At 39.1% G+C, this 71,080-nt stretch overlaps 3 protein-coding genes across 5 annotated transcripts; 2 read left to right on the top strand and 1 right to left on the bottom strand.

Moving 5' to 3' along the window:
• Window positions 1–30,797: 30,797 nt before the first annotated feature.
• Window positions 30,798–40,011, top strand: TTC14 (tetratricopeptide repeat domain 14). 2 transcript variants are annotated; one of them, XR_014885500.1, is made up of 13 exons: window positions 30,798–31,017; window positions 31,110–31,234; window positions 31,857–32,056; window positions 32,648–32,732; window positions 32,807–32,936; window positions 33,467–33,619; window positions 34,214–34,285; window positions 34,735–34,854; window positions 34,938–35,060; window positions 35,795–35,912; window positions 37,763–37,872; window positions 38,592–39,674; window positions 39,760–40,011. XR_014885500.1 is itself a non-coding variant. In XM_010716867.3 (12 exons), exons 1-12 carry the CDS (start codon window positions 30,854–30,856, stop codon window positions 39,553–39,555), a joined length of 2,364 nt encoding a protein of 787 aa, XP_010715169.1. In that variant the 5' UTR covers window positions 30,798–30,853; the 3' UTR covers window positions 39,556–40,011. The 2 variants fall into 2 exon arrangements, 1 of the variants encoding a protein (XP_010715169.1); XM_010716867.3 differs by having other exon boundaries at window positions 38,592–40,011.
• CCDC39 (coiled-coil domain 39 molecular ruler complex subunit) lies at window positions 35,594–57,149 on the bottom strand. Of its 2 annotated transcripts, XM_010716917.3 has the most exons (20): window positions 56,951–57,149; window positions 56,518–56,637; window positions 55,344–55,490; window positions 54,174–54,332; window positions 53,131–53,223; window positions 52,919–53,047; window positions 52,160–52,351; window positions 51,239–51,342; window positions 50,758–50,890; window positions 48,980–49,174; window positions 48,107–48,271; window positions 47,514–47,651; window positions 47,071–47,279; window positions 45,539–45,662; window positions 44,654–44,813; window positions 43,436–43,542; window positions 42,031–42,171; window positions 41,709–41,888; window positions 41,362–41,450; window positions 35,594–40,790 (listed from the first exon to the last, which is right to left on the bottom strand). In XM_010716917.3, the coding sequence occupies exons 1-20, from the start codon at window positions 57,059–57,061 to the stop codon at window positions 40,649–40,651; spliced, it is 2,838 nt and encodes a 945-aa protein (XP_010715219.2). In that variant the 5' UTR covers window positions 57,062–57,149; the 3' UTR covers window positions 35,594–40,648. The 2 variants fall into 2 exon arrangements, with proteins under 2 accessions (XP_010715219.2, XP_085089154.1); XM_085233028.1 differs by lacking the exon at window positions 41,362–41,450.
• On the top strand, window positions 57,060–64,688 carry LOC104912687 (uncharacterized). The gene is made up of 4 exons (XM_085233202.1): window positions 57,060–57,304; window positions 60,817–60,859; window positions 62,689–62,758; window positions 63,469–64,688. Exons 1-4 carry the CDS (start codon window positions 57,060–57,062, stop codon window positions 63,648–63,650), a joined length of 540 nt encoding a protein of 179 aa, XP_085089328.1. The 3' UTR covers window positions 63,651–64,688.
• Window positions 64,689–71,080: the final 6,392 nt, after the last annotated feature.

The raw sequence follows: 71,080 nt of genomic DNA, 5'->3' as shown, positions 1-71,080 counted from the left end.
CAGGGGCTGATGCTTCTGGGAAGGGGAGGGTTTCTGTCTTCTGTGCTGCTGGAACTAGATGATCTTTAAGGTCTGCTCCAACCTAAGCCATTCTATGGTTCTATAATAACTGTAGTTCCGAGTCACCTCACCCCCACACATTGTATCTGACTCGGTTTAGTTTAGTGATGGGATTGCTGTTCAGTGACTTGCTGCCTTTTTGTGCAGTGTTGCTTTCTTTCCAGCACACCATCATTCCTTTTCTCACATTCACTCCCTTGAGCTCACAGACAAAGGGATTTTCAGAGTCGGGGGACCATCAATTCAAACTTCCAGATTAAAGCGCAAACTTTAATAATGGCCTGGAGACATTAATGAGCACTAATTCATTAAATGTTGGAAGATAGCAGGAGCAGAAAAATGCTTGATTCAGAGATAAAGTGACTTAACGTTAATTAGATCTGTTGAGCAATCCAAAACCTTGTCACCAATTGGAAAGGACCTTTCCCAATTAGTGAAGAGTTCATTAAATAAAGACTAAAACCGATAGGTGATAGGAAACAGCCTGACGTGTGTTTATAGCACTGAAAAGAGAACAGTGCTCATATCTTAAGGACATTTTGATTTTAAAGTCTTCTGCATCTGATTCTGAAAAACTGAGGGATTTCAGTCAGCATTCAACAATGCTGCAGAGTATTAAAGCACTTTGCCAGGTACTTAATTCACCCCTTCTCAGTAAAGTATTCAAAATATGTGCTTAGATTCCATTGATTTTAAAAGTTATTTATTGCTGGTTCTATCATTAGTTGCAAGAACTAATTGGATCAGATTGTTTCAGTAAGAATTATGAATTTGTCCATTAATTTTACCCATATTCCTACTTAGGGATACATTTCTCCCCTGGAGAAGGCTGTCTTCCTTTGCATAGTACTGAGGAATACCTAAAAAGATTGTTTAAGGCTTCAGGCAACTATGACTTAATAAAACGTGAATGGGCATACCATGTTGTTTCTGGTAGAATTATCCTTTTTGCTAAATATGGTCCTAATCTTGAATAGAAAGAATGTGTGCAGGGCATTTAAACATTTATTACAGAAACAAGATTTATCAATACAAGATGTATGTTAGATATACAAGAAATGGTACTTAGGGACATGGTTAGCGGGCAGTACTGATGGTAGGTGGACTGTTGGACTAGATATCTTAGAGGTCTTTCCAACCTTAACTGTTCTAAGATTCTGAGTATCTTTTTAATCCTCTTGAGAGAAGCCTCTGGAAACTTTGTTTTGTCCAGCTGCTGAGAAAGCTCATATAAGGATGTCTCAAAGATCTGCAATCTAGCACTGAGTTCGTGAATCTTTATACCCAAATACTGGCTGTAGAATAGCATCATTTCTCTGCTCTCTTGCAGAGTTTATCAGTCTTACCTAATGTAAAAATATTAGCTGATATGTTTGTGGTTTTGAAGGTGGGATATGTAGCTCTGAGACTTCTACTTTCTTCTTTTGTGCCAGAGCTGCTAGTCTGAAGGTGTTTGTAGCACGCAGCCTGCTCCTGCTGCTGGTATTGTAAAAGAGTTACAATCTCAGGTGTAGACAGTCATCCTCAAAATACATAATTTTTAAAAATTGTACTTGCATAGAAATCAGATGTCAAAATAATAAATTCTGGTCAAGCAATATTTTGCTTTCAAACACTACTGTTACCAAATGAAATTAATTCAATTTTAGACAATTCATGTCTAGAGTAAGGAGGGCTCTTGAGTTACGATTCTTAAAAATCATCCAGAAAGGATAAAGGTTGAGCAATTATTTTTACGATTGGCTGCCCATTCAATTTCTGTTTCTCTAATGGGATTGTTCAGTGAGTATTCTACGAGAAGCGCGGAAATGGCTTAAGTTAATTCCACTCTGCAAAGATGGAAACCCATAACAAGGTATTTAACTGCTGGCTTTTCTCTGGTTTTGCCTAAGCTCTTGTACAGCATTCTAATCTGCATAACTTACTTCGGAGAGCAGTGACAAAGGAAGATCAGAGCCGACTTTCCATTGAGCCATGCTTCGGCAAAACACCTGCACGTGTTCGTCAGTCCCACTGCCCTGGTGAATAAGCACACAGCTAAAGATAAGCTTAAATCTCTCCTTGCTCATCTTACAGCTGCAGGCCTATGGCACCGAGGGTGGCATTTAATAACTTGTTGCATATTTTTATTGTATCATTGGGATGTACTGAGTGAAAATGATTTACATCATGGATCTGGATAAATATTCTTAATATGAGAAAGCTCTGTGTTTTTAGCCAAAAGCAAAGCCAGTGGTATGTACCTTCACCAGCACCTGTCTCTCTGTGTTTGGCTACATGGAGAAAGGCAACAGAGAAATGAATCTTTTCCTCCCCCCACACACATTCCCTGTGGATTTTTGTACTGCTGCAAAAATACCTCTGTTGGCATGGACAGGTGCTAGCTGGTGTTAGAGAGAGGGTAAACTATGCTCAAGCAGCCCTATGCAACTCTGTTCATCATTAAGGTGAAATGATAGCTTCAGATGTTGGAAGTACTTCAGACACTAAAGCCATTAGCAGAGGTTAGTGTACCCTCCTAGCTTGGAAACAGAGACACCAGTCATGGTCTAGGGTCAGGAAGACCCATAAGTAGACAACAGAAAACATAAAGTCTAATTCATTTCAGATGTATTCAAGTTTAAGTAATGTACTGTCTAAGTGTGGAAGAAGTTGCTCTGATTTTAGTGCGATTTGAGTTAAAAAAAGACCATCAAATATTTATAACTTTGAACTTACATTCTACGTGGCTGAATATGAGCTACATAATGTCTGATCTCTTACAGTGCCTCTGCTTGTGCAAAGTTGCTTTGGGAATGAAGTTCATTGTGCTGGGGAATTTCTTTGGTTGCATATTTTTAAGTAAATAACCAAAGAATTAATGACCTGGAAAAGTCTGAGAGCTTAAAAGGAGTTTATTAGGCATAAAAAGCTCTTTCACTTAATCTTTCAAAAGATCAGGGAAGGTGGAAATGGCTGGGACATATCTTAGGAGCACCAGAGAGAAGAGTTGCCTATATTCCCCGTTTCCAACTTGGGTTAGCATAATAATAGTTCTTTTCTAAGCAGGAAATACACTGTAGAGCAGATTTATAAAGATACAGAAGTGCTTAATTCCTGTTGATAACAAAAAACCCTTTGAAATTCTGCTGTGGAGTTCCAACCATCTCATTTTTCTTGGCTAATGAAAGGAGTTTCTTGCTACTTAAAATAACGAGTTAAGTCATGAGAAGGAAAATTATTTTGTTACTGAATTCCGACTTTATAATGAGCTCTCACTGGCTTTTGAATGTAGGATCAGTGCAGAGTTCACTGCTTTTTAACACCTATCATCCTAACAAAAAAGGGACAGAGCATGAACTATAACAAATAAGGCTAAATCTGGAAATCTGAGTCTTAACTCAGGCTTTACCACATCACACCTACTCCACAGACGTACATTCTGTTGTGGTGCAGGTAGATTGACAAGCCATTGGGAAGAAGGTGAGTGATAAAGTATGCTTGTCACCCATGGAGAAGGAGAAAACACAGCCTACAAATTACATGGAGTGTCAGACTGCAAAAATCATGAGAATCCTGGGAAAACACAGAGTTATCTCCATGAAATGTTGCATCATGTGTGGATTCTGATGTCCCCCATTCTGCCATCAGGTTTCTCTGTAGCTGTAGTGACAATGTTTTTCAAACCATACTAGTCACCATTCCACAACATTAACAGGGTTTAGCCTTAGGACACATCAATTTTCTTCTCATATCTCTGAAAGTTGCCACGGGATGCAGTGAATGATTTTAGTTGTCTTACAATTATAGAGTCACCAAGGTTGGAAAAGACCTCCGAAATCATCCAGTCCAACCATCCACATACCACCAATATTTCCCCACTAAATCATGTACCTTACTACAGCATCTTAATATTTCCTGAACACCACCAGGGATGGCGACTCCACCACCTCCCTGGGCAGCCCATCTTCAACAGATGAGTCCTGAATTTGGGTCCCCTCCAACTGAAGTACCCCTTTAGGATCGTAAAGGTCTGCAGTGCTTGGGCTGTAAGAAATTGTGTAATTCCCTACAAGAAAATATAAGAAAGAGCAAATGCTAGATCTGCTATTTACTTATTTACTTAATTACCACCTATAGTGAGTTGATCTAAGTCCTCTAAAAACTGCATTTGTTTTGTTTAAATGGTCACAATTGCTTTTCTTAATCTAGACCAAATATGAGCAAAGCTCATTTAAAAGCTGACCAATCTTGTTAATTATTCATTGTTTTCAGCTGCTTTGAAATGTGGGAGGAAGAACACTGGAAGTGTTTTCTTAAGTGGCTAAAATCATATTTGTCTTTAGGTTGGTTTTCCAATTGCTTCTCAGGGAAGTAGTGAGCCCGTTTAAATTATGTCAGCATTTGGCTATGAATGAATTGTAGAAAATTATTTTAATTGATTTTTATGTCTTGAATAATATGTTAACAGGCAACCACTAAATTTTGCTTGTGCATATAAGGAAACAAACAAAACTCATGGGAACACATAATGTTAAATCAGATGTTTTACATTTAGCCTCAAATCTAACTAATAACTTCTAAATCCACTTTTGTATGCACATGCAAATTTCCATCAAAAGCAGTGCAGGCACCATGGGATTGGCCTACTGGAATATTTTAGGACACTTTTCTCTCAGTTTGAGTTCTTAGTCCCAATTTTCATTTGAAAGAAGAAATGATTTCATAGAAATCAGTGGGATTACAGTTAGAAAATTAGTATCGCCTCTTGACATCTTTTGCAAACAAAGGGCAAAAAGCCTGAACTCCAGGCATCCTTAACATTCCCTTGCTCTGGAAAGCTTGGGGAATCTGCTTGGTCTCTGTATGTATTGATCTGATCTGGAGGTGCAACCATATTACTTCTTGACCCCAGGATCCTTGTGGGCTGGGTAGAGGAGCATGCACACTGTGGAGTATGGCCATGGCTCATGTCACCATGAGCAGCCTCTTCCAGTTCTCTGCACACTGCAGGCAAAAGAAGAGATCCATGTGCTGATACGTCAACAAATCAATCTCGCCTTCTTTATGGTCCTTTGTGTTGCTGGAGCAATATTAAAAGACAGCAGTGTAAGGAGAGTGCAGTACTTTGAATTACAGGCTTTGCTTGTTATCTCTGTAATCATATGCAACATAAATACCACAGAAAAATTCATGAGAAGATGAGGTCTTTGCAGGGAAGTCCCATTTTCAACCTATTAATTGAAAGAATGGTCAGGGAAAAAGGAAAAGGTCAGTGCCACTGGAAATGAAAGATACAAAAGATAGACCATTTCCATCACTGTAGTTTGGCAACAAACAGGAGCTGAAAGCAGATGCCCTGTGATTTATTATTTTCCTGAGTAGTTCATAATCTTTATAATATACAGCAGCTCTGCAAAACGTATTTGTGCCTTCCCTTCTCTTTCTGTTTTACCGTTGATATAAATAACTTCTCTGTGGATTTAATGATTGAGATATTATTAAAAAAAACACACACACAAAACTTCTATGTTTTAGAGATAGGTATTATGAAATACTCCTGGATCTTGGGAGCCCCTCTTAAATATGGAATGCCTGTCATATCACATAAGAAAGTGGTACATTTATTATCAAAGCATAATGTTGCTGCTCAGAAGCATTGGCTGTTCTTCATATTTGTGTTTTTTTTTTAATTGCATCATTGGTTTTATCTACTTAAACTGTAATTTCTTGGGGGTAACAACCATTATTCTGTCTTTCTGTGTATTTTGTTTTGTTCTCAGCTTGGGGTGTGGGCACTGCTGTAGTTCAGTGGTAGATAACTGTAGCAATAAGTCAAGACTCATAAAGATAGTTCTACTGACACTTGTTATTTGCTTTAATTTCAATAAATGGAAGGGTTTAAAGAAAACAGTCTGAATCATGCTACTGCCAATAATGAAATCTCAGCCTCCTCACATTAAGATTGCATGCACAGCTCATGTTTGGATTGAGAAGTCCAAGGAAAAGCAGTTGTACAAAAGCCTGCACTAAGACACACCGACTTCATATCTGTAATCGTCAGCTCTTGGTAGCAATGGTACAATCAATGGCAAAGACAGAGTTAGTGAGTTTTACAACCTTGGCATTCGACGTGCCTGAAATATTTTATCTGTGGCATATGCAAAAATTTCTTTAAGTACCTCAGTCACACAGCTGACTGCAATATGAAACAGGCAGGACAGCAGGAGGCAAAAACCCTCACTTTCCAACTGCAATACAGCTTTTACAGACCTGTACCTCTGTGGCCATAGTGAATGGCAGCTTTGAAATTTACTAATAAGGGCACATTCTGAGTCAATGCAGGAAGAATTTTTCAGACTAGATCTGAACAGTTTATGACCACCAAAGAAATCAAAGAACTCTCTGTAAGGTTACAGCTATAGGAACTGTCAAGTTAGCATGCCTGGTATACATCAAAGCACAGTTACATTTAAAGTCAACAAGGATTCCATGAAGTTTCAAAGCCAATCTCTTGTGCAATACGATGGTTTCATAAATTCTCTTGGCAGTCACACTTGTTCTCTATCTGGTGTGCAGCACTGCTGAGTGCTGCTGGATGCTCTCTCCCACAGCTGTGTGCACGGGTGAGTGCAGTAACCGTGGTCATTTATTTCAGTAGCCTCTCTGGGCCCTGCCTGAGCTCTGGGTCCTGTACAGTGGCATTCGGTACAAACCTGTAATGAACAGGCATCATCCTGGAGATGTCACAACAGCAGCATCACCAAAGCAAACCCTGTGAATTGAGAGTCTGGAACCAAGGCAACCCAGGTAAAAGCTGAAATGTTCCTGGTCCCTGGCAAAAACAACTCAATCGATTCAAACTTTCAAATTAAAAATGTGATGGTCTTATACCATTTTCCACTTGAGTGTGAAATCTTTTCTACAGGCTGCATTTATACTTCTGTTGTAACACAGTGGCTAAATAGAATCGCAGCAGGTTGAGGTGGTAAGAAATCACCGAGGCATCCAATTCAAGCCCTCTGCTAGGTTAAATTTAAGAAGTGAAAGAAACAGGCATTTTATTTAAGGATCCACACATTTTCTGAACTGCTGGTGTAGAATTTCGATTTTTTTTAATAGTTTCATCAGATAGGAAGCAATAGCACTTTTGCTGATGATGGGAAATGAGGTTGGACATGTGGTCCAACGTAATTTTGATGGGGTGCAGAAAGTTCTTTAGTCTTTAATTCTGCCAAGACTTATGATCTCTACAACCAGAATTTTCAAAACTTAATGAATGTAGCAGTTGAATAAGCGTGAAGTTATTTCATAATGACTTAGTGAAAATGTTTATTTTAATCCCTACAAGAGAGCCTGCTTTTCAAAATGAAGACTTCTTATGGAGAAACTGTCTCTGAAATTGGATTGGTTAAAAGATAAGACATTACTTATTAGATCCCTAATGAACTTATGAAGCTTAAGAAATACAGTCTTAATCTTCTCTTACTTTGTAGAAGGAATAACATTTGAACTTCATCTCAATGTGTTACTTCTTCCCATTACTCCTGCCAAATAAATGCAACTACACTGCAGTATTTAGGTGTTGCCAGTGAACCTGACTCAGTTTTCCTCATTGGAACTGTACGTAATGGCCAGACAGCACCTCTTTTTATACTTTTGGGACTTCACTGTCACCAATTTGAAGCAATTGGCTTAAATTTGGGAAACAAATCTGATGAGAAAGCAAATTTGGATCAGAAATCAGCTGCAAGTAAAAGCTTGGTTTGGTCAGCAGCAGAAACAAGCTGTGATCTGGAAAACCTGCAGCAGCAAATCATTGGTGTGCAAAGTTACCGTTTTTAAATATCTAATTTTAGAGTAGAATTATATGAATTTATTTTGGTAGCATTTGAATGTGAAGATAATCAGTGATACAACAAGCAAGCAGTGATGAACCTGTGAAAAGGCCCAGGGGCTGCATATAATTATGTCTTCGGGAATGTGCACAAGGCAGTATAAAATAGAGTTATGCAAAGACATGATTTTCTGAAATTGTTTCCACCTGCAAAGCTTTCAGAGGAGCTGCTCACCTAAACTGTTGTCTCCAAATAGCCTCATTCTCTATGCCATGTAAACGAAATACAGCAACCAAAACATGTGCAGCCCTCTTGGCTGCTTTAGGTAATGTGTTTTCACAAGAATCCAAGACTGAGAGAGATAATAAACCATGGGAAGTATTGATCATGTTTGCCTTTTCCATCTGGGATTTAAAAAGTGAGAAAGACGTGATCCATTTCTATGGCCTGACTACCACTCATTACAACAGAGTCCTGCCTCATTTGCACGAAGGTCCAGAATGAGGCAAGTCTGTGCATTGTGAAGCAAGAAGTAATTGTGTGCTATTTCCATATGGACTCTGAATAAATATTCCATTTCAAGTCAAATTCATGTACCGGCACAGCAGCATCCCAAGTGTGCCAGTCACAACAGGAGCAAACAAGAAGTTACCATGTCGTTATGTAAAATTTCACTCCTAAGAGCAGACAATCAGAGCAAGCCCCATAACTTCTCTTGTGATGCACCTTCTGCAGCTCAGATACATTTCTCTTTTCCTCAAGGGAAGAATCAACTGTACTTTTGAATGATATTAGTGGGTAGTGGGTTTTGAGCTAATCCTGGCCATTATCCGCTTATTGTTATCTCTGCAGGTTCCTACACTCAAAGCAGAGCTGTGTTTTCCTACACTGTTGCACAGCTCCATGCCAGTTTTCAGTCTTGCTTTCAAGCTTGGTTGGGTCTTTGTGGAAATTCTGATGGATGCACTAAATAATTTTGCTGGAGGAAGTGAGCCTGCTTTGGCTATTAGCTGCAAGTAGTGTTCACCCTTGCTGTTTTAAATGGGCACACTGATCTGGGCTTCTTTAAAAAAAAAAACATTTTGCTCACTCTAGGTCTTGCTTTTCTTTCTTGTAAATAGGTACCTGGAGAATTCTTCAATGATACTCTCTATCATAGCTCAAGACTGGGAGTTCATGATAAATTTGTGCAATATTTATATAAACAATGTCTTGCAGTTATGTAAATGATTGCCTTTTGTACTGAGATTATTTAGGTGAACTTAAAATTTGTTAGTGTTTTGTTGTGATGCTTTTATGAAGTATGACGGTAAATGGTTTCCAACCACGATACCTTGGCTTTGCGCAGTGCTAGGGAGAAGCTCACAAAACTCTGGGAAACAAAGCCACCAGAGGTAGATAATGACCATTTAGAAAGGGTCCATTCTGCCACTTTGAATTTCTTCATAGTGAGAATTTGAGATGGGAGAATGCCAAAGCAGCAGCACATTTTTAGCCTTTTTCTGGATTCTGTCCTTGAAAAATGATCAGGGAAATGCCTGTCCGCCATAGTGTATTCTTTGCTACAAGAATATCCCTTTGGAGCTGTGCCAGCTCATGATGTACCAGAGCAACTTCTATCAGATGGCCCGTTGCCATGAAACCCCGCCAATCTCTAGCTAGAGACAGAAGGCAGAGTGCACAGTGATAGTTTATGGCCTTTTTACTTTAACCTGAGCTGTACATGCTTGAGTGCAGCTTGGAGTGCTGAGTTGCTATAGGAACCTGTGGAAAGACCCAAGATTTCCTTTCATTCAAGTGTCATTTTCAAGTCTGTAACAAATACACATATTTACATGGAAAAATGGTAAGTGGGCTAAAAGTCTGTTGCAGTCCATCCCTGTTGGGAGAATCCACTGAAATGGATTCAGAAAAGAATTAGCCAAAAGGAAGAGGGAGAAAATTTTGAGGTAGAAGAGGATATAAGAACATGGGTATTCTCTTCTAAGGTGCTTGAAGACAAGATAAGCTTAATTAAACTAAAAAAAAAAATTGTAAAGTGAAAAAATATAACTTGGAGCAGAAAAGAAAGGCTGTGTAGGACATGCAGTGAGCAGCAGGAAGCCAAAGTGCCTCATGACAGGTCAGGCAAATGTAAGCCCTTGTTTTGTACTGAAACAGATACGCAGTGCTCAGTCGATCCATTTTGCTCCTTTGCTGTAGCAAAGTCCAACAGAGGGCAAAGCACAGAGCTGGGAGCAGTAACCTTTTAAGCTGCTTCAGAGACACAAACAAAAATACGTCTGGCCATCATCAGGTGCATGCCCTTCACACTGCCCATTGCCACCTCTGCTCATTTCTGACCAATGCACTAACATCTGCACCCAGCATTTAGGGATGCGCTGTTTTGGTCAGCATCAAACAGGCCTGCTTTGGATTAAAAGTTTCCCTGACTGCTTGCAGATAAAGGCTGTTGACTCTTTGGTGTTTGCACTGTAAGTCATGCACGCACCCAGCTGTCCTCTAGGTGCTCTCAGAGCATAACGGTAGGAAGTCCTCACATATTTTGGTAGGCTGCACATTAAGTGGTTGAAACATACTTAGATTGAAATTGTTATTGCATGGAAAAAACTATGCACTTGGCAGGTTATACAGGATAGAAATGCCGTATAAAATATCTGGCTTGGAAGTTTTTCACTTATTTTTCTTTCGAAGCTGAAAGCGCACCAGGATCAACAGGCGAAACAAATTTTTTTGCGAATGTCCACAATGCCGCAGACTCAAACTCTGCATTCTGTTCACATAGTGGCTCTCTGCCAGGGGTTGTGGTCTACTCATCTCACGGCAAGCACTGTAGTAGGAGTAGCAGAACTGCTCAGATCAGCTCGTTAGCACTTGAAGCTCTATTTAAAAGCATGTCCTCAATCCTCACGTATATATCCAGCTATGTCCAGTCTGTGTCCTGAGCCAGAATTTTGCCCTGAAACAGCTATTGTGACTAAGCTGAGGGTGGTATTAGAAGGTATTAAATATTTATTTGGGGATTCTGATGATGCTAACCTTTTTTTCCCATGGAAGCTCCTATCCCAGTGACCGTGAATGAAGAAGAGGACTTGGGTGAAGCAGATGGCTCAGCAGATGGTGGCTTGCTCCTTTTTTTAACCAGGCTTTTGTGTAAATGGAGTGTGGCATGGATCGCTGCATGCTTTTTGACTTTGAGAGTGTGTATGTGTGCTTTTAGGTTTTAATAAGTGTTTAATTATGAAACCATGTGTCACGATGATAACACGGATTTTACCGAATGTTTAAAGATTTGGGAAGCTCTTGAAAATGTCATTTGTTTGCTGACTTCTGGAACAAATGCTATGTTTGTAAAAGGCTTTCTTTGGTGCTGATTTTTAATTAAATGGGAGCAGCAGCAATCAGTGAATGTAGAACTGGACAAAGCAAGGTTTCATGATAGTTCTTAATTTTTTTGGCTTCTCTTCTATTAGACTTAACTTTCCTTTCTGCCCAGAAGCATTAAGATTTCAGTGAAACTAACTGACAAAAAGCCAAGAGGTAACTGAGGAAGAGTGAGATGTGGGGTTCACTCTGCAAACAGCTCTGCTGAGCTGCGCGCATCTCCCAGCACCTACTTCCCATTCCTGGGCTGAAGGTACAGCCTTCTCACACCTGCCAGCAGGATGGCTGGTGCATGTGCTCCCTAACCCAGTTATTCAAAATTAGATGTATTAGTGGAAGAGAACATACTGTGCAAATATTTCAGCTTATGTGCCTCATTTAGGCTTATGCAGGTTAAGAAAAAGTCATGTGAGCAGCTTTGGCAGCATATCCGAAGCAGCATAATTTCTACCACAGGAAACGATGATTTGCAGTGTGGATTAGATGGAGGGTAGCAGAATATTGCATGAGCACAGCTGGAACCAGAACAGAATGTTCTTTGGCTATCTAAGAATGGTTAACCTGATGCAATGTCTTCTGCCTCATCTTCTTGTAGCTCACCTGCTTCTACTTTTGTGTTATTTCATGAGACCACTGAGTGGTCTTCTAGGGTCCAGCCCTGTAAGCTGGAATGTAATCAAAGAGAGTCTTCTTCATTCTCACTTCATCTAAATTCTCCTATCGCCAGGAGCTGGATTCAATGATTGTTATAGGTGCCTTCCAACTTGGGACAGTCTCTCATTCTATAATGATTCTATGATTCTATTATCCTATTATCCAAGTGCCTTCCCTGGGAGCTGCAACCTGATAACTTCGGAGATCTGTTCATTCCCTCACTGTTTTCACAGGTAGGAGATGATGTAGGCAGAGCAGTGGGTTTGCTGGCAGAGTTCACAGGTTTAACAGATTGCTGTAAATTACACAAAAATATGTTTTGGTTTCTAAGTGAAAAGACAACCTATCTGCAGAATTGTCCAGCTTAACTTCACCTCCTGCTTGAAGGGTTTCTAAGCTGAAAGTAATGCAGATCTATTCTAGGATTCCTAAGGGATTTCTTCTCAGTATCTGGAACCAATCCACAGGCTTCCACATTTTAATCAATGCAGACTCTAATATTGATTTCCTTCACAAGCCAGTGATTTGTTTCCCTTCCCTGGGGACTTTGGGTTGTTACCTTTGGCTGCAGTCCTTGAATTAATATGGAAATTGAGAATATCACTTAAGCCCAGTCTCACACTCCAGCAAGATATACATTTGCATGGAGCCTGGTATCCCAGGCAGGGTCAGACACTTGAGAAGGCTCTGTCTCCTCTGGCAACTGAACAACCCATGCAGTTTTGTACCCATCTCTTTAAACTTCTGTTTGTCTGAGGAGCAGAATAGCAAGTCACTTATTACTGATCAAAACATTGCCCATGTGAGGTTTCCTGTCATTATTTGGCAGTGTCAGATTGGAGTGGCTCTCACTTGCCTTATATCACATAAAATTGGAAATGAAACAGTGGGGAATGAGATGTCAGCATGAGGGTGTTCCACGTCAGAATGACTCAAGTCAGTACACAGGGCATGGGTCTCATGCTCTCTCCTTCCTGATCGCTGCATGCATGCGCTGTGCTGTACACATGCAGGTCTGACTGACCACAAAGAAATGCATCAAAAGAGCAAGATCAGCAAAATTATTCTTTTAAATGACATATGTGATTTTGTGAATTTGTCACAGTGCTAAGAGAGCTGAAACAGTTTCTCCTAGAAACAAAGACATGAGCTCAGGCAGTGATGGAATCAGGGTCACATCCAGCCTGATTTGAAGGGTAAGGTTCTTGTTGGTGTTAAATGACAATCTGTCCTGAATTTGTTGTGCCCATATGTCATCAGTAACAACTCACAAAACACACCTCTCATTTTAGATCCAAGTTTGCATCTGTTCCAAGCAAAACACGTGCCGTCTCCCTGTATATTCCTAGCAAGGCTATATTAAACAACACAGAAAAAGCTAAAAGTGAGACAAGAGAAAGAACTTTCTTTATTATGGGGGAGTTAATAGCAAATCACTCTTACTTTTGCTTGAGAAAACCTCAGTGGAGAGAATAGCTCAAAACACTTGACTGCATTTCGATGACACATTAGTTATTGTAGCCCATGTACTATCCCTTTAGAGAAGTACCTTCATAGGATTTCCAGAACATGATGTAAACAATATATATTTGTTCTGGGGCAAATCAATTAAAAAGCTACAGAAACTGAACTACCAGAGACTTTTTATGACGCTTTGTCCTGTGTTTCACTCGTCCATCATATAGATAAAGGACATCTTTAAATTAGGATCCAGGCTGAGAGCAATCCATCTCAGGATACTGAGATGCCAGATAGCATCAAAGGACTTGATTTATAAATGTTTTCTATTTTTAAATATGCAGCTGGACATCTAGTGGGATTTACAGAAGCATCTGACTGGCTTCAATACTTGATTTTCATTGACTAACAAGCAACGTTCAGGTGCTTCTGTAAATCTCCCTAGACGTTTCTCTTGATCTTTAGACACATAAATGCTCTGCAGAGCTCAAGCAGGGCCAAATTCTCAGCTATCCTGTGACAGCAGTGGCCGGATTTCAATGCTCTTTTCTAAGCATCCTGAATACTTACAGTTTATGAAAATTCACCGTCATCATACGATGTGTACTTTTTCAGGAATTTTGAATTTCTAATATTAAAAAAAAAAAAAGTAAAGTGATATTATGGAAAAATCTGCAGATCTTGGATATCAGTATTTTAACACTGTCATGTCCTACAGGAATTCCGACCCTGTTATAAATGTGGAGATATCCCAAGTGTTGCCTTTGTAATTAATATTTTTCTTTTTCCTTGTGTTTACAATTCAGTGGTACAGGGTCCCACCATACACTAGCATGATGTTTTGAATTGTTTGTTGGTGTGAATATTCACATCTTGCATGGCCTCTTTTCTCATTTTACTCTTCCCATCATCTCTGCTTCCTGTTAGTATGTCAGCGTGAATCAAAATTGGGCCAAAAGGATTCAAGGTGGTAAAACCGTGAGGTTAATTACAATTAAAATAATGGGAATGAGCTTTATGTTCTTTGAAACATTCTGGTAACTGATTGCAATCAGGTGAAATGGGCTGTGCCAAGTGATCTGCTTTCTAAACTGTAAGTCGTATGAGAGGGATGTTCTGGGTTTCTAGTTGTTTCACAAGGCTATAGTTAGGGCTGCAAACTCCTATTTTTGGATACGTTGGTGACTACTGTAAGAGTCTGTGTGATAACTAAGACCAGGAAGGCAAATTCACATCTTCCCAAATTAGCAACCTCAATGCACCCATTTTTCTGCTCTTTGTCCCATTTTGTGCAAGACCAGCTGCCCTTGCAAGGCTATAAAGGAAGGTGCTATCTGTACATATGCAGTGTTATGGATTGTAGAATCTCTAAGCATCCAGATGGAATCCTTCAGCGCATCTAATAGGATTAGAGTTACATTTAAGCCTTTTTTTGCTTTTACTAGTTTACTGTTTTTCTGTTGTTTCTTTAAAACCAGCATAAATACTCCAAAACCAAACTATATTTCTAGAAAGTTTTGGGGGAGAACTTTCTATATCAAGAGACAGTAAGAACATGGCTAAAAATCAATATTCTAACACCAAGTTTAGATTTTTAAACCACCATAATTCAATTTCATTTTAATGACATTCAGGAACATTTCAAAAATTAGTAAGAACTTAGTTGGCTTCTTATTGATACACCACAAATACAAATCTGACCTGATCCAGTACAAGATTTCTTAGTTTAGAATAAGCCAAAAGCAAGCTAAACTCAATCAAATATATGAAAATGACTCAAAAAATGTACAGTTTAAAAATTTTCATTAAATTATTTATGAAATGGAGTCATTCCAGCACTTTGTTGTCATAATACAACATGTCAAGGATACTACATTAAAAAAAATTGTGGGTGAATATGGAAAAAGCAAAATATAATTGAGATAGCTCTTGGACTCTCATTTTTTCTGTCTGAGTCAAATTTAACCCAAATAAATGAAAAATAATTGAAAAAATCTCTCAGCAAATTGAACCTCTTCCTAAGCCTTGTGTACTTGCTGAAGTTTTTTTCCTGCAGTTGGGTTTACTCCTAACAGCTGTGTTTGCTTGCTGTGGTTCTCCTTGGTGCATGTGAGAGGAGAAGAGGTTTGGGGCTGGAATAAAACTTCCCAGACGAGAACGAGCCATAGCCTAATTAAATGTAACTGTCCTCAAGTGCTTCCTTGAGAATAGTTGCTCAAGATTATGTAATCCACTTTCTTAACAGTTCCCCCACCCACTAAGGCTTTGTTTTCATCTCGTTTATTGGGATTTTACGTTTCTAATCCCCAGTTGTGGTAATGCCACTTTTTTTTTTGTGTGTCAGAATTTGGCTACTGGTCATTAAGATGAAAGCAGTTTTCAGCATAGAGCTCTTCAGCCTGAGTTCTGGGCTCAGCCCTGGCCCACTGAATTCACCCAAGCTCTCCATCTACCAGTGAATGAGTTGCAATCTCTGCTGTTTATTAAAACTTTTTGAGAGACACTGTAGTTAGGCACTGAAAACAAAAGTTCTCAAGGACTGGAACAGCAGAATCATGACCCCAAAATGAAGAAACACTCCTATTAATGAGAAAATATAAGCTGCTATTTATATAAGTCCTTTTTGTTCTTGGGAACCTCATCGGTTCGAGTATGACCTTATCTTTCTTCCCATTTGTTCACCAGTTATATATTTTTTATACAGTTTCACACAATTACAAGGAATGTAAAAGCAGAATGAGGCCCTTTATAAATGAGCAGCTATCTATCTGTAAATGAATAATAATCTACCTCTTGTCAAAAGCAGTGGAGAGGGCAATAGAGCTCTGCAGTGTTGTGTAATAACTGTCACAGCAGAGCTCAGGACAGGAAGAGGAGATCCAAATGGAAAAGGGAGAATTTAAGTGCCTAGACAAAATGAAATTAGAAGAATGCTGCTTGGCCGTGCAGGCATTGCAATCTGGGCTCTTAATAGGAGTTCTACAGAATTTTACAAAAATGTCAGGGATTTTTACCATGCATGTGCTTTCTTTAGGAACAGATAGGGGTTTTATGAAGTCTCACAGATTCACAACCTTTTCTCTTGACCACGTGTTTCATGTCATTGTTATTCCTTTCAATTTGCTGTATCTTTAATGAGCATACTTACATACATCCATACCTTCACATCAGAACTGCACTGGTGTAATTTGAAGTCTGAGTTTAATCTAAAATGTCTGTGCTAGTGCAGAAAAAAATAGGTTTCTTTTATTTCAACTTGATTGATTTCTTTTTTCCATTTTACATTACATTTTTAGAAACAAATTACTCTGTTTTTAGAAACTTCTTACTCTAGTTAGCAACAAATTACACATTAAACTAATAGGATATGGAAAATCTTTTGTGTCAGTCTAATTACACTGATCCGGAATCTGACTTCAATTAAATGAATGCTACTTTCTCATACAAAGTTCCTATGTGTACCAAATAATTTAAAGGTATATAAAGATTTCCTTGCTTCTCTAGGTATACAAAGGCTGTTTTTTCCTATCTCATATATACACAACACTGGCCTTCTGGACCCTTTCCTAAGCAAGACAAGAATATCTGTAGCATTGCATTCTGCCTTCAAAGCTGTGCATAGGGGCAATACTTCTGCTCACAAAAGCAAAGCCTGGGGCTATCTAAATTAACAATCGCTCTCCAATATTTGCTGAGGACCTTTGATGCAACTCATTACTGTGCTGTTCCAGCTCTGCCTTGTTGGGGGCAGAGTTTGGCAATCGAGAACATAACGGAGAAGATTAAGTTCAGGCAGTTGTGACCCTAGACTCTCGCCTTGAGCACCACTGAATCCATTCAGTTCACACATACATAATAAATGCTATGTGGGAAAAAATGAAGATGAGAAACAGAAAGGATAAACACAGATTTCTGTATCCAATAAACTAGAAGAGGTTACTTTTTCCATTTGTCAGCTGAATATAGATGCATCCCACTGAATTCAATCTCTTCTTAATGTGATTCTCTTCTCACTTTGATCAAACCCCCATGAATGTATTAAAGTGAATACAACTCCTTCCCTGCACCCCCTCTCAGGTTGATCAGCTTTGATCTCTGAGGCAGCTGTTCCTTGAAAACTTGAAGAAAGAGATATGTAATTAACAGCAAGGGAGCCAAAATTGTGAAACTCTTAACATGTAGCAAAGAGTGTTTGATAACCGAAGGATTATAATTTTAGCTCTTCAAGGCAGATACTAACTCTTACTGATTTTGTTTGACATACCTAGCACAGTAGGTTCCTCTACCTAGTTAAGGAGGATAACGTGCAGTGAGAACAGCAGGTGCTTGTTTTGAGTACTTCAACAACTTTTAACTTTTAGGCTATGAGCTGACCTGAATAGAAGGTCTTTCCTCTGGAATTCTTTACACATAAATCTATTGCAAAAGTTTTGAGATCTGCTTTCAACACAGAAACTTCAGACGCACGAGAGGATTCCAGGCAAGTGACCTCACCTCTATATGCCTCAATTTCCCCATCCAGAAATTGCAGATAATCACACTGTTCTTTTTTATAAATTACTTTGAGATCTACAGATAGCAAGTGCGAGAGAACAATATGACTTTTATCAGAATTTGCTTTGTGCACTGCATCCATCTTAACAATGAGGAAAATTTGGTTTTAATTGAAAGTGATAAGCAGAATTTTAGACAAAACATAGGGCAGTTGGTGGATATACAAGTTTCATTCTTTGCTGTATTTAATTATTTTACCAATAGAACAATATGTAATGGCTTTTAGTTGTGCCAGCGGAGGTTCAGGTTGGATATTAGGGAAAATTTCTTATCAGAAACAGTGGTAATGCAGTGGCACAGCTGCCCAGGGAGTGGTGGTCACTGTCCCTGGAGATGTTTGAGAACTGTGGAGATGCGGCACTGAGGGTCGTGGTCAGTGGCCGTGGTGGGGATGGGTTGGAGTTGGACTTCATTATCTTTGAGGTCTTTTCCAACCTTAATGATTCTGTGATTGTATGATTTCCCATATGAATGTATACATTTCTTTTGGGATTTATTGTTTACAAAATCTTCTTGTAAAGTTTTCACTGTCCTTGATTGTAAATTATTGCTATCTGCAATAGGTCAGACTGTCCTGAGAAACTTCCAGTGGTCTTCTTAGTAGCCTGTTTTAATCATTTCAGAGCATTAATGATGTTTTTAATATTTTAAAAGCTACAGACTAACAACAACAAAAAAAAAAATCCACAAAATGAAAATAGAGATTAAAGTATCTTAAGAAAAATATTATTGTGTGTCTCCAGAAGGCAGTAATTTCAGTCCAGCTGTAGCTCTGAGTCAGGTAAGATTTACTCCATCCCTCTTCACAGTCAGCAGAGAGGGAACTTTTGGCTATAATTAGATCTGAGGAGCTGAGTTCCTGTTAAGGGTTTGTTCATGAGCAAGAGAGGTGAGCTCTTGTTGCATCCTTGCTTGCATTTCCCAGCTGGGGAGCCAGCACTAACAAGGCAGTGCTGGATATATATAGTGCCCTGGTGGCACTGGGGGGAGAAAACAGCACCCCATCACTGCCAGGAACACTTCTGAGCTCAGGGCTGTGCTGATCAACCAGCAGAGCACAGTGGGCTGGCAGCCAGGAGAGGGTCTGGCCCTTCACGTGATGATTCCCTACTCCTCCTCAGCTCTGCATGCTTCAGCTTCGGCCTCATTAGGTGTGTGAGTCAAAGCATTACAGCCCAGGCAGCCAGGCATGTGCAATTAGCAGTACCTTTACAGCAGTCGCTGGTCAGCTTCTTCATTGTTGTGGCACACAGAAGGTTGTATTGAACTCCATTCCATTTGTGCCTCCATTGAGGCACAAAATCAGTGAGTAAAATTGTACAAAAAATACATCTGTAGGGTTTGAGGTCCATATGCTTCCCTTTGGAGTAACGTGCATTAGTTCCCCAGGGAACTGAGGGAAATTACAACTGCTAGGCCGATTTTCTTCATAGAAGGCATTTAAAAGCAAGCATAGAAAAAACGGCATGTTGCATTTGATGCTTAATCATATCGAAAATGTTAATCAGTGGCAAAATAACTCTACATGAACATTTGGAAGGCTTTTATACAGATTATTTCCACTCAAACTTTTTCCACATGTAGGTTTGTCAATCACTTGAAAGACATTTTCCTAAAACCTTTCCAAAAAGTACGATGAAACTCCTCTCCTCTCCTCTCCTCTCCTCTCCTCTCCTCTCCTCTCCTCTCCTCTCCTCTCCTCTCCTCTCCTCTCCTCTCCTCTCCTCTCCTCTCCTCTCCTCTCCTCTCCTCTCCTCTCCTCTCCTCTCCTCTCCTCCCCTCCATCCCCTCCCTTCCCTGCTCCTCCCCTCCCCTTTTTTTCCCTTCTCTTTTCATGACAGTTGTTTCCATTGTGACATTTGAAAGTTCAGATGTGCCATTAATGGTTTGCAAAGATGAACTGACCAGTGACTCACAAATGGCCCATGATTCTGCCGTTCTGGGAAGCAGCAGGTGAAGGCGAGCTGCAGAGGCTGTCAGGAGTTTGGCTCTTTGCTCTGCTGCCTGGCAAAATCTCCAGTCACTGTGCCTTGCTCTAACCTGTGACTTGTTATTTGTAGCCAGAGCTATGTTTCAGTCAGTCAGCAATTATATTTTGTGTTTTCTCTTTGCTACTGATCTAGTTAAAGCAACGCTGGTATGGGATCTATTGCTAAGTATTTGTTTTTCTTGGAAAAATGATTTCCCTAACTGAAATGGGGGTAAAGTGGAGGCCACGGTGTGATAGATTTCAGTCTGCTTTGTCATTTAACACCGTGCTTCTGAGACGGCCGTTTTGCAAATGTTTCTTTTCCTCTAAGCTCCAGGTCTCAAATCCAGAGATGAGCTGAAAGAGTTGCTAACAAAAAATGCTACAGCTGATGCAGATATCCACTGGAAGTGGATTTTAGAGAGAACATTTAGGTTCTACAGAAAGAAACACTGAATAATCTTTCTTGGGTGTGAAAACAGTTTCCTGAAAAAGTTTCGGAAAATATAATTGTGGACTACTGCATTTGGACTAAATTGATGATTCTGTCAGTGTTGTGATATCATGGAATTCTGACCTTCTGGTATCAATATTACCAGAAAGGTAGGGAGGGACAGAGGTTCAAAATTTGGGGGGGCTTTCATCATGTTTTCAGAAGCCCTGGAACATGACAGAATATACATTCAGAGGATGGTCACAAGAGAATGCAGAGGCCATTTGTTAACAGTATAGCTCTGTTAAGATATCACTTAAATATATGTCTGACCCGGAGGCTTGTGATTATACCGTCATGTATTCCAATCTCTCCTTTTGTTGCATACCTCACGCAGTCAGTCACTTCTGTTTCAGCCAACAGAGGCTCGATAGCAGCAGAGGGCGCCAGGCAGCAGAGCCCTTCCACGCCCGGTGTTATGAAGGGCACATCTCCCCCACACAATGAAATTGAGAGCAGTGTAACTTCTTTAATGCAATGTTCCTGAACTAATGCGTCTCCCCCCGTGAAGCTGTGTAATGACCTCAGCCTTGGCACCACATCAGAGCAGCCACGCTGCTGTCAGGGCCGCAGCACTGCACAGAATGTGAATGTGCTGCTGCTGGTCAGCACTGCTGAAGGATTCTCCCCATGCTGCCATGCCAAGCTGCCCGCAGGATTTACATGTAAAAGGCATTTCAGCAATGAGAGACACATCACAGATCAGGCTGTGAGTTTTGAATTATGTCAGAGCCCAGAGAACTCGTCAAACATCAGCTAAATCAAGCCCTAAGTCAAGGCAGGTGTTCCCAAGGGGACAGAACAGCAGGAACCCACCACGGGTGTCAGCCAGTGTGCTCACGTCCTGGGAGCAGCTGCACAGTCCTCCAGCATCACCGCAGCTGCCTCCAGCACTGTTGAAGCCATCTGGGCGTGCTGTGCTATGGGCTGGGATTTCTGTGCTGCATCCCTGAGGCAGAGCACCGGAGTTCATCACTTGTTATTCCCCCCCGCGGTTTGGCACAAATAAATGATAGCTGGAACTAAAATGGTTAGCATTAGGCTTATAAACTTTGAGAGAAAATAGTCATAAGAAGGCAAATTGAAATTAACTGGGCTGAACAACGGGCAAACCAATAGGATTATACAGGGATCACAAAAACGGACGACTTCATTCTGTTCCATGACCTTTTATGAGGACGAGCTTGGGGAAACACATGAGGCAGAAAAGAAAAGGATCTGAGCTCTAGTTAAATAGAGATAACCAGATGTTGTTAGCAGGTGCTGTAAGCCCAAACAGTGAGATTTTGCTACGTGATGTCTCATTTGTCGGAATCAAAACAGCGACTCGAGAGATGCAGGTGGCTGTGCTTCCAAACACTCAGTGCCTTCTCATATGCTCTGGCTGGGATGCAGAAGGAAAGAATTTCTTATCAGCAGACAACTGATCTAAAAATAACTCCCTCAAACGGGCTTTCAAGCTTCTTTTGTAGATAGATATTAAGCAGAAGAAATTCTGTGACTACTAAGACAAATTCTGTTATTAGACATTTGCGGAAGGTTCTTGCTTCACTGTCCAGGGTAGTTTATATTATGGCTGTGAATTACAACAATAATCAAGGCTGCAAACTTGCATGAGCTATGGCTGCTGGCAGCAGCAGCTGCAGTACCTGCTGTATAAGTAAAAACAGAATGAAATGATTTTGAGTATGAAATATAAAATTGTAATCTTTGCAGTGAACGATAGTGATTTTCATCTGTATCTGTGCATATACACCAAAATTGCAGATGTCTCCATTTCTGGAATACTCCCAACTGATATGGCAACTTTTAAATAAGCCAGGCAGTTGTTTGTTTCCTAAAGCTAGTGATGAATCAAGAGTGAAATCTAGATCCAGGTTGGTAAATGGGCAAATGTTGACTTGGAATAATGTAACTGAGATCACTGATAGGTCCTCTCATAATATGTTCCCTGATAATCTAGGGAAAGAAGTAACTCACATGTTAATGAAACCTTCTGATTGTGCTTTGGCTGTACTCTGGATGAGCTGTGACCAAAAAAGGAAAGCAAGCAACTGGGAATCAATCTATTTTTTGGAGTTCTTAAAAAATTGATGAAATACAAGAAAAATTGAATTCAACTGGGGAAAATGACAGCCAGTCTATTTAAAAGAAAATAACATTCAAGATTTACATATTTGCTTTTGAGGGACAAATCTGTAGAGCAGTAAGGTGAAGGACAGAGAAATGGTTGGATTGCCTGTGCTCACGCAGCATCAGACAGGAGGTAATTGTTAATCTCTATACGACTGATAGGAGAACGTGTGCTAGTCCAGGTAGCACATTACAGCAAACAGGTTGAAGGTCATTCAGTGCAGAGCAGAAAGAATAGTGAGAGATTTTTGAATAGACATAGAGGGGAAGATTGAAGTGAAAGGAGGTAGATTGGTGAAAGGAGGATCAAGTGGCTGAGAACTTCAGAACTTGCCAACGGTCTATCGGTGCGATGAGCAATAAGAAGGAAGAGGAATTATTTGGGATGTTCTGGGGCAGATGAGTGCTGAAAAGAAGAGATGAAAATATTCTGAACTCAAAGATTAAAACTGATACAGAAATGAACTAGACGGTGTAAAATTCTCCCAGGGAACTATTTAAGCCTCTTTGAAGACTTGGACAGGGTCTTGATTAACTGTATTTCAGCAAGTAATTTATTTCTATTAGCATCAGGACATGACCTTCACACAAACTCCCATTAATTTTGTATTTACCTTATGAAGCAACAGCAGGGACTGAGCTGCCTGTCACTGCCTGGCTTGAGGCACAGCAAACTCCAAACAACTGCCATTCAGACCCATGACAGGACCTCATAACAGCCAACCCTTCACATGAGTTGTGAGTATCCCCAGAGTTCTTTAAACTCATAGATCAGCTTGAATTAGAATATAAACTAACTCAATTCACTTTATCAGTAACCAACTCTAAGTGAGCACAAATTTTAAAGATAATCTGTCATCCTTGGCTGTTTGTGCATTTGTGGAGTGTGATTTTCTTTCCAGATTTAATTTTTTCCAACTCAATTACTTTCTGCTCTGGTAGGAATCTCCTTCGTGGGAGCACCCTAATCCTATGTAATTATAGCCCAAATCATTTGGGGTGAGTACCAGAAGGTAGCACAAAGCTACACCACCTTTCTGTTGGTTTTGTGTCCTAGGGTAGGTGAGGAGATGATTTACAATGGCAGGATCCTTTTAGATTTCCAGTGTGTTTCACCCTATAGAAATATCCTGTTTGTTGTTTCTCTCTAGTGGATTCTTTTTTAATGTCATATGGGAGTACAGTGTGCCTGAGAGTGAATAATGACTCTAAGATGATTAACATGTTATTATTGAACTATGGGATAATCACCATCCTGTCAAGTGTCAGCGCGTGCCTTTCATCAGCCCCCATCTGACTGCAGCACCCGTGCTGAAGTCCCAGGAGCTGTCTCTCATCTGTGGAGAATATCCTTCATGGTCAGCTGCCAAATGTGACTGCTGTGAGCTACAAGCAGTGTGAGGAAAACAAAGGTGTATAAACACTGCTAACTCACCAAAACATGTTACTGTTTTGTACATTTGGAACAAACCTAAGGTGACTTTTCAGATGGCGAAGTTCTGCCCCTCCTGTTTCTTTGGTGCTACTTTGAGCCAGGGCTTTTCATGGAGACACGTGAGACTGAAGGTAGATAGAGGCAGACTATGAAGTTCAGATTGCAGTTCACCTGCTGATAGCGTTTAATTTCTACCATCCTGCCACTGTGCCTTTACAGCTGTGAGAGCTGAGCTGCAGGATTAGAGAACAGTGGCTTTCTCCACTGAAAAATTTGTTTGTTTTGTTTTTTGGGTTTTGCCGTGGAGCTGGCATTTAATCACTAAGATGTGTCATGCTGCTAAGCTGCATGAGGGCTTGATGTACCGAAGGATGCTCCCCTCTGAAAATGTAAAATATTTATGCTGTATATTTTTCTATTTTAAGATTTTCTCCAGTGATGGCTTTCCTTTTCTTGAGCTAAATAACAAATAAGTGTCTGCATTGCAGTTCCATTATCAGTGAAGCTCAGTAACTTTTGTACTCTTATCTTGCTTTATAATATTTTTTCCTCTCTGATCGTTATTTTAAAGTACGCAGATGTTGTCGATGTTAAAAGAAATAGATCTGTAAATGGCACTACCCAAGCTGCCACTATTCCCCATTTTCTGTGGCTTCTAACATAGCCCCTAAAGAAACCAAATGTCCATTTCATCTCTCAGCTGTGTGAGACACAGTTTCTGAAGCAGAATAGAGAGGGTTATGGCCCGTTTTAGCTACTAACAGGAACATGCTACTGCTCCGAGTCTGTAATTACAGACTATCTTAGACTTCTCATTATAGCCCTCTTGTTTTATTTTATTAAATTGTTTTTATTTTAATACCTCGTGATTTTGTAATACTTCCATTTGGCCCTACTGTAGACACTATGTATTTTAACCTCTTTTTCCTTGTCCTATATCCTACCCTTGGTTGTTTTTTTTTTTGTTTTTTTTTTGGCTTGGTTTATCTTATTGTTGTTGTCTTAGAACAGCAGTTTATTACAAGGGATTTCTCAGACTGTAGGTGGTTTCTGACCACGTGATGCTGTAACTGTTTCTCTGCAGCCCATCGCTCACAAGCAGGCACTGTTAGCTGCAGCTCGGGAAGACTTTCCCCTTTTTATTGGAGCCCACTTTCTAAAGGAGAAATGTACTGGGAGAAATCCTTCTCACATTTTGAAATGTCCAAACCTGTTTGGGGCTGCAGGGACCCAAAAGGCTGTTTGGATGCAGTACTGCATTTAAATTTGTTGCTTTTGTAGAAAAAATGTTCCTCGTGTCTTTGAGAGCTGACATGGCAATTCAACTACATGGGCTTGAGATGTTTTCGGGGCCAACCTGCTCCTGGATTACTGACCTTTTGTTTAAACTGTAGTTGTGGTTGTGCTGTCCAGCATAAACCAAGTCCTATTGCATTTTTTGAAAGCATCATTTCCTTCTAAATTTTCAATTAAATGAAGTGTTGTGTTGAAGTTCTCATTAACTCTCGTTGTCAGTGAAGATGCAAATTAGAACTTGACCAGACTGAATTCTGCTTATCAAGATTTTGGTGATGGCTTTTTATAGAGAGTGTGTTGACATTTTGTGCAGATGGGAAATTTAGATTCCTTTCTCCCACTTACTGTTCTCCTACACATGTACCCACAGTCCTTCATGTACAGAGTTGTCAGTTTCAGGAGGATCACATCACCACAAATACAAGAGGGGAGTTTTAAACCCCAGTGTTTTACATTTGTATGTTTATTCTGCACTCACAATCAACCAAGAGTTATATCTGTAATTAGTTGTGACAGCAAACAATGCTATTTACATATGTAGGAACTTTGTCTGTGGCTCAAATTATCATTCTTTCTTAGGGCACAATTTTCAAAGGTATTTACAAGCTTAACCTACTTATTTGTTTTTGGAAACAGTGCTTGGTACCATCCTGTGCCTTTAGCTGCCAAATATCTTAAAAACAATTTTTTTTTCAGTTTCATAGAAAATATAACAAATAGGAGGAAAAAAGAAGATGAACAGAACACATAATTTTCATTTCAATCTTGTCTCTGCCTTAGATTTGGAATATATATTAAGAAAAAAAAGAGAAATTCTGCCTCTTGCTGTACTTCAACACAGGTCTCTTACTTCAATGATTTTACCTGCTTGTGCGTACAGCTTTCTTTCACATTTGTTGTTTATATTGTTGTTTTTTTGTTGTTGTTCGCTTGTTTCTCCATTAGATTTCATTTGTTGAAGACCTTCTGTTTTCTGTGAATATGTATTTGAGTTGAACTGCCTTAATAAAACACATAGCTGGAGAAAATCAGCAGATGTATATTATTTACATTTCAGCAGCTCCAGGCAAAGTGCCTGCACACTGACACTCAATTGCACGGATGTGTTGTGATTAATGCTTTCCTAATTGCAGACAGCAATGCAAGCACAGAAATTTTAATGATAGATTTGTGACTTCCGTGGCTGACCCGAAACCTGCTGAAGTCAAAGCCAGCCCTCAGAATCTTCATCCAAAATCCATCAGAAGCACAAAACTTCCCATTAAAATTAGTGGCAGTTGTGGCTGTCACAGCCTTTCTAAATTCTCCCATGAGCAAAAAGACAACAGGCTTCATTTGCTGCCTGCTATTAAAACTGTATGTTGATACAAATTGGAAACCTCTACTTAAGTTACAAACCAAATGATATTTCTAAATTTCGGAGCAGATACGCTTTTTTTTTTTTAATGGAATGTGAATTTACTTGCAAATCAATTCAGCTTTCTGAATTTAATGCTGTGAGGGATTTGCCAAGTGTTTAAACAAACATAATATGCATACATCAATTTGGTATTTTGATCTTCTGTGTTGTGGGTTTGGTCTCAGCTTTTCCCAGGTGATGGGAACATCAAACCTTCTGTCAGAAGACCAATGGTTGTCTTTGCTGCACATGAGAGTCACTGTTCATGGCTGTTAATTTTGGAATTACATCATCATCCAGAATACATGGGAATTAACTTCTCTTTCTGTTTGCAAAGCTATTTGTTAGTCATTCTATCTTCAAACAATTCTTATAGGAAATGAAAATTAATTGGACATCATATCAAACCAACCCAGCTTATCAATTTCAATCAAAGTTTCCCCTATGTATGACAAAATTCAATTTTAGATACAATTTGTTCTCATGCATTAAATGTGAGCAAACATGGAGATAATTAATCTGTAGTGAGAAGCTGCTGACTGCTTAACTTTTCATGAGTTAAAAAAGGCTTTATTTCTTAAATTTGGTGTATTTTAAATAGTGAGAAACACAAGTGACAACGTAAAGAGGCTGCTGATTAGTTTGCAGCAATGGTACATCTCCCGTTCATTGTGAGCAATTAAGAACATAACTTCCAACATTTGTCAATTGCTTTTTAGCCAGTATTAGTTAGAGATGCTGCACAAATGGAAGCTTAGGGCAAAATGAAATGGATAGTTTCAAGAGGAACAGGAAAATTCTATGGGATCTACATTTTCAGAATACTTTATGGACTTTCTTGAACTTCTTTGAAAAATTCAGATATGGCATACAACAATTTTGAAAGATGAGAACTGCTGGTGGAATAACTTTACAATAAAAATATGAACACTGCTCTACTGTGGATGAGAGGTGGATAAGAAGAGAGTTGTATGCTTGAAGTTAAAAGTCTTGTAGTGTTTGCAGACTGGAAGTCAAGTATTGTCACTGTATTTTGCTATGTGCTGGAACTAAAGTTTTAGGTTGTAAGGAATGATTTACTCTGCTGAGTGGAAAACTGCAGAGCTGTAATGATTTACTCTAAAACTCTGAAGCTAAAATGACTCCCTTGCTTCAAAGCAGCAGATACCGCCAGTCTGCAGACAGTGAGAGGCTGGAGAGTTCATAGGAAGCACAGTGATCAGCCTGCTCAGCTTGCCTTCCACTGAATCTCTCATGTACTCACGTTCCTCATGTACCATGGGAATTTGCTCCGTAGGCAGTATTTCCAGATACATTGCACACTGCACAGGTGGATGTGCACATATTGTCTGTGTCATGGTTATCACTAAATTGCTTAATTGGTGTTCCTGTTAAATAAGTAAATCTTCACTCACGACAGCCTGCTTTTCCACATGCAAGTGAAAAAATATCAGTGCCAGTGTTTCCTTCAGTAACATTTTCAGTTTAACCTGAAGCCTTCCGACGCTTGTCACTAACCTGCAGACACAGTGCTGCACCAACAGCACGAGCAGTAATCCCTGCAGCCTCACAAAGGCTCAGCAGTGCTTCTGCCTGCAGAGTTTGACAGAAATTGCTGAAAGTCGCAGGGGGTGCTCAGTTGACATTTCTTAACTATTATTTCTTCTGTACTCCAGCAGCGCCTAATTGCTCATTCAGAGCCTGGGCAGTTTCCACAGTCCATCTCTGCATAATTGCTACATGCGACCAAGTATTCTTTGTCTGCACAATTCCACATCTGAGATGTGCAAAGACCAGGACACCACAGCCAGGTGCCCAGGATACCTCCATGAGTCTTCACTGAAACCTTACTCTCTCTCACAGATCGTGCCAAAGTTGGACTTAGGATGAACATATTAAAAAGGGAAATGCTTGAATGTGCACAGCCTGGGTTCCACAGCCACTCAGTGTGGTGTTGTTTTCACACCGCCTCCATCATAATTTGATGGTTCTGTCTGCAGACATCATGTTTTTCACAAAGGAGAGCTGCTAGCTGGCTAGCAATTATTTTGCACTGAACATCCCTCCCCCATTCTTGAACTAAAATAGTATCTCGGCTACCACATCAGCTTTGAGCAAACCCTTTGCTGCCTCATAAATGATCAGAAAGTTTGGGCAGCAGGACTACTTCAGGCAGAGCCTCCCAAAAACAACTCCAAGAAAACATCTGGGAGCATAGCTCTTTATGTTAGTTCTCATCAATACCAATAATTTCATCTTCCTTAGTCGAAAGAAAAAATTTAGTTGAACATCTCACTCCCATTTGGAGAAGGCTAAAATTTACCTCAAATCTGCTCAAACTTTGCAGAAAATAACACTTTGAAAAGCATGATCTTGGGAGATCTTTCTGTCAGTGATAAAATGTGGTTCTTGACACAAAATCCTTTCTTCTCTGCAATTTTCTTGTAAGCTTTACCACTGATATACCTGGGAACACGGAAAAAGCAGCTTGACCTTGTTGCATTCAAGCTGTGCTTACTGGAGTTTGATGAAAATCTGCTTAGTGTTTCACATATCCGCTTTAAAATTCTTTCATGCTGATCAGGTTTTGGGTTGTTCACTGTAAGCTGGACCCTAGGTTCAAAGATAGCCTGGTGTGAAAGTATAAGCTTTGTGTTGAGAGAGCTGCAGGCTACATGATCTTAGAAGCAGCCTTTTACCATGCAGTGAGCTAAGCTGTCAGAAAATTTACATCTAACTCATTTGGCCAAGGCTGGTTTCAGAGTGCCTGGAATGCTGCTCTGTCATGTCCATAACTTGCTCCTGCGGGAGCAGGGAATGTCCTGCACAACTCTGCCTTTGTTCAGAAGGGGAGGAAGCACTACTTATTCAGGCAGTTCTAGAAGTCAGCAGAACTGAGGATTGCATGCCCCAGCCCTGGGCCCTGGGGTCTCTGACACTGTGTACATACCCACATTTGTTCTATACTGTCCCATTTACTGTTCACCTAACAGAAATGTGATGGCTGCTGTATCCTTCTATCCCAAGCATTTTCTATCAGCTAACTGAAGAAAAACAAGCAAAATGTGGAGGGAAAAAGACCCATCTCTAAGAACATACAGAGATTTTTAATAGCACAGCAAATATCCAGGCAATAGCCCATGACAAGAAAGGACAGCACGAGCTTGTGTGCGTCCTGAGTGTGACGGAACTGTGCACAGAAGGTTCTTGGTAGCCACGCTTTGCTCTGGATTTCACTCCTATAATCTGAAAACGAGGAAAGAAAATGATGAGTTCATGCTCCTTTAGCCTGCTATTGCAGAGCTATTTCCGAAGGTGGTATGATACCGTATGTGTTTTGCACATCCGATTAAGGTAATTTAAGAATTTGTTGGGCCCAGGTAAAATCTAGTATAGCTAATTATGTCACTGGGCTGCGCTGTTGTTTTGTTGCCACGCTGTGTCTGAGGGAGATGTCCCTGTGCAATCGAGTGGTAGCATGGAGACAAAATGCTCTGTTTAAATATGAAATTAACTCTCACGTTGAGGGGTAACCAGATACAGTCTGTGGGTTGGCAGAGTTTGAATTGCTCAATTTCCTAAACTGCAGTTGATTTCTGCTCACAGAAGAAAAGGTCTGTAGGAAAAGTCCCTAACGACCGGGGGTTCAGCTCTAGTCGTGCACCACACTGAAGTATTTACACCTATGTGTGTCTGCATACCGCACAGCAGAGACGCTTACAAGCCAAGTTTGTGCCACAGTTTTTATTGCTCGCTCTTTGTATTTGCTAAGCAGCACAGATTGACTCCTCCAGGACAGAATAGCTCAGCCCCGCCCCGAGGGCAGCCCCGCTCAGGCTGCAGCCCACGTGCAGCCGCTGTTCCCATGCAGCCCCCCGAGCCCGGCCCGGCAGCGGCCCCTGGCGGTCCTGCGCTGCTGCCGCCGCTCCCTGAGCGCTGCCGGCTCGGCCGGAGCGCACGAAGCCCCTGCCTTTTTGACACGTTTGTTTCTGTTTTCTGTCCTGCTGCCGGGGCACCCCACGCAGGGCCTCCGGCCCGCCGCTCCGCTTCGCTAAGAGCGGCCCCCGGAGTCCTCCCGCCCGCTAGGAGGCGCTGCTTCCGTCCCGTCCCGCTCTTCGCCCCGGCCTTTCCTACCCGGCACTACCCATGCGCGTTGCCCTGCGCTCTCCCTTCCGCTTCCGTTCCTGGCGGAGGCGGCGGTATGGAGCGGGAGCTGCTGCGCCAGGTGCTGGGGTACCACGGCCCCTCGCTTCTCGCCTTGCTCCGCTCCGAGCAGCATGACAACCCCGACTTCCGCGGGCTGCTGCCGCCCCCGGGGACCGTCTTCGAGCCGCCCCGCGGGGCACCCCGCTCGCCGTCCGCCTGGTGAGGGATCACACGGGCGGTTGGGGGCGGCGGGAGAGCCTGGAGAGCCTGCAAGGGCGCGGGGCCGTTCTCAGCTCGTTCTCCTCCCTCAGGGCCGAGGAAGATGCGGAGCTCGACACCGAGATACAGCGCTTCATCGCCAAAAAGGCCGACCTGCTCTTTGCTCAGTCGTGGAAACCCAATGGTCCTATTGCCGACAACATTGAAGAAAACGAAGGTGAGGGCCAGTTCCTGGCACCACGCAGCACCACCCGAACCTGAGGTCTGCGGGCGTTGTCGAAACACTTGCTGAACTCCAGCAGCTCGGGGCTGTGCCCCCTGCCCTGGCAGTCTGTTCTGTGCCCACCGCCCTCCGGAGAGGAATCTTTGCCTAATTCCACCCCGCCCCCCCCTCTCCTCACACAGCTGCTTGCTGTTCCCTCGCGTTCTGTTGCTGTCACCAGAGAGCAGAGCTCAGCACTGCCCCTTCACTCCCTTTCAGGAGCTGTGGGCTGCATTGAGGCCTTTCTTTTGCTCTGGGCTGAAAAACCCAAGGCACCTCAGTCATTCTTTATTCGTCTTGTCCTCTAGGCCTTTCCTCCTCTCTGTAGTCCTTCCTTGAACTCTCTCTAATAGATTTATGCCCTTCTTGTATTGTGGTGCTCCAAACTGCCCACAGTGCTCCCGGTATGTTTAAAACCCCAGTTAAAATTTTTTGCTTTTACATTTTCTAGTCTGTGCATAAACTTTTGCTACTACAGATGAATCAGGTTTTAAAGCATTCAGCTGTTTTGAAGTCTTTTGTGCTTTCAGGCTGTAATCTGGTCATTTTAGAACTGTGAATGTCTCCTGTGTTGCAGAGTATTATGCTGTGATGCCTCCCCTGGAGCAGTTCATGGAGGTTCCTGGGGAAATCAGGAGAGAGTTATTTTTTCGAGACATCGAACGTGGAGACATCGTGATTGGGAGGATTACTTCCATTCGTGAATTTGGCTTTTTCATGGTGTTGATGTGTTTGGGAAGTGGTTTCATACGGCAGATTGATGACTTACAAATCAGTGTAAGATTTGACTGTGATTGTTTTACAGGTGTGCGTTGTATCTCATAATGCAGTGGTTCGAGTAAAGGTGAAACTGAGCTTTGGGACAGAGAGTGGTAATTGAATTTGTGGACAAGTCATGATTTTATGATGCTTTCCTGAGTCAGCAAGCGCTTTCATTATGCTCTGTGCTCAAAATGTGTTACTTGAGAGTGGAAAAGTTCATTGTTTATGAATTCATAAATTGTAATTTGAGCCAAGCCATGCATTTAATTATGATGATTTTCATGTGCAGGAAGATTAAACTTATATTCCTCCATCTTAATTTTGTGGAGTAAAGAAACCTAGTTTTGTTCAAATGCTTTTATGTAAGTGTCTGTACTGGCTTTGATATTGTTAGCACATGTTTTACTTCAGGGAGATAAGAGTTTACATTTTTAAAAAAGTTCATGTGCACATGGAGTATTCTTACTTTATACGTATATGTGTTGAAAGATTGAGCAGATGAAATTGTGAGTCGATGGCAATAACATGGAAAATTCTGTAATGCAGCCAGTTTAGCTCTATAATTAAACCTCTTTTTTATGTTATTCCTGCTTTCCTGTATTGTAGGCTCTTTGTCCACTGAGAGATGTGCCTTCACAAACCAACCATGGAGATCCTTTATCTTATTATCAAGCTGGAGATATGATTCGAGGCAAGTAGCTGCGAGTGTAATTAAGAATCTGTTTCACTTTTGGGACTTTATAATAACTTGAATTGTTTCTGTAGCGGCTGTTAAGGATGTGGATCGATACCACGAGAAGATCACATTATCACTCTACAGCTCAGCTCTTCCACCCAATCTTTCTAGTACAAAACTAGGAGTAATCGCCTCTGAGGACTTGCCCTTACATTATAGGTAAGAATATGCTGTCCAGGCTTTCTAAGTAAAGATATTCAGCTTGTCTGAAGAGTATCTTTGATAGACCATCCTTTAAACTTGTTAGGATTGTTTCCAATTTAATTTGGCAACTACAGTCTTTTTGTTGGTCTTTTCTGTAACATACATTTTTCTAGATTTATCAGCTGTAATTGATTTTTCTCGGTCTACCCCAGAATGTAAGAAAAGCAAAAAGCAAATGAAGTTACGTTTGCTAAATGCAGAACTTAAGGTATCTGCCATTGTAAAACTGCATTACTTTTTACTGTTTTTGTTGTTATCATGACTCTGGGACTGAAATATTAAACTCCTTAAAATTTTCTTTGGTGGGGAAGCTCGTAGCTGTCTCTGCCACTTTCAATGTAGCTAGACAGTAGGAAAACTTATGCCTGTAGAAATAAGTGGCTTATAAACAGTACTAAGTGTCAGTATGGGCATGCATCTTCTGAACATAATATTTAGTATAGTGTCCATCTGTGCTGTTTTATGTACACTGGTGCTTTTTTAAGGCGAAGCTTGGAAGTTGCAAAAACAGGAGAGACATTTGAGGAGGTGTTGCATCGTTCCCCGGGATTTGCAAATCCATCATTAATTGAATATTTAACAGAAAAACTAGGAATAAGTGAGTCAAATCCGCCATCTTTGATGAGAAGTCTACAAATGTAAGTGATTTTTACATTGTTCCTATCCTGTAGCTTTGTTATTCTAATCCCAACACAGACTTGAGTGGAAGTCATAGACACTGATACTTCAACCATTCTTATTTCAGTTTCCATGACTGCAGCTTCTGTATCCTTTAATATTTTAAAGGCAAACTCCTCTGGAGTAAGAAATTAGTATTTAAAATTCTGTTTGTTTGAATGAGACATGTCCCCATACTTTTGATGCCAAGGCTTTAGGGGGTTATTATTTCAATCTCGTTAATGTCTTTGGATTGCAATGCATGATGTTTATGATGTTTGTTAATAAGTAAAATAAACTTAACACGTGTGTATGTATGTATTGATATCATACACCCCAAGGTAGATGTGAATACGAAACATACATTTTTTTAAATGTGCTGTAGCCATGCTGCAGTGTTAGAACAGTTCAGGAAAGAAAGTGGATTCAGGAAAAATAACAGTCCAGACTGAGGGAGGGAAGTAATGCATTGTAAAAGTAGTACTTTAGCTTATTTCAAATGCATTACGTATTATAATTTTAATGTTACAGAGTTAAAAAGCAACTTTAACTTTATATTTTTGTTATTTTTAAAGGAAAAATATTGATGAAGAAGATTTTGCCCCTGCGTTGAGAAAAAAGCAGTCTGAATCTTGGGCCCTGAATTGGTATGCAGTACACTGTTTTCTGTTCAGAGGTTATTGTAAGATTAGGTTAGGCTACAGCTTTATTTCCTGAAGGAAAACACCCATTGAACCAGTTTTTCCACAGCACACACTTCAATTTTTTGTTGAAATACTTCTTTTGAATTTACTAGGTGTGAGGGGGGGAAAATGGGGATGAGTCCTTACTATTTCTGAATTCTATGCTAGCAAAACAATTTTTCTTAAAACAGTAGTGTGTGGCAGCTTCAATTAAACACATGAAAGATTATTTACAATGGTAAATCTTATCTTAAATTACAAATAATAGTGTCTAAAGAAAGTTCTGAAATTTAATTCAGGTAATTTACCTTCTAATAAGTTAACTCTTGTGTGAAACACTAATTCCTGAATTATTGGCAGTAGAAAATTTGTAGCCTTACCATAATAATGTTTTTATAAATACTTTTCTCTAGTGTGAAGGCAGGGGTTGATTGTTTTAAGGATGGGCGCCATGTGGAAGCCATGAATGAGTACAACAAGGCTTTGGAAATAGATCCACAGAATGTTGAAGCTTTGGTAGCTCGTGGAGCTCTGTAAGTCTGCTTGTTTCATTGGATTTCCTACTTTGTGAAAGAAAATCATCATTAAAACCTGTGCAACTTTTGTGTTGCTGTAGGTACGCAACTAAAGGAAGTCTGAACAAAGCCATAAGTGATTTTGAAATTGCTCTAGAAAACTGTCCTACACATAGGAATGCAAGGAAATACCTTTGTCAGACACTTGTGGAGAGAGGCGAGCAGTAAGTGTTGTTAGCATTATATTTCTGTTTGGCTGTGAAACATTTTTCTTACAGTATTTTTTAATATGGCCCTAGTTAGGGCACAGATTGCCACCTGACCTTCCTGGGTATTTATATGTTGGAAATACATCTGCCTGTGGGTTTACATTTTGTGCTCTGTCCCAGTTGTAACTTTTGCAAAATAGTTAAGATTTAATTCTTGATATCTTTCCATAGGCAGGGTACCAAGCTTATTTAAAGTGCTGTGAAATGGCTGAAGATATTCCCATATGTATAGGAATGTTGACTACTCTTATGTGTATAGGAATATATACTCTCAAATATGTCTGATAAGAAAGTATTTGTAACAAAGTCATGTTTTGTCACTTCTGTGAAATTTTGTTAGCCTCTGCAACAGAAGAATTAACTTTGGAGTACTTGGGAATAGGTTTCTTAGCATCTGCATTGAGAAGAGACATGTTATTTTTGAAACTGGAATTGAAATTATACAGAGTATTATTTCTAATGATGACCAGGACATGAGGAGATAAAAAAAACATGTCAAATACTGTTTTATTTTTGTACTGACATGGGATAAGATGATAGGTGGTAGGAAGGGATGGAGGGAAGTGGCAGCAAAGCTACAGTGCAGATAAGAAAGGCTGTCCAAGAAAGTAAAAAAACAAAAACAAACAAAAAAAAACCTGTCAAATCCTTGTGGCTTAACTGTATATGCTTTGTAATTTAAATGTTAGGTTGGAAGAGGAAGACAAACTAATAAATGCTGAGAGTTACTATAAAAAAGCCTTAAGTTTGGATGAGACTTTTCAAGAAGCAGAAGAGGCCTTAACAAAAGTCCGTAAGCGTATACAGGTGATTCTTTACTTTCTCTTCATATAATTACAATAAATATTATAAGTAGCAATATAATAAATCATCATAATAAGTAAAATAAAAATCATTTTAAATCTCCTGAACAGAGAAGCTTGACATTGATGCTTTGTCTTGCTCTCTGCTTCCCTTCTCCGTAGTAAATCTTTTATAGTGAGCATTATGGCTGTACCTACCAGCAGAAAGGTACCTCTTGATGACTCCACTGTTCTGAACAGAGCAGTAAAAAAATGCCAAATAGTGGAGATGGGAAAAGAGGATAAAACCATTAACCTTAGGTAAAACCAGCCAAAGCACAGGAAGATGGCAAGAGGGCAAATCTGTAGGTGATTTAAAGGAAAAGAGTGGGCTGGGAGGATGGGCAGATAATTTTGAAAATCTTAGCTTTCTTTTCTCGTATCTTTTTCCTCCCTTCCCTTGACACAGCATGTTTCCCAGGTGAGCCCTGGTTAATCTTTTTGCTAATCTGTTGTTTTTTTGTTTTTTTTTTTTTTTCTTCCCCATTTTCCTTTTGTTTATCTTCTTTACTTGTATTGTCTTCCAGAGAGGATCAGAGTAAGATATAGCACTGAGGGGCAGGCTTGGTGTGTTCTATGCTTTGCATATTATGAAGTAAAGAGACTAAGGCAAGTGGCCTTAGTTGACACTTCTTCAGTCGGTGAAGCCATAATGCTGACAGGTTGCTTTGAGAGAAGGGGAAAGAGGAGCTATGACAAGCTTTTTAATGAAACTGAACTGCATTATAGATAAACTGTTGTATGGTATTTGAGCACTATCTATGTTTGGCTGCAGTAGAAAGATCTTAAAACCTTGGTTAAAATGAAGAATATTTGTAGCAAGTAGGAAATACTTCATTTTTTTTCAGCATTTTTCTGGTATTATGGTCACTGATGCAGCAGCTAAACATAATGCTGGCTATGTTTCTTTGGTTTGCATAGCCTTATCTTCTATTAAGGTTTTCCTTTATTGTAGCTGTTATGACTACTGCTAAGTTTGGAAAATCACCAGACTTGCTTCTGTTTCTGAATAGAGCTGTTCCTTAGGGGTGTCGATCGCAGAAGTCTGATCCTTACTAGATTTTAATAGGCTTGTCTTATTCATCTGATAATCACAATCTTGCATTTATGTGCATTTGAATATGCAAGTCTGATGCTGTCACTGTTGTGTTAGAATGGCTGAAACAACACCCAAGTGTGTTTTCCTGTAATACTGATTATGTGTTTTTCTTCAATGCATTTTCTTCTGAATTGGACCGTTGTTGCTGTATCTGACATCTGGTGCTGCTCATCACCAACAAACCCTTGGAACATGATTTCTTACGTAAACTATGCATCAAACTGGTCTGTGAAATTGTTACAAAATGGTTTGTATGCAAACATGGCCAACTTGAACACATTTTACAATGGGCTCTGCCATACTTTATGTGTAAACTGCAATAACAATATTCCCCCTCAAATCTTTTTTTTTTTTCTTTTTTTTTTCTTTTTTTAATTTTCCTGCTCTCTTTCTCCACGTTGCTAACACTGTGTTTTTCTTGCATTTGCTCTCTATACCCTTTGGACTGTGCGTGTCGTGGTGTGCTGGATCACGGGTCCACTGCAATGGTTGGTCAAACACATTCCCAATGGATAAAAAACTGCGATATGGTCATAAACAAAAACCTGATCATAACAATGGCCAATGCCAAACTTCTTATTAATTGTCGATCTGGGAATCCTGGTAAAACATCTGTGCTGTAACTATATATTTGAATGGCGTTGGGGACATGGGGAAAAATACCTGTGTTAACACTTTTAATGAATTTTTTTTTATGATGTTTGGGTTCAAAAAAGAAATCTTTGGAAATGAGGGAGAAACAAGCTGCAAAAGAAGAGAGAGAGAAAGAAAAGCAAGTAGAAACAAGTGCAGAAAAATTGCGTAAGCTTTTAAAAGAAGAAAAAAGGTAACCTTGTTATATTCAGTACTGATTCTTGAGCATATTAAGCCAGAATGTGAGCTCTTTTTTTCTATTAGAGAAAGCATCCTAAACCAGTAAGTAACAAACTGTTAAGGGGCCCAGTGTAAATCCTGGAGCTCCTGACAGCTAAAGCACGAGCTAAATGGAGAAAAATCACAATGCATAAAGCAACACAGCTCCATGGTTGTGTCCCAGCCACATGCTTTAATGTGGGCTGATGAAAAATAAGCTTTGACATGAGCAGTCTACTAAATTTTCTAAGTCATTGTCTGCATTCTAACTGTTATTATTTCAACATTAACCATTGAATAGGCCTTATGATTTTAAAAAGAGAAGGGCAGCAAGTGCAGATATACTGTACATGGTCTATTTTCAAATGAACTGTCTAATGGTAACATTTGTTAGTTATGCAGCCTTTTATTGAATAAGTGTTTACAAATACTTTGTAAGACTTTGTAAAGTATTTGTGAAGCACAATGCTGTATTGAACAGGACACTCTTCCTGTTACATTGTTCAGTGGATTTAATCTTAATTCTTTTGGTAAAGAAATGACATTTTAAAGTGTCTTGCTAAGTTAGGCCCAGTTTCTGTTCATGCCTTACAGTCCAACCTCAGCCAGACTATGGGGAGTGCAGATTTGTTTTCTAGATAAAAATCTTTGCCTAATGCTGAAGATTACCTCACAGGTTGATTATATTTTTAGGTTGAAGAAGAAAAGGAAAAGATCAGCCTCCTCCTCCTCCTCTTCATCTTCTTCTTCATCCTCAACTGATTCTTCATCAGATGCATCAATTTCTTCCTCCTCTTCCTCTGATCACAAGAAACACAAGAAAAAGCATCGGAATAGATCAGAGTCATCCCGTAGCTCCAAAAAACGCTCTTCCAGAGCTTCCTCACATTATAAAGATCAGATTAGGAAAGAGGAGTGGTATTCACCTCCAGCTGATACCTCCGCCTCCTTCCTTAACCAAAATTTTGAAATGGAAAAACTGCTGGAAAGGCAGGACAGCTTAGTGTGTCCAAAAACAGAGGTAAGAGAGAAAGACAGACACTGTTCTCTGTCGAGGACTTCAGGTGATGATGAAGACACTTTTGGAGGTAGGTCTGAAGATTCAAGAGATTCTTGTAGTTCCAAAACTCAGGCAAGTACTAGCAAAACCGAAAGATACCATAAAACAGACAGGTTTTTCTCCAGTAGAAGGGGATATTCAGGTTCATGTTATAAGTCAGATGATAAAAACAGGATGCATTACTTCAGGAGATCAGAATGGGATGCAGAAGGGAGAAGAGAACACTATAAAAAGCATGGCTGGGGTCAGGACAGGTATTACACATCGCCAGCAGGGTCTGACTATTCTGGCAAGTCAATGGGAAAGTACAGATCATACTCCAGCACTCCTTTACACGAAGGTGATAAACGTTATGACAGCGATAGGCATGAGTTAACTCAGCATAAAAATGAAAGTGATCGTAAGAACAGGGAAAGAAGTTATGAGGAGACTAATAAAACAAAGGAACCAGATAGGGAATCTACTTTAAATGATACAGGGCAAACAGAAAGTGGCACTAAAAGAAACCTGCCCCAGAACTTAGTTAACATATTCAATCAAATTGCTGAATTTGAGCGGGAAAAAGGAAGTAAGCAGAAGAAACAGCAAAGTACATAAGAAAATGCTTTCTGTTGGATTAGTTACGAATTTTTATCTGGGCTTCTTTTAAGGGAACACACACATGAAAAATGATTAGCAGAATTTCTTGCTTTGCAGAACGTCAAAGAGTTCTTAAGGTAAAGATTTGTATGGTGGAAAGAGATGCAGTGATACGTAAAATATTGATTATTATTTAAAATCAAATTTTCTTATCCTCTCAAGATGTTCCTGTGCAATATGCTTTGTGTGATGGAATGAAATTGATTCTCTTGATTCTCTTGGACTGTGGCTGTGGAACTTCCATCAAATACACACTTTAACAGCAGGAATTTGTTTTTTGTTTTTCTTCCCCTGGGATACAACTGACTATTGCTTCAGGCTTTAACTTCCAGCTATTGAAGGTGGAAAACGAAATGAAATTCATATGCCATCAACATATATAACTCATTTGATCAATAAATTTTCTTAATTTTGTGTCTTGGTTTTTGTTAATGTCGCTAGGCTGTTTGATACACTATAGTACCATCATCATCTTTTGATTATGGTAAGATCTGAGATGACTGTTTAGAAATCAAGACCTGGAAACAATGCACAAATACTACTGTCTAGGTTGTTGCAAATGTTCCATACTGCTGTTAAGGTAAGAAAGACAGTTACAGAAATATGTGACATCTTTGTAATTAATATTAAGCTTGATCCTTCTTTACAGATTTATTGCCCCTGCTGCAGCTTTTGCAAGCACAGAATAGGCATAATGCAGTCAGCTGACTACCTGGAGTTCTGAGTTGTGCAGACTGCAGTAATTGTGAGATACCAGTTAACTAAAATTAACGTTAGTTATGTTAAAGCTATTTTCATTGAGAATGTTAATTACTGGTTTCTAAAGGGTTGCACAGGTCTTTTGTCCTTCAACAGCAGAATCAGAAAGATATTTAAAGGTTAACTTATACAAAACATCCATTATAGTAAATAATATATTGCTTACTTTAAAATAAGTTTAATTTTAAAGTTATAGTGGTCTAATTGCCAGCAGACCTGCATGAATTAAGTTTCAGCTTAAACAATTTAGAAGCCTTCATTGTGGCCTTCAAAAGATTTAAGAGTTGTGATTTTAACTGTCAGAGTTGCTAGTTCTGCTGGATGGTGGTGAACTGGCAGCAGCTGCTTCTGCAGGAACGTTGACAGATAAGTTCAAGTCTATGACTTTGAGCAACGAAGTCTGACTAGAGCCTGAACTTGTGCTTCTGGAGGACCTGAAAAACAAATTTATTCATCAGTGTACAAAATCAGTGTCTGTTCTAGGGAAATGCACTACAAAAGTCTTTGTAAACATTGACATTAACAGCTTATGTAACCTGTGGAAATGCTGTTAGATCACAACTGATTCGGTATGTTTTATGCATTGTTAATCCGTTGGAGAGAGGAGAAAGATAACAAATAGTATAGGCCTGTCTTTATTGATTAATTACGAAAGGGAGTTTACAAACTTAAGTGCCAAGTCTGGTTGAAGCTCAAATTTGTGCTTGTGAGACCACTTTGTATGTGAAACCACTTTTAAGTGACAGCGTAATTAGAAAAACAGAACAATAACTGCGGAAGAGTCGATTCATTTTCAACTATGTATTTTAAACTTAATTCTGTGCTAAAAATGGAGGGAAAGGAGGGAGAAACTTTTCATAGAGTGTTCAGTAAGCAAAGGCAAGACTGAGAAAACCTGCAAAAGTAAGGAATTTTATCATGTAGGCAATAATTTTGATGTTCTAACTTCTAGTTTAACATAAATGAGCACACACACCCCCACAAAAGAACACTGCTAGCGCTCACCTGCTAGAAGATAGTGAGCTTTGTGTGGATGGCGATGGAGAACTTTGACTGCCTCCAACAGAAACAACTGTCGGCAGCTCTAAATTGAACTAGAAAATTTGGAGGAGAAAAAGAAGTTGTGTAATAGATACAGAAAATTTTTTGTGTTTGTGAAAAAGATACAGCACAGCAGGAGAGTTTATAATGCTTTGTATTTAAATGTATATTGAAAGCTGATGATTACATTTTTTGCTGTTGTACTGTAAGTATACTTTATTGTTGAATTAGGCAGTTGCCCTTGAAAGACACCTTAGCAGTAGGCCTTGATATGAATCAGGATTTTAGTGGCAGTTAACTGGAAAGCTCACCTGGTGAAAGTACTTCTGAAAGGATGTAGTTAAATCAGGATTTGCATTTAGAAGGACAGCTAACAATTTGTTGATGGTTTTGCTGAAGTTCTTCAATGTACGGAGATCAATGTCTTTCTCTTCCTGTGTTTCTGTTTTAGTTTTCTTTAGGGACTGAATCTCTCTGGAGAGTCTGGAACACTTAACATAAGTAAGTTTAAAACATGCTGTGATGGAGATGCAGTTTCCTTGCAGAAAACTGCTGAGTTCAAATGCTGTGGTTTTAACACAGCACAGCTGTTGACCAGTTAAGTTACAAGTTGTTGTTAATCAACATACAGACCTGTTTTATAACCCTTTCTAGCTTTGGCTTCTGTTCTTCTATGTCTTTGTTCAGCTGCAATATAACAGCTTGTTTTTCCTTATTTTGCTCTTGAAAGATGGCCTCCTGCTTCAGTAGTGAATCCAGTTTTTTTTCCATGCTCTGCAAATACATTTGAAGAGTAGTTTTAATTTATAAAGCAGTTCTGATATCCTTTTTATCCCTGATATCAGTTTTTATCAGAGGATGTTATTGCTACTACTTGTTCCTGAATGTAGCTCAAGCAAATAGTAGTAATGATATTGCAGCTCTCTCAGACTGTTCAATGGATGAATAGTTGCACAAAGGACCACTAATTAACTTCAGTATATTCCTGTTGACTTTAAAGGTATGAATAATGAAATTACAGGCATGTGTTTCCAGATGTGGCTGTGAGTTGCGTCTACAAATGATTTCTGCAGTGTAATACCAAACACTGCAGAGCCATACTTTCCCTTGCAAGCTATCCCAAGAAAAAGAACATTCTTCATTTGTTTCCTAAGACAAGAGATGGGATGCAGAAGCTGGAGCAGAGCAAAATCAGCTCTGTAAGGGTGGCTGTGTTTTCAACAAATTAATAAAAAGGCAGAAAAGTATATTCTTTAAGAGCTCCCTAGAATTTATTGCCCAATGAAGACAAACCTAGCTTAAGTAGTAACATTTCTGACATCAAAGAAGAGGGTCAGCTATGTTATGTGGAGGTAAAATAAGCAAAAAGAATGTTGACCTACAGGGCTTAGAACAGTCATGTAGGATGTAACAGCATGCCTTAGGTTTTCTCTGCTTAAGGATATATTAACTTCAATGTGTGAAATCTTAATTAAGTGATGCTATTTCTTAAGGGTCTGGGATGCTTTCTAATTATAAGTGGAGCCAAGAGAAGTCTCCAGTGTGGAGCCTGAACACAAGTTATCCTTTTCCTGATAAGAATCACCTAGCTTTCTCTAGCTAAACTGTAATACTGTGTAGACAAACTGGAACACCTTTTATGCTGATAGACAAAAAAGTGCCAGAGGAGGCAAGATTGGTCCATTTTAAAACCTGCAATACTGGACAAGTTGATACAATGTGCTACAAAGATGTAACTGCTTTCTTGGATGCCAGCACAGAGCATTATTCACCATGAATCTGCAATTTCGGATCTGTAAGGCATACGTGACTAAAAAGCCTGCTGTTCAATTGCGACTCAAGGAAAATGCAGATAAGCAGTTTTTTAAAGGATATGTAGAGTCTTACATAAAATTTTGCATATAATGATACAAAGTATAAGTTGTAAAAGAGAATGAGGCAAAAGTTGTTCCAGAATTTCCTATTCTTTTGATGAAATGGTTTGTATGGATTGAACTTCGTGCTGCAGCCATGACTGGAACTTTTGCTTATATTTTACCTGGAGATATTCCTGAAGTTCCCGGACTTGTCTTCGTTTGTATCTGTATTTTTCATCAGCAACCCTTTTCTCTTCTTCTAGCTTCAGTTTTTCCTCATACTCCTCACCTGTGATCCCAAACAATGAGGCAGAGTTGATGCTGAACAACTAATGTACACAACACAATTTTCATTTCAAAGTAAGTTGTACTTGAGTGTAGTTGCACTGCAGAATATTACTTTGTTAGTGTTAAAAGTGTTACAGATACCTCGAGGTTTAAGATATTTTTGTAATATTCCCTTACCTGTTCCAAATCACTTACTAGCTTTATGGAAGATAATGATTTTAAATCCAGTGTTCCCAGACTCAGTAGAAGACACGTAAGTTAAATATCTTCTAGAATTTAATTTATATAATTGCTCATAGTGATGCTTTTTATAAGCTAAATAAAGGAAGCTCCACTGAAAAAAATACGAGTTTATGACAGAAACAATAGGTGAAGACAAGTTCCAGAATTTTGAGATTTCCAATAGCCAAAAGAGTTTATAGTTTATTATTTTAAGCTGCTGACGCTACCTTAAAAATACTGCAGTTTCTCTTGCTTTTCCTAATCATTTTCCCAGATGAGAGGTTATTACTTTTTCCTCTTCCCTTCCATGTGAAAACCATATATGATAGCTTAACTAAAGGACCTACATTCACTAGAGTGCGTGTACCTTCCTTAGCTGGCTGTAACTGAGTTAGAGTTGCAGTCCAGTTGCTGTGGGTATTTTGTGACCCAGCTAGTTCAGTTGACACCAGAAGATGATCAGTGGCATAGTTTGTTTTGTATCTGCAATTTGAGCTGGTTACAGTGTGAGATGCAGCACTGCAGAGAAAGTAGTGCTTTTTGTACTGTGCAACTCTATCTGCATACCTCACTTGTCATTCCTTTGTTCCATTACTGATTTTCCCAGCAATTATCTTTATGCTCTGCTTCCTCCAAATGTTCCTTTGCAGTATTTATATAGGTCTAGAGGATGTTCACATAAATCAGATGGAAGAATGTGAACATTTTCTGTGGTTACACTGCTCAGCCTTGCTGAACTAATAGCAGTGTGTGAATTTCACTCCCTTTTGCTACTACAAGTTTGGTCTGGCTGTGATTCATTCTTTTGTGCCACTGAATTTCCCCACTGTATAGCAGTTATACTATCATCTATAACTCACACAGCAAACAGTAATTTACATTTTACATACTTGTCTCAGTGACTTCCTTGAAAGAGTTTCGGTAATTGCTGTTGCAGTTATTAAGTATTTGTAGGGTGTTTTGAAGAGCTACAATTTCATTTTCAGCTTTGCTGATCTTTGCATCTAAATCATCACCTTCACGCTTAAGTGCTTCCTTTTCCTGTGCAGCCTGAAAATAAAACTGGTATTTTAGGTGACTGAATGCATACTAAAAACATTAGGACAATTATACAGAGAACAATATGTTCGATATTTAGGGGGTTAAAATCCTAGGTAAATCCTGAGGTTATCTGTGTGAGGATTGGACTGAGATTTGAGTTACTGGACTAGAAGCTGGATGCAAATGCACATAAGTCAGTAGGACCCAATGGGATTCGTTCCAAGTTACTGAAAGAAGAGTTGATGTTTTTGTGAGAACTCTTACAATTATTTTTCAACAGTCTTGGGAATCAGGAGAGGTCCCAGCTGATGGGAAGCTGGGAAGAGTCTTAATTCTCAAGAAAAGAAAGAAAATCCTGGTAACTACAGGCCTGACAGTCTTTTGCTGCCTGATAAAATTATGGAGATTATTCTGGGAGTTACTGAAAAACACCTCAGAAACAACACAGTCACTGGTTATAGCCAACATAGTTAAGCAGAACTTTTCCTTTGTAAACCTAACTTAATTTCCTTTTGTGACAAGGTCACCTATCTAGTTCATCAAGAGAGGCCAGCAGATAAAATCTTTTTGGATTTCAACTAAGAAATCAAGAAATGCATAGATATTCTACTGAGGGACATGGTTTAGTGGGAAATATTGGTGATAGGTGGGTGGTTGGAGTGGATGATCTTGGAGGTCTTTTCCAGCCTCGGTGATTCTATGATTCTAAGTTAAACACAAACATAATAAAATACCTTTATTACATAGTAGGCCTGAGTTTTCTCCTCTTCTCCTTCAGGTGGCATCATGATAACAGTAAGAATTTCATATCTGCATCTCAGTTTATCAATTTTATTTAGGCGATCTTGAAATTCAGCACTGAAGTATTTGGGGGAAAAATAAATGAGATGAGTAAATGTTTGTCTAGCAGCATTCTGTGTGCAGTTCTTGCAGCAGTTTAAATTATTGTTAGACCTGCAGCCTGCCTCTCTACGAGGATGCGGGTAAGGCAGCATTTGTGCTGCTCCTGGTTTTTGATGCTTTCTTTGTTCTCCCAGCCACAGTCACCTGTTTCTCATTTACTGTTATCTCTCACTTCTAAAATGAGTCAAATTTATTTTCACATTTGAGATCATAACATTATGAAAGGCTGTGCCATAGTCCTCCCTGAAAACGTGTAAAGGTTTGGCATTTAAATCCTGCAGCTGCACAAGCTGCCCCCTGCTGATACTATCTTAATATTGCCACTTCGAGATGAGAGTAAGCAACAGCAAGCAAAAACCTCAAATCAAATTACATGGAAGTATCAATTAGCTGTGTAATTATCAAAGGAAAAAAACACCCATTCTGCACTCTTGGTGAGCAGTTAAGTCACACTAAATCATTCTAATTTCCTATTGTAGGGGGTGCGGTTAGCAGAGGACTGAATAAAAACCTGCCAGACTTCAGAGTTCAGTTGCTAAAGAATTAATTTTTTACTAGATACAGATACTAGTATCTAAGAGTTAAAGCCTGTTCCAAATGCTTCATAGTGATTACTGTAGAAGGGAAAAGTTTTTTTTATGTGGTTGCTTTATCAGACAGCATCTTCTACGTTACAGTACATTGGCAAGAAGTAAGATCCACGTAGCTGAGCAGATTTTTTTTTCCTATATGGAACAGATAACTAAGTACTGTTTTTTTAATGTAAAAATAAAAGAACACCCATACTATATGAACCAGATAAATCCATTTTATCAAGACCTCTTCAAAAACAATTTTCCTGTTTTGAACACTTTGAGTACTTTCTCATGCTCCAAACACCGACTGCACATTTCCTGATGATTTTGAGAAATGCAGGGTTGCACACACAACATGTGCTTCAAACAAAATGCCTGCGACTGAGGTTTCTTCTCAGTACTGTAGGGGATCTTCAATAACAAAAGAAGTTTTAGTCTCTCACTGACCAGTGAGAATGGACAGCAAAGACAGAGATGCTGCCTAGTGGTTAATGCTCAGGTTTTCAGACAAGATTGCTTGTTAGCCTCAACTGTCGCAGCATATGGCTAACAGCAAGATTCACTTCGTTCTCACTTCCTCCAACTGGTAAAATTGGTTAAAATGCCTTTTTTTTTAAGCAAGCTCACATATAAAAGGTATTTGAGAAAATCTTTTTAGTTATTTTGTTTTTTTCTCAATTACTTTCAGATGAAAAAACTGAAGGAACCGAAGGATAATTGGTTAGGATTTTTAAATTAAGTTTTAAATCGTAATGTTGTTTTGGAGAGATTTTGAAAATAATCATTACCTTATACGTTGCCGTTCCTGATCCACGAGTCTGATCTGGGAATCCAGCATTGCCTTATGGATTTTAATTTCCTCAGTTCTTTCTGCTATGGCTTTCTTTAACTCCAACTTCTGTTTTTCCAGTGTTAGAACCTTCTCTGTCTTATTACAGAGTATATCTTGAAGACGCTTCAATTCCAGTTTTAGGAGATTATCTTCAATCATCATCTCCTAGCAAATGCCAGAAAGGTCTCAAAATAAGAAAGTATCATTTTTAGGTAAGATAACAGTGATGAAAATGACTTCAAATAAAAATTGGGGATGGAAGGTATAACACTATAAAGTAGGGGTTTGTTACAGATATAATGTAGTTCCAGGCAAGACAACCAACCTTCACATGAATTTCTGTACGTTAGGGGGAAAAACAGTGCCTTGTATTAGAAAAAATACAAAATAATACACTACCTGCTTAATGGCTTTAGCTTTTTTTAACTCTTGATCTGATTTCTCATTGAAAAGATTTAGTTCATTTATCTTGATCATCAAACCATTTGCTTCTTCTCCTGTCTTATCCATTGCTCTTTTGATGAAATGGACATCACTCTGTTTAATTCAATTTTAAGTTATATATAATTAAGTTATATTTAATTTATTTCTGTTAATGAAAGTTGCACAAAAGACTACTAGTATATTTAAATGAAAAGAATTAAGTGCTGGAGCCAGGTGCCATAATCATCTTTTGTCCATGTGTCTGTGTTCTGCCACATAAACAGTGCCTGGAGCACTGCAGTCCTGATGGAGAGTGCTGTTGCGGTATTGATGTCATTGCTTCATTTGGAGTCTGGTACTTAATTCTTATTTAAACAACATACATATTTCAGCCAATAAGGCAATAGTAATATAATCATGTATTTTGGTCTATTAAAAAAAATAAAAACATCTGCAGTCATGTCTGGCCATGACTTTGATATTTTCATCTTAATAAAACTACCTGACTCCAATAATACTCCAGGCTATAAACATATAACACAATCAACCTCATGTTCTAAGGAAGATACCTGAAGTTTCTTGTGCTGTGCATTTAAAACATCATGTGCACTTCTCTTTTCTTCTAAGGCTTTCTTAAGTTCAGCAACTTTTTCTTCCAAAACTTGTTTTTCATCTGCATCAACCTCCCCTTCTAACCGTGACAGACGTCTCTGTACTTGCTGAATATAAAAATCCTGTTAAAATATTTGAAAGTGAATTCATAGTCTGAGATAAGCAATTCTAGTCTTCCCATAAAGCTAGAATGCTGGATCTAAATGTTGCTTTAGGATAGTCACCTAATTAAGCTATTGTTTTATAGTAATTTATGGCTTATAGACCTCATAAATGTAAAACATTATCAGAATATTCTTAGATGACTGATGTGCAAAGATGGCTCAGAAGTAATCTGCTAGAAGAATAACAAAGCACACTCAGCAGTCTGCTCTAAGGGAGGCTTACAGCATAGTTGCCATCTTGCTGTTACCAGTGGATGCCAATAAAAAAGAGCAAATTTTCAAAGTGGTGCATAAGAAATTTGCACAAAATCCTATTAGTAAATAAAAGGATTTTGGCATGTACCTCTTGTATTGCTTTAAAAATTTACCCTGAGGTGTCCATGGTTCACAGGGATCAAAGAAAAGAACTGATTTGAGAAATTAGTGGGAAAAGTATCAGATCCAAAAAGTAACAAAATACAGATGAACATAACATAGGTGATACACAGCAAGTTTCAGTTATTTCAATTTTGCTGATACATATAGAGACAGAAATGCAGACTTCAGATTGACACTGCACAGCATTTCAAGAATTTTAAGAGATGGACAGGGATTATAGAACTTGAGCAACTTACTTTCATTACACCGTGGAAACAATCAGAATAGAAAAGTGTGTTGTCATTTTACCTGGTTATATATCAATTCCTGTTGTTTCAATGCATCTGCATCAAGTCTGCGCAGACGGCTGTTAAGATTTTTAAGTGATGCTTGACTTCCTTCAACTTCTGCCAGAACACATTTCTCCTTATCCTTCTGCACCTTTAGCTCCTGAGTTTTCTTGAAAAATACTTCTTTCAGGTGGTTCAGTTCTGCTTCTTTTTCCTAGTACAAATCGTTAAGTAAGTTGGGAAGATTTATTAATCATATGTAGGGAGATAAAAAATTTCAATACTATATTCATTAATAATAATATGGAATTTCACAGGTCTTCAAAATGGCTGTCAAGAAAAAAAAATGACTTCAAGAGAAAGGGTTTTTTGGTTTAACTTTGATCCTATCCTGCTATTATATGAACTTAAGTACACATTTTTAAATCACTTCCTTATTCACAGAGGTAAGTTACCACTGACACATGAATCACTACATAAATGACGTCTGAGGAGGGTATGTTAAGACAAAGACAATGCTGAACATTTCAGGTAACCAGGAATGTTATGAAACAGAATAGTATTTGTTTTTTAGGTAACCCTAACAAGAAGACAGCACTCTTCCTTCCTCCCTTCCACTACTGCCCACCACCACCCCAAATGACAAAAGACCTTCCAAAGCTCAGGCAGCTCAGTACACTTGTTTCTTCTAAGGTACACTGCAAAAATGAAGTAAGTGGCATCGCATTCTGCTGCCTTTGAGAGTCCTGTTCTGAAAGGCTCAATTACCTTTAGTACAGCTCCAGTACAGAGTCTGAATATGCACACTCTAATTAATAAAGCAAAACACTACAGAATTTTCTCTTCAAATTGATTAAAAGTGCACTTATTTTTGATTTTATAAGCATGCATTGTGAATTTTGCTTGTGAATGATTCTTGCTGCCTCTAGTAACATTGTAAGATGAGTTAGATCCTTTAGAAGTTCATAATGAGATTTGCACATCAGATTTTTTTGTAGCTGAACTTGACAGCAAGTGCAATTCCTAATAAAAAACTCAAGATGGAAAAAGCAAGGCAAGTTTAGTATTGAATCTATTAAAGACTATAGTATTTTGCACTGACTTCAGTAGACCCTGGATCATACTTAAAGAGAGGAACTGAAAAAGTAAGCATTTTATTTCCTGTGTCCAATTTTGAGGTATATTTCTGAACCTAGCGAAAATAATTACTGATTCATCAACTGAAACTGGATCAAGATTTGACCTTATTTTCATAGCCTCTCTTGCATATCTAAATGATTTAGTAGAAATTTTTCCCCCCTCTCCTTAAATGTGGTTGTCAATAGCACAAGGATATTCAGTAAGCTTCGTGGCACAACAGTGTATTGGCAGAGATAGAAGAAGTAGTATCAGAGAACTAAAGCGTAAAATGGTGAGATTTCATCCACATTGTTCCTATAAGTATCTCTTCACAGCAAATTAATAGATGCCACAAAAAGTCATGTGTAGCTAATGTTGATGGAAAGCATCTTTCTGACTAATACATTACAAATACTGTTCAAGAATAGCGCATCCAAGTTGAAATACTACCCTGAAGCTCCAGAGCTGCCAAGCTCAGTGTCATCTTAGGTTATCTGCCACAGACGCGAGTAGAGAAACCCTGCTAATGGTTTAGCCACCCTGGTAATAGTTTTAAGTAGCAGCAAGTAGGTTTTTCATTTTAATGGAGCGTTTTATTATTCCAACTTAAGTGTTTGTTAGAAAGAGCTTGCAAATTCAAATGAATCTTCATTTGTAGAAACCATAAAAACACTTTACCTTGAATAGTTTCTCTTCTTCCCTTAGCATTTCTTCCATCCTCAAAGCATTGTCTTCTGAACTGAGCGTCTTTTCAGTTACAAGCTTCAATTTGTTGGAAAGACCTGCATTTCTTTCTTTAAGAAAGCTCAGTCTAAACAAAAATAGACGATTTAACAAGTTGCATGCATGTTGCACTTCAAACACCGCTAAAATCAAATATCATCAAGTATCTTACTGAGCAGCTACCTAATAACACAGACTGAATTGGAACCTGTAATAACCATGGCCCTAGCTGAATGTTTCACTCCCTTTAAAAACAGTGGTTACCAGGAATATTTTCTAACTAAGAAATTACTGTACACAGTAGTAAAATAGACATGAAATAACCAGAGGGTTGGAGGCTTTAATTATTAATGTTATTTAAGGTTCTTTGCTAGAAGAAGGATCTGATTAGATCTGTAATTCTTACGAAGTGTATTTTTAAAAGTCTGTTTCTTACCTGGCTTTTTTTTTCTCAATTTCTTTCTTCACATTAGTTACCTGTATTCTTAAAGACTCTAGATGAGAAGCAGTTCTGTTCACAGTGGATTTCAAAATGTCCAGCTAATAAATTAATTAGGAAATCAGTACATGAACCACCTCCTATGGAAAACCTATCCAAACTTAATTCAACTGTATTTTATTACATTTTTAAATTATTAAACTTTTAAATTGCCAAGATTGCTGAGTAGCCCAGTAATACCATTTTCTTGTTAAGAGAAAACTTACTCAGGTAATGTAAGGGTATCCCTTCTGCACAGATTGATGAGACTTGAAGTACTTCCTGGAACAACTACTACAGATATTTAAGTAGTGAAGCAATGTGGCTCTGGCTTTAAATGCAGATTAAATATAAGTGCAAACACCAAACGTTTCCTATTCATAGGGCAGCTTTATTCTGTTGCCTTTGATTAGAAAGCTATGAGAAAATGTTTTTCAAGAATTTTAATTTGACTGCAAGGGCAACTAATGCTCATTTCTGGCAGTACAGAACAGGAATTGTTTGGAAGAAATTTCTCTCATCTTTATACAATACTGGAGTCTAGGTACAGTAAAGGCAAGACGCATCTGAAGCATCAAATAGAGTTGTATCATTTAAGAGAAAAATGAATTCATCTAATTCCAACACCACAGGAAATACAAACTCATTTCAGTGGCCGTATGCTTTCTTTTCTTCAGTGCTATCGTTGAAGGGATTAAATTCAGGCTTAAGATCTAAATAATCAAGAGTAAACTGGGAAGAACAGATGTTTTGTTGAACTATTGGAGAGCCTAGTATGTGAACAGAAAAGTAAATGCTATTCATGTATTTCCTCCATCTAATCAAAATTAAGAAATTATAGCTTCAGTCTGGATTTCTGAACTGACTGGACATCCTCACCTCGTTCTCCAGCTGAACTCTGTAAGTATCCTGAGTTTGATACTCTTTCCGGAGACTGGTCGCTTCCCGCTCAGCAAAAGAAATTTGTTTTTCATATTCCATATTATTAATAGTTTCATTCACTAAAAAGGAAGCCTTCTCTTTCAGCACACTTTCTTTCTTTCGCATCTCCTGTTTTAACTCTGCTAGTAGCTATTGGGAGAAAAACATTTTGGGTTTTCTTGCATTAGTTAACGTGTTAGATTAGAGCAAAACCAAAAGACAGACTACTGTTAAGACTTCTTGTACATGTGCTCACAGATGTAGAAATGCTAATTCCTTCCAATTCTAAATGTTCACTATTTTCCTTTCTTTATATCACAGCCCAGACATAATCCCCTCACTGCTGCTGACTGTCTTTGCACTCTAAGAAATAAATAACACTCCATCTTGTCGCTTCTTAGATTCTTAGGTCATACAAGAGAGCAGTACTGAAACTGGCATGCATTGCATTTTCAGACTGAAAATTAAACCTGATACAGCATCAAGCAGAGCACTATTATTTACACTGAGAGAGAAAGCTTTCAAAATAAATTCTGACTACATTTCAGAAATATATGGACTTTGAAAACACCTTAATAAAATACAGAGGTCAACAAAAAGAACACTAAGCATCTAAAAAAAACCAATTGTTCTCTTGAGTAAGTGGCAAAATTTCTCTCAATCTCGCAGATTGAAAAGTAGGCTGATAGTGATATAAATCAGGCAAAGCAGTTTTACCAAAGCACAGTGATCGATCTGTTGATCTCTTTTTTGCATCTGTTGTATTGCATTCTCCCACTGGCTGAGGACTTCTTGCCTTTCCTGATGAACTCTGCGAAAATCTTCAGCTGTCTTGTCGAGCTCCATCTGCTTAACAGAAAGCATCCCTATGATTTCCTGTTTTAAAAAATTGTATATAAAAAGATACTTCAAGAACCTCATGGACAAACCTGAGCAGTTATGGTTTCTGTAAGCTCATTATCAAGAGCTCTGCGTTTCTGATTTGCTTGCATGGTCAACTTTTCTACTTGAAGGATTAGTGCCTGAAATGAAACGATATGAAAATAGACTGTATTTAAAAGTAAATATTTTAAGATTTCTTAAATTTCTAAAACTCCGCAGCAACTGAGCATGGAGTCATTGAGGCATCCATTTTATTGTATTTTAGAGAACAAAGAACTAAGAACCCAAATTTTTCTTCATACAAGAGGCCATAATCTTATGTCCCTTAGGTCCAGACTGGAGCTAGACCAAAGGAATCTTTTCACCATGTACATAATGTGCCTGTGGACTCCTCAGCACCAGCTTTCACTCAACTCTTCATAGCATATACTGTGTGACTTGCTAATGGAGATTCATTATGTTATGTCTAAATTAAAGTTTTGTGGTTAAATATTTAATGAGTAAAAATCAGATTTCTTCCCACTGCATTTCAAAGCTAAAAAGAAGGGATACCTCTAAATTAATATTATATTTGGGAACAAACCATTAGGAAGTCTCAACTTTTGATGGGAGTGTCTATTTATACCATCCTTCATTACTCTTTCATGAAATAGCAAGATTTTATACTAATATTAAAAATTTTAGTTCTAGTGAGAAAATCTACATTACTTTTCCAAATTTGACTCACATTATTGAACAAGCTTCCCACTGAATTAAGTGTAATTGTCAGCTGTCTAATTTTTTTTACTAGCTATTTGTACACTTTCTCAGAAAACTTCAAACTTAAATGTTATCCTTATAGATAAAGAAGGTATTGTCTTCAGTAATGCATTTCATCTTTTGTCAAACATATTCTCTCATCTTTTAAATGAGCCTTCTTCAAGTTCAAATGAGCTTTATACAAGCACTCTTGTGCTAATTAGAAATCATGAATTTAAAATATACAAAATCGAAGTCTTACCTGATCTGACAACATAAAAAGGCTTTAGATGCTAAAAAAAAATATGGTTTTTTGGTTTTGTTTCTGAAAATTGCAGTCATTTCTACTTACTCCTAGTTTCCCTTCATCTTGTTGTGCATACTTCTGGATTGTGATAATATCGTTATCTTTGCGATTTGATTCCTTTATCCAACTCTCCAAAACTTCCTCATCACAGTTCATCTGTTGTTTTAAGCTTTCCAACTTCTTCGTGGTTTTATTTATAGTATTCTAATAAAATGTGAAATAAATATAAGGGTTAATATTAAATAGCTAATACTTTATTTGATTAATAATTAAACTTGCTACAGTGCTTGAAGCAGTTGTTTCACACACATATTGTTGTCAGTAGAATCGATAAGTAGGTTTGAGTTGGTTTTGTTTGTTTTTTAATTGTGTCCAATAATTGAGAAGTGCTAATATATGTCCTAAAGAAGTAACAAGGCAATAAGTTATCAGAAACCTAAAATGCAAATAATTTTAACCAGAAAAGTCAATTCCTTGTGCATGATACCCATGTGCAAGATGTTAGTACCACACAATAAACTGATCTGAGGCGACATAGGGAAGTTTCTCTCTCACACATTTAGCGCCTACTTCTCAGATCCTTATCTCGTGTATGAATTTACAAATGGTCCTGTATGACTGAAGAGACATCCGGATATGACAGTATCTGGATGCAGCTGAATAGCAAAGATATCTTCATTCTGCTACCTTGTCTGAGAGAGTGGAGAGTACAAACTGACGTAATGAGAAGAAAGAGATCATGAAAATTAAAAATTTAAATAATTTGTAGAAAAATAAGAGACTGTTCCATAAAATATGAAGATACTGTAGTTATACAGCATTCAATTTTATTTTTATTTATTATTATTATTTTTTTTATGTAAAGCAACCTTTGCATTTGAAAATCATACCCTGAACTTACTGTATGGGGGAAAGATGACTTGCCACCAACAATTTAATCTGTGAACCATAAAGAAAACAACTTCAGGATAGGGGTATGGATGTGTATCTGGCATTAAGAATTGAAATCTTTCAATATCTAGTTAATATTTGCTAAGTTTGGACCAGTCTGTTCAAGGAGAACCTCAGTGTCATTCTATTTATCTTATTACAGTTTACAAATTTTAATTATAAATAGCTCTCTTGACTTATTATTTCTTTAACTGCAAGTGAGGACAAAAGTAATAAAATTTAACTGCAATACTGAAGTTCTTTTACAAAAGTTTTGAAACTTACTTCTTGACTGTTTTTCTTTTCTCTTAAGGAAACGGTCTCATCTTCCAGACGTTTGATCTCACTTTTAAGACGTCCACGTTCTCTTTCAGCAAGGGCTTTAAAGTGTTGTTCAGTTTCAATTTCATTCTCTCTGGCTTTGTAAAGAGACTAGAGAATAACAGAGTTCAGCATTTTACAACAGACAACAGGCCCTCATCACCAATGAACCAAAAGAGAGGACATGATTTTCTAAATACATTCGTATGAAAATATTATATATATATTTATACATGCATTGTATCAGATATCCCCAGATCAACCATGTATAGCCTAGGAACCCAATTCAAAGTTATTCCACCCTAAATTCAAGATACTGATCTTCCAAAGGCTAAATCTTAGTCTCTTAGAATAAAAGTCTTAATCTCACAGCAGCTTTAAGTAAGATTCAGAAGGTACAGGGAATGAAATGCTTTTATTGTTCTGTGCTGAGAGAGACCACCAGGCTGGCCTATGGCAGTATACTGTCTAATCTTTCTGACAAAGTGACAGGATTTTTCCCCTACATAATACAAATCTGTCACTTTCTAGAGGCTTCTTTTGCATGGTATGTGCTGCCTCTTTCCTCACTCGCCAATTAAAACGTGCAACTAGCACAGTGACAGGAAAGTTGTTCAGCAGCAGGACAGCTTCTCAACTTTAGAGGTGTGCAGCTTTGACTTGGAACTCTTTAGAAAGCTAAGCAGCTCATTTTAGCCAATTAGCTCACAGCAGAAGCGCAGTCTTGCATCTTTACCATCTCATTCTTCTTTAGAATCTCACAATTAACTCTTGACTGTTAAAAAGGTTAAAAACGTTTTTCCCTAACACTCATTTTCTTCTTTGACTTTTTTTTTTTTTTTTTTTTTTGGTCTTTTCTAAAATCTACAAGTAAAGAAATCTAAACTGTGTCCTTTTTGGCTTTTTTTCCAGGTACCATCATTAGATCCAGGAGGGTCTTTTTATGGACCATCAACTGCCATCACTGGGGGCCACAATTAGAGTTGTGTTTCTTGTGAAAGTCCCAGATGAAAGGCCAGAGGAACTCCTGCAAAGCTGCCGTGCACGCAGGGATGCCAACCACAGACAGGCGCTCAGATCCCCGCTCTGCCTGACGCCGTGCGTATCAGTGACAAACCTGCCAGGTGTGCCAGTTTACCTGGGTGAAGCTGAACTCTTGCCTCACGTTTTTCAAATGAGATGTCATCGCTCCCACACGCTCTTCAAAGTCAGTCAGCTGATTTTGCAGGTTTGCTTTTTCTTTCTCCATCTTCTGCAGCTATTTAAGAGTTAGAACTGTCAACTAACCATTGGAGGGCAGTGCTTTTTACCTACAACTTCTTGCTCAAAGAAACCAAGTGAAACGTTTAAAAATTTTTAACAAGCAGCAAAAGCAGCCGTTAAGTGTACTGCTGCGGATCAAGGTAACCAAGGCTGCCGCAGCCTTACGCGATAGGCCGGCATCCAGCACACAAAAGTATCCCAAGCGCTCCCGAGCTCCGCAGGCCGACCTGACAGAGCCTCCCGCGCCCCCACGCCGTGTGTGAACCTCGGCTCCGCCCCACAGCCCCGCGGCCACAGCCCGCGCTCACATCGTCTTCCAGCGCCCTGTTCTCCGCGTTGGCCACGGGCACGGCGTAGCCATCGTCCCACTGGAGCTCGGCCAGCACCGAGGCGGTGGAGCGGCTGCCGGTGCTCTGCATGGCCGCAGGTACAAGGAGAAGGGCAGCCAAGCGCCTTAGCAACCGCGGGCCCGGTAACCAAACGGGAAGTGCGGAGCCAGGAGCCGCCTCCCGCCCCGCCCCGCCCCGCCCGCCTCGCGAGGAGAGCGGCTGTGCGCGCGGCGCTGGTCGCGCGTCAGGTCTTGCGCCTCGCCGGCAGAGCGGATCGGCTCGTCCCGCACCAAAGCTTGTCTTCTGTGTAACGAGACCTCAAAAACACAGCAGGTCTTTCTCAATTTCACGTTTATTTATTTATTTTGGAGTTCCCTCTGCCTCCTTGGCTCCAACAGGCAGAGCGGGCTGCTTTTTACTAAGCGGAGGGATTCTGGTTGCTCACAGGGGTTCTTGCTGCACGGCTGTACCACAGGCAGCCCGACTCCTAAGAGGAAAAGAGCTGTTTGGCTCGTTAAATTGGCGAGCAAAAATCTGCCTGCCTCTTGACGCAGCAGTTCTCTATTTCCCCTGGGTAAGCGATGGGTAAGCTCTGATACCAGAAGCACCTCCAGGCTGTTCCTCCCTCCTTTGTCCCCTTTTATGCCCCGCTCTGCCTCCCGGTGCCCTTTATTCGTGCTCTTCCAGGCATCAGAAGGCTGTGGCCGCAGTACCTCCTTGGCAGCACGAGGTGAAGTGAGTGTAGGTGGAGAGCAAAGGTTTATGTTCTGGTTTGAGCTTGTACGTTTGTGATGTGGGAAGAGTGAGGGCTGCGATGTGAGTCCTTCCTTGGTCGGTAGGAAGGTAAGGGAGAAGCTTGCTGTCCACTGGTGCAAAATCCAGAAAGTTCTAAGAGCTTGCATCAAGGCACAAGCAGGGCCGTTTGTAGAATTATTTGAAGGCAACTTTACCTGTAACTGCTTATAATCTCACTGAACTTGAACTCCTCAGGCTGAAATGCCTTCAGCAGACAGGCTGCTCACAGCTCGTCAGAATCCCACCTGGTTCAGTGCTCTCTGCCCAAGCACGCTCCATCCCAGCTGGGGCCAGTCTGAGTGCACAGCTCACCTGTTACTGATAATGCCAAGTAATAGATTGCCAGGAGGTGCCTGCTAAATGTCGTGTTTTGAACAGGCTGCTAGTGTTATCTCTTAACAGGTGTCTTGAACCTGAATTTATTTATATTTCTGGGTTGGGAAGCATCCCCTACCACTGAATTTGGTTGTTCCTGGATAAAGAAAGGCATTCCAGACTTTGAAGGAAGTATAATCTTGCTGCAGAAGCCCTCTGGTAACTATCTGCCTCGTTGTCTGCTTGAAGCATTAACCCATCTTCTCCTGCAGCAGCATAACATTGACTCTCAAAAAGGAGAGATGAAACTATGTAGAAGTAGCTGCTAGGAGTCCAGCCTAAAGAAAGATGACTTTGTATCCTTAGGAAAGGATATCCTTAGAAGTTTAAATAAGTACTGCTAGGTCTTCGAAGGGTTAATGGGTGAAAAGGCATGAAATAAATTAATCAGAGCACAATTAAAACGTGCTTATTGGTGAAGGTTTGGAGAAGGGGTTTGCAGTGAGTTTGAATATAGAACTTGGTTCTGTGGCATGGTAGCAACAGTGACCATATTGAGAAGCAATGATCTTAGTAATCTGTATATAATGCTTTTGGAGAAGAAAAGATCACTGAAAAACAGTGGAAGTCAGGTCTGATGTGAATACATTAAAATGGCAAAAAATGCCATTTTTTGGAGATTATTGTGGGTATTCTGTTATTGGTTACTTCACTGATCATACCCCTGAGAAAAGTCATTGAAGTTCTTTACAGCACCAAAAGAAAAGAGAAAACCAGTGCTAGGAGGCAACTTGGTTTTTTACAAACAGAGGAATGCTGCAGGAAATCTAGCATTCAAGCTAACTGAAACAAATGTGCCACTAGGAAGATCTCTGTTGTCTTATGTGGCACAGTGAGTGGTTCTGAGTTGTGCTGAAATGTGTTTTTGAAGAAGCAAGCTTAGCAGCCCTGCTGTGTAGCAGGCAAAGGTAGTGGCTCGGGACAGAAATTGACTGCACGCAGCTTCCTGTCACAGTTCTGTCTGCCCTTTGGATGTATGAAGTTGTGATTGCCTTTGTTTTGAACTCAGGCTTCTTAAGGCCTTGCATTCTTGGTTCTAGTATATGTGGAGAAGACTTCTAGAAAAATGATGTGAAGGCAGCTGGCTTTTCAGAGTAAATTCTTAGGACAAACAAGTGTCAGTTCTGTATCAGAAATGAAGACGATCAGAAAACAAATCAATACAGAGTGTGATTTGCTGCTGTGAAAATAAGGCAGAACCTGCACCTGTTGGGAAGGTGCTGGGTGAAAGGAGTGCCTGCTGAAGGCAGTACTTTTTTACCTGCTGGAAGTAGTGCGCCAAGATCTGGATTCACAGATTGCAGTTAGATGGCCTGGTAGAATGGAAAGGCTGATGGTAGAAGCTACCAAAGAGTGGCAGGGTTTGCTGTGGTTCATGACATGATATGCTTAAGGGCCCCTTCTCCCCATACCCAGGATAAGAACTTTCTTCTACTCAGTGTGAAAGATAAATGCATCTCACAACTTGTCTCACAGGGATTTTAAATGAACATCTGTGATGAAATGTGATATTGCAGTGATGATCTGCTGTCATCCTAAAAGAACTTATGTGCTACTAATGTGAGACCACATAGTGCCTGACCATAAAAAAGCAAATTACTGGATAGCTGTTTATCATTAGGGGAGCAGTTCTGTTCACAAATGTTCAACGGAAAAACATTAATTTATAATGTAACATGATGTGTACAGTTAAGAAGCCAGATCAAAGTCATCTTAATGCAGTTAAAACACATACCAAACTTCTGAATTGTTGTAACCACGTGTGGTCTGTTTATATTTAAGTACAGCACTTTGTATATAGTGTTTGAGATGTAGGAAGCACTGTATGAGTAGAGTATTATTTTGCAGTTTTCATGGAAATTCCGTGCTCCTTCCCTTTGCTTGCTGGTTGCTGGCTAAATTAGTGTCCATGATACACTTTGGTTTGTATGGCTTTTTTACTTTTTAGCCTGAGGAATTATCTTCTGTTAAGTGCAGAAATTTTTGGCAGGGATGCTGATCCAGCAGATGGTGCTGCACGTCTGTGTATTTCAGGGTGATGGTTTTGTGTTTGGTTTGGCTTTTTTTTAACAGTTATCAAACTCTTTAGTTAAAAAGGGAAATGTAATTTCTGTTCTTAAAAAAAAATAAAAAAAATCAGTAAGTACACCAAGGTTTTTCTTTTCTTGTAAAATGTATAGGTGTTATGACTGTCAGGAAAAACAAAAATAATTGCAGTGTGGCAAACTTTTCCTGTTTCAGCATTTCTTTTGGATTGAGTTTTCAGTGATGTAGACCACTATGCCTATTTCTTCAAAAGATATAAGTGTAAAATCACTGTTTTATTGCATTTAAAATGTGTTGCTCCTTTTTTACGTCTTATAGAGGGAGAAAAAAAGTTTCATTTTATGTTTGTTCCCAAGTTGTTTTTTTTTTTAAATTCTCAAGTTCTTATTATTTGTTTTCTAATAAGGCATTTTTATTATCTAAAACACAGGAAGGTCTGTTGGCTGAGTGGTCTCCAGAAAAAAAAGACCCATTTAAAGGTCTGCTAGATTATTTAAAACTAAACCAACACAGCAGCTACTGTCATTTAGTAATGATATATTGTAATGACAATAAATTTCACATTGAAGTTCTTTCATCTGTAAGTCTCAAGATGTTTTTAATAGAATATATTGTATCTCTTCTTTCAGATGCATATCCCAAGACTGGGAGCGCAATGAAGAAGCAAAAATGGTAAGAGATTGAGGAGACAGCAGTGGTAAGAGATGGAATGTGTTGAAAGCATGAAGGATGGAGAATCTGGCATGACAGTGGCTTGCATATTGACTAAAAATGTTATGTCTGTATTGACACTTGGATCTTTAACTTGGATAGGAGAAACACAGATATATAAAAAGCTGAATTGGTCATAATTCAAGATAGATTTGTTATCAGTTACGTAGAGTCCATTCCTAACCTGTGAATGATATGAATTGACAGCAGCTTTAATTTGTTGATGTTAAGAAAAGAAATACAAGTGTAAGCCAAATACCTCTGAAAATTGAAGTTCAGATTTGTCACCAGTAGATTCTCTTTGACCTGTTCCATTCTTTTTGCACAGTTACACTGGTAAAGGTTGTGACTTTGCTGCTACAGTGCTGTGGTCGTGGACTTTCATGTTGTGGATAAGGGTGCAGAGGGGAAATCAATATTCCAGCACAATTTTTCTTTGAAAAATTACTATGATCTCCAGTGGCATAGGGTAATTTTCCCTTTACAAGTGGAGTTTTCTACTGGGAGACGTTACTAGTGTAGCTGGGACAACAAATCCTTTCAGGTGTCGACAAAAGCTTGTTTTATGGCAGCGAGAGGTACGTACAGCCCCCCTTGAGCGCCCGCCAGCGGAGGGCGCTGCAGCCACTAATCTGGTCAGTGCAAAGGCAGTGGTTTAGGACATTCGTTTTCACAACACTGTTCAGAAAATGTCCATGTAAAACCATTACTGGGTTTTATTTAATAACCTCCTAACTCTCTCTCTCTCTCTCTCTCTCTCTCTCTCTCTCTCTCTCTCTCTCTCTCTCTCTCTTTCTCCCTTTCTCCTCCTCCCCTGTGTTCCTCTAATGCCTTTTACAGCTCTTGCTGCACAGCGTGAAGCCTTAGAGCTGTATTCATCAATGACTCACACCCTTGCTTAGGGGCCAATTTTCATGGAAGCTATATAGGAAAATCTTGAAATGCACCTATCTCATGCAGGGTACAAGATGATTTCTCTATTCATTACTATTCCAAAAGGACTTGTTGCCCTTTGGAAATGTTCAGATATTACTTATATTTGTGTGTGCATGCATACGTGTGCAGTGCTAACTTGTATTTAGATTCAAGTGTTCAGAAGATAAAAAATGTGCTGTTGTTATTGTTGACACTGGTCAGCTGAAAGGCAGCTAAGGAACTGCTTAAACTGGGTGGAAGTCAGCAAATGTCAAAGAATAAGAAGCACTCTGCTTTAGATAAGCACAAAACTTATTAAAAAATCACCCTTTTGTTTGATGCTGTGGTTAGAGTAGCCTTCTCAGGAATTTGGGAGTAAAGCCAAAGACTTACTTAGAAGACTACATTTTTTCTCCCAGAAGTTATTCCTATAGGTCAGAGTTATAGCATGCTCCTCAATCCAAAGAAGACAGGATGTTCCTTTCCCCTAAAGACATCATATGTTAACTCAAGCTTTCAACTTTATGGAGGATGGGGAGAAAAGGTCATTGAAATTATTAGCCAAAGTGACCTTTCTGATTAAAACCCATCTGAGGGGAAGGGAAGCTTTACTGCAGTAATGTCCATCAGAATAATTACATTTGGAGGGATTGCTAATTATACCAAAATTACTTTAGACAGTTTGGAGAAGAGACTGAGGCTTTGCTGCTTAGCATAAAACAGTTTTATTTACACATTCACAAAGTAGCTTACATCACTACAGGATTAGACTAATTGCAACATTTCCCTGCAAATTATTGTAGAATTGGTGTCATGCAATGGTAAATCAGAACTGGTAACTCCAAAAATAGCATTTCTTTCTTTTTGTTTCTTAGACAGAATGGAAAAAGTCAATTTCTGCAGATCAGGCCTGTCCAGCAACATTTCTACTTTCAGTCTGCTCAAGTGAGTTTCTCAAGAATGCATGAAAGATCAGGTTTGGATATTGTTTTGCCTAAGTGAGTTTTGCTAACATTTTGCTTAGTAGAAGAGTTTTTTCCATGTTAAGATGGCCTAACAAGGGAGCAGTGTTTTACAGTAGCATGTAGAATTGCTAAACTCTATATGTATTGCTAAACATATATGTATGTTACACATAACAGGAAAGTTAACTCTGTTAGAGCCAAAAACAGAGAATCTCACAAAGGCAGTAGTATGATAATTGATACAAAGATGGAGATACAGAGGCACAAAGCGGTCAACTAACTTGCCTCAGATTGCCTCCAACACCAAGTAGGAGATAGCAAGTAAATAATTCCTGTGGTGGTTTCACTCTCAAACTACACCACAACCACTCTCTCACTCCTCGTCTTCAAAGAAAGATGAAGAAAAAAACACAATGGAAAAGATTTCAAGGTTTGAGATAAGGGCAGGAAGATCCCTCACCAATAACTGTCATGGACAAAACAGACTCAAGGCAGGGAGATGAATATAATTTACTTCCTATTGCAGACAGACTTAGAGCAGTGAGAAAGTAAAAGCGAACTAAAATCACCTTTCTCCTCCTCCTGTTCTACCTCCTCTCCCTGAGCAGTGCAAAGGAATGGGGACTGTGGTCAGTCTGCAACACTTCCTCCCTCCTGCTCCTCCATGGTCACTCTCTGTTCCTGTTCCAGCATGGATCCCTCCGATGGGATGCTGTCCTTCCCAAACTGATCCTGTATGGGTTTCCCACAGGCTGAAGCTCTTCAAGAACTGCCTGGAGCACCTCCTGCCCTCTTTCTCCGCTGACCTTAGTGACTACACAGTTGTTTCTCATTTCCTCATTCTGCTGTCCCCAACTGCTGTTGCACAGTAGCTTTTTTTCCCTAAATCTGCTCTCCCAGAGGCACACCCAGCACTGCTCATTGGCTCAGCTCTGGCCATTGGTGTGTCCCTTTAGGAGCTGGCTCTGATCTGACATGGGGCAGTTCCTGGGCTCTTCTCACAAAGGGTGTCCCTGCAGCCCCCCGCTACCAAAATCTTGCCACATAATCCCAGCATGCTTGCATTTTGTTTTCAGACACAAATATAACATCCTATATGAAATTATTGCTATTCTGGTTACATGAGATATCCAGTTCTTCCATTCTAAAGTCCATTTGTGCTGTAGAGAACATGTAGGGATTGTGAATGTACCCGTAAGTACCATTCCACAGTTGAACTAATTGTCAGGCCAAGCAAGGGACCACAGTAAATGGGTGAATAATTTGATCCAAGATGGATTTGTACTCTACCACACAGCCTGAAATCTTCTAATGCTTTTGGATTTGACTGTGAGCTGTTCATTGTTGTTTGAGCCTGTTACTTTCTATTACCGTATTTTCTCTGGATATCATTTGTGTACCTTATCTTTGTATAAAAGGCCTCATCTCTACCATATTTCTGGGGAGTAGTCTGTAGAAGCATACAAAATTTACTGCTGTAGACCAAAATATGACAGATAAAGGTAGTACATTACAAAGTCCTTGCCCTCAATCAAGCAGAAGGCTGCCTATGCTTCTGTGAGCAGTGGTACATATGTGACTACCCTGTAAGGGGAGAAGAGTTAATGGCAAACTAAGACATCTTCTGCAGCAAAAGCAGAGGGAGTCTTCACTAAGCAATTGCCTTTTATGTAATAAACAATGTCATGTGTGCAGTGGTCAATAAAGGGTGTTTTCTTGCCCTAATTTCCTTCCATTCAACTTAAAATAAAAATGCTATTAGTCTGACTAGCAGGCTGATGTATTCTGAATCCTGACCATAGATGTTTTGCATGTTGAATTTATGCTGCTAGCAGAGGTGTTACTGCAGCAGCCTTTGTCTTTCCTTTCATTGAATAAAATACAGTAAATAAACTTAGACTATAACTTCAGTGGTGTTAGGTATGTTTGGCAGATTTGTCTCTTTATATAATGCAGTTTCTTTGCAATACAGCATACACTGCTTTTTATTACAGGCAATTTTAGCTTCTTTTGACTGAAAATTGAGCTCTAATTACTAATGAGTACTTTCTAAAATAATTTAATCTTAGGAAAGAATGCACGTAACATAATTGTTAAATATCTACTGGCAAGATAGGTAGCTTGTGTTTTCACTAACCCTTAAAGGAGGTTAAGGTTTGATAACTCAAGAGAAATGGCAAAAGCCATGATACATGATTAAAGTAATTAAGAATTGAAAGATTATGACAGCATATCTGTGTTTCTTTGTAGAAGCCTTGACTTTCAAGGCATGTGATTTCTTTTCCTCATGGATGTGTTGAATTTTTTGGTACAGAACAGCCACATAAATGAATGTTCCATAGCTGAAAATCTCCATGTCAGTTAAAGGAAACAGGAAGGGCCAGAGCTTCAAGGCAGTGCACTGGTAGTTGTTTCTGTGCTGCAAATAAATTGTGTCCATCTCCTGTTCTTTCTAGTGAAATGCAGATACTGTCATCTCTTTATTCTTTTTTTTTTTTTTTTTTTTTGCTTTGGAGATGCGTTAAGTGAAGAACATCTGCACTCAAAAAAGAAAAATGAGGCACAGAATTCAAGATAAAGTTAATGGTATTTAGTATTCTCAAAGACTGTATGCAGAAGTAGTGGAAATTACAAACAGATCCTTTCCATATATATGCGTAGTATCACTTCTTTTTTTTTTTTTTTTTGTAAACAGAGTAACAGTAAAGCCAGGGCAATGCCATGGAAAGCCAGTGGTATTACAGTTGCAGGAATCTGGTCAAAGAGAAGAACTGAGCCCTGACCTTAGCCACAGCCATTCCTAGCACTAGCTAGCTAGAGTCTCAAGTAATTGCTATTTCTTCAATTCCCCACATTCATCTATGAGTCCCTCAGTGCTTGAATATTTTTTCTTCTGACTTAAAACCTACATCTCATACAATTCCTTCTTTTCTTCCTCATTTTGGTAGTATTGAGGGAACTGGAACAGTTATTACTTGTTTATTTCTTATCAGATCTGGTTTTGTTTTTTTGTTGTTTTTTTTTTGTTGTTGTTTTGTTTTGTTTTTTTTTCTTTTTTTTGTGGGAAGAAATTGGCCTTCTTCCCACCAGCATACATAGAGCCAGAAAATGCCCCACAGTTGTCAAGGCAACAGCTTTTGATGGAGAACAGCAGAAGGAAATGTGGCAGGAACATCCTCCAGAGAACCAAGGTCTTTTGTTGTTCATCCTATAAACGTGTGTGGTCCCTTTTCTTCAAATGGTATCAATGTATGCATTAGGGATAATAAATTATACACAGTGCAACATAATGAGATGGAGCTCATGCTTCAGACAAAAACATTCTAATATTTTCTCAGGAGTACACTTATGGGCCCAAAGTGATCTTCTCTTCATTGTATCTGTTCTGTTGTGTACGTATCCATAGAAAATATTGGCATAAATCACATGTTTTTAGAACATTGGGACAGAAAGTGAGCTTGGCTTTCTTTAGTACATAGAACTTTTAGCAATTGGAACTTTCTGACTAATATTTTTGATACTATTCAATACTCCAGAAGGACTTCTTTGGATCTAAGCTACCAACTGGGTTCTTATGGTACTGCTCTTCACTGGGAGATTTTTTTTCTCACTCTGGACAAACTTACTAACAACAGTCAAACAGATCCTCAGTGTCTTATCTGAACCAACAGAACTATGTTAATGTATCTGCTGTGGACAGTGGTCTGCATGAATTCAGCATGGAAAACATCATTGCTGGAGTGCTAGAAATGACCATAATCTAGGTCATCCATGCTAGCACAAGGGCAGAACCCAAGCAATTTTTCTGTGTAGTACTGTTGGAATTTCGACTGCCTGAACGCAGAAAAATTAGAATATCATATATCTCTACAATACAGTTGGAATGCTCAAAGCCTATTTCCATGGAAGCATAAAAATGTTACATTTCCCATGAAACTATCAAGAATTTAATCATCTTTTGTATAGGGAGATCAGGTGTCCTAAGCCTTGTTACTGCAATCTTTGTCATGAAATGTTACAGTCTTGATGCAGTAGTTAATTAATATTTCTAAAGTGTATATTTGCTATCATGTTTGCTGTATGTACAGTAAAATATTATATAGTATAATATTCTTTATTATGATCCTGTTGTTTTCTTTAAAGACAAACCAAATTTTTAGATGCTGTAAAGTTATATTGATAGTTGCAGTAATCTATTTTTTAAGATTTATATGTGACAGCATTATTTATATTTATAGGCAGCAAATACCTGGCATTTACAGCAAATTTAAGTTATTTTTTTCCCTGTTTTATTTTCTTGTCTTCTCTTGGCTAAAAAACAAACAAACAAAAAACAACAGAAGAAAGATCTTAATGTTTGCTTTTCAAAACAACTTCCAACCTATTGCAAGCTGTGATATACCTAGATTTTGGAGCTATTTTAATATTTATTTCTATTTCACGTAGCCAATTGTGTTTCTGGGGAGTAAGGCATACCTACAGATACAAAAGATTGTCTATGATTTAGACACTTCAAAGTACATTTAATTGCAGAATCGGTCATATAGGTAAGATTCTGAGCCTAGGAGTACAGATGAGAGTATATACAATCCCTTTAGAAAGCAGAATATGTGAATTTGAAGTTGCAAGATAGACAGTTGCATGAAATGATCTCTCCTGACATGTCAGCTGAAATATCAGAAATCCTATTTCTAATCCCCTCCATGTAATATGGCATGGGGAACATAGATGCATATCAGTCATAAAGAGAAACAGCACAGCCTTTCAGACAGACTCAGCAGGCTGCCTGTAATTCAGTCCCCCTGCTGCAGCCTCTCCACCCACTGGTTGAGTCTCATTGCCCTTCCAACACCTCGTGCACCCCTGACACAATGGAGAGGAGGGGGCAGGAGCAGTGTGGTGAAAAATGAGGCACTGCAGACAAAAACTTGACAGCCTGTCCTTCCCCCAGTGTCACAATTTGAACTGGCAAAGTGAAAAATAATTGTGAAAAATCCATTATTGTGTCTCACTGAGTAACATAAATGACTTCCAGCTACAGGCAGAGAGTATTCTTTGGACTGTTTTTCCATTTGCTCTGTTTGTTTTTTTATTTGGTTTGCACAATGAGATGTTGAAGGAAGGTTTTTACCATTTAAGCAGCTTCATTTTTCTCTGACTCCTCCGTACAGATAATTTCACTGAACTCATTGGACTAACTTTGTTGTCAAATGGGTGTTGAGGGAGAACTCTGACAGTCCTTAGGCAACTTTCCAGGTGTTGCTTCTCAGACTCGCAATAAGCTTCTGTTTACCTCTCCCCTACACCAAGGTTTCTAGACACGTGCATTCAGTGTTCAGACAGCATTGCACCTCTGGCCCTGACGGGAAGGATGGCCCTTGAAATGGTTTCCATGTTGTAAAGGTTGTAGCTTGGATCTTTGTCCAGGACTGGGATATGTAGGAGTCTCATGCATCCAGGCAGCTTCTTGTCTGGTGGCAGTCTGAAGAATGCAGGTATTCCAGTACGTACAGTACAACTTTCCAAACCCTTCCTTGAATGTGAACTTTGAATGCTCTTTGACACTTCAAGCTAGTACCTGTATCTGGAGGTGCTGATCAAGCCACTCTTTGTCAGAAATCCTGCCTTTGCATGAAAGACTTCTCTCTCTAAAAGCTTCACTAAAATTGCTAAATTCCTGTGAAGAGTTCTGGTTCCAGGAAGAGTTTTTTTTAAGAAAACTCCTGGCAAATTCTTTACAAGAGTTGTGGTAAAAGCAGCTGTCCTCTGCCTCAGTGTCCAGTTACTTCTGCTATTCAAAAGCATAGCTACAGGCCTGAGAGAGTGGCTGTGTGAGGAACAGACAGCCTAAATGTAAGAGGAGAGAAACTGCGAGCCATGCAGTTCTGTAACTGTTACGTATATCACATGAGAATTTGAGCCACAAAAATGGAGTGATCCCCTTGTTGTCTGCTGCAGCTTCTGTAGCCTGACCTGACCCATGAACCCTTTAATGACTTAAACTGGGGCTGAACTTCTGACTGCTTGTACCTATTCACCAGCTGCTGTCAGCGCATGTAGCTCTTGCACGCTTGGAGCAGCCATGAGCACGATGTGCTTTCTGAGCCTTTCATCTCCCGTAGCACTGACTGCCTGGAGACAGCTCATACATGTTGTGTTTGGAAGGCCTTGCAGTGTGTGAAGTCACTGCTTGTGACTGATCGTTCTCTGGATGTGCCTGAAGATGGGCTTATAGCAGTAGAAAGTCTTCTTTTAGGGGCATGTTGAAATATCACTTGAGAGGCAATAGAAAATGCAGTTTGTCTTTTATTTATTTATTAGTAATAAGGATGAGATACTGTTAAACATGGCAAGCCAAAAAAGTTCAGACTGCTAAAATGCAACGTGATAGAAATTCCTTTCTTCATTTTACAGTGTAAATGTGTTTTGTGATCTCTTCCCATTTATTATTTCTGATGAAATCAAAATCTTATTGCAGAATTAGCCAGTACTTCATATACCTGAATGCATGTTCACTCTTCCAGCTGTATCTACATCTTTTCTCCATTCCCTTTTTCACAGAGCAAGGTGTTAGCTCAAGCTGCATGGAAAAGAGAGAGTTAGATTTGCCTGGCTTTTATATTTGTAAGATGTCCCAGTTTACATTTAGTAGCAGTGTTATTAGCTCAGGCTATACTGATTGCAAAGTAGAAGTCTTTAATACCAAACTCTTTCAAAGTTTCTCATAAATTTGTGGCACTTTGCCAGCTTTGCTCGCAAAATAGCATAGAGCTGTTGGAACAAAATGCTCCAGCTGCAGGAAGAAGTGAAGCCAAAAATGTAGATACATCAGAGTAGCTAAAGCATGTTTTGATTGCATACATTCTGTCACAGTTTTTGTGTTGTGCTGCAGATGTATCCAACTTTAATGAAAACAGATCATATTCTCTGCTGTTGCTTTCAGCTCAGTGTTTATGACATAATTTCCATTTTTATGTAGGTGCACTTTGTTTTTGATAGTGCTTCTGTCTGAGTTGCCATAGGTTTCATTATATTACGTTTCAAATATCAATTTTTCTTTATGAGATGGAGATTTCACTTGTGAATTTCCTTGACCTACTTAACAGTTCTAACAGCAAATAGTTTTGAACCCTTTTCTGTCTATTGACCATTAAAGTATGAGATAGAGGTTTACTTTACAACATAGGTTTTTAATGTCAGAGAAAATGATGGCAGCTATTTGTTTGGAATCTGGACAAGTCTTATAATAGGTGCTTTTACCTGAAACAAAGTATTTTAACATTTTCAGCAATTCCTGAATGTGCTCTCTCTCTACCCTTTGCTGTAATATTTTGCATATCCCTGATCTTTCTGGGTCTGTTTCTCACAGTAGTGTTGAGAAAATTTCATGCTTTCCCATTTTTGAGCTGTAATACTATTTACTTCTCAGAGAGCTGAATATCCTCTAGTATTCTGCCAGGTCCCTCTCTACAGTTCCACACTGAGGTAGTTTCATTTGATCTTTTTATGCCAAAGATTTAATTTCCTTGTGTTGTATGGGAAGCTACTAGCCCTTATTTTCAGGGAATTGTCTTCTGTTCTGTTCCAAACAGCTGAAGTGCAGTAGCTTTTGTTTCAGTACCAGAACATTGGTTTTGCTCTCATACTTCCAGAGAAAGCCCATTTCTGAGTATTTACATATATTCTACATCTCCCGTTATGGGACAAATCCCTTGGTTCTTGCTTAGGAAAAATTAGCAGTAATTGAGAATGCAAATATTTTTTAAGTAAATGTGTAAGCTTACACTGAGTTGATTGATGAGAAGGATTTAACTGATGGATTTTGAATGTTTGTGGGCTTTGTTATATGAATTTGAACCGTGCTTAACAAGTGGATTCTCAGGGAATTTTCTTCCTTTACTCTGTTCAATTCTGTAACTCCCCAGTTTCTGAAATATTCATCAGAGTTACCATGAAAGTGCCATAGGTGTTTCAGAACCCAGTTGCACTGTCTGTGCTCAGACAAACATCCACTGTCTCCAAAGAGCAATTTTACATTCAAAAAGGTTTTCCCTGTGATGGGAGCTCTGCCTAAAGAAGGAAAGTTGGATCAGTCCCACATGTTGTAGAGACTTAAAATCAGGAATTAATATGCAGTAGGGCTGTGACAGTGGTTTTAATTCTACTCACATTAATTTTCACTGTTGTTATTAATTAAACCCTGAAAATCGGGGATTTAATGGAAAGTCTGACAGACCTTTAATTATAGCAGTTCAACAGTCTTATAGTATAGAATGTCCTCTACTAGTGCACAGGACACTCT

Source organism: Meleagris gallopavo, chromosome 11 (assembly GCF_905368555.1).
Source record: "Meleagris gallopavo chromosome 11, MGAL_WU_HG_1.1, whole genome shotgun sequence".
NCBI lineage: Eukaryota > Metazoa > Chordata > Aves > Galliformes > Phasianidae > Meleagris > Meleagris gallopavo.
Note: the sequence above shows the minus strand (reverse complement) of the source record. Positions and strands in the feature narration are given on the sequence as shown.

Excerpts from the sequence above, each read along its gene's own strand:
- TTC14 (XM_010716867.3), top strand. The coding sequence starts at position 30,854 with ATGGAGCGGGAGCTGCTGCGCCAGGTGCTGGGGTACCACGGCCCCTCG. Across the intron at positions 33,620-34,213 it reads TTGATGAGAAGTCTACAAAT|GAAAAATATTGATGAAGAAG; the intron begins GTAAGTGATTTT and ends TTATTTTTAAAG. Across the intron at positions 34,286-34,734 it reads GAATCTTGGGCCCTGAATTG|TGTGAAGGCAGGGGTTGATT; the intron begins GTATGCAGTACA and ends ACTTTTCTCTAG.
- LOC104912687 (XM_085233202.1), top strand. The coding sequence starts at position 57,060 with ATGGCCGCAGGTACAAGGAGAAGGGCAGCCAAGCGCCTTAGCAACCGC. Across the intron at positions 57,305-60,816 it reads AGACCTCAAAAACACAGCAG|ATGCATATCCCAAGACTGGG; the intron begins GTCTTTCTCAAT and ends CTCTTCTTTCAG. Across the intron at positions 62,759-63,468 it reads TCTACTTTCAGTCTGCTCAA|CATGGATCCCTCCGATGGGA; the intron begins GTGAGTTTCTCA and ends TTCCTGTTCCAG.
- CCDC39 (XM_010716917.3), bottom strand. The coding sequence starts at position 57,061 with ATGCAGAGCACCGGCAGCCGCTCCACCGCCTCGGTGCTGGCCGAGCTC. Across the intron at positions 55,491-56,517 it reads AAGAGTTCAGCTTCACCCAG|TCTCTTTACAAAGCCAGAGA; the intron begins GTAAACTGGCAC and ends GTTATTCTCTAG. Across the intron at positions 42,172-43,435 it reads AACTTCAGGAATATCTCCAG|AGCATGGAAAAAAAACTGGA; the intron begins GTAAAATATAAG and ends ATGTATTTGCAG.